The 68828-nt window shown below is 50.1% G+C and overlaps 4 protein-coding genes across 5 annotated transcripts; 2 read left to right on the top strand and 2 right to left on the bottom strand.

Moving 5' to 3' along the window:
* The first annotated feature begins 9468 nt into the window (after positions 1-9468).
* LOC136546760 (DNA-directed RNA polymerase III subunit rpc8-like) lies at positions 9469-15455 on the top strand. The gene is made up of 7 exons (XM_066538732.1): positions 9469-10081; positions 10235-10330; positions 12553-12640; positions 13062-13125; positions 13598-13667; positions 13776-13865; positions 15021-15455. Exons 1-7 carry the CDS (start codon positions 9971-9973, stop codon positions 15108-15110), a joined length of 609 nt encoding a protein of 202 aa, XP_066394829.1. The 5' UTR covers positions 9469-9970; the 3' UTR covers positions 15111-15455.
* A 644-nt stretch (positions 15456-16099) lies between these two features.
* Positions 16100-17484, bottom strand: LOC136546759 (thioredoxin-like protein CDSP32, chloroplastic). The gene has a single exon (XM_066538731.1). The coding sequence runs from the start codon at positions 17307-17309 to the stop codon at positions 16407-16409; it is 903 nt and encodes a 300-aa protein (XP_066394828.1). The 5' UTR covers positions 17310-17484; the 3' UTR covers positions 16100-16406.
* Positions 17485-31427: 13943 nt separating this feature from the next.
* Positions 31428-59740, top strand: LOC136542305 (peptidyl-prolyl cis-trans isomerase CYP21-4-like). 2 transcript variants are annotated; one of them, XM_066534677.1, is made up of 8 exons: positions 31428-31653; positions 31981-32174; positions 32349-32388; positions 33238-33288; positions 34380-34465; positions 52678-52815; positions 52929-53076; positions 59309-59740. In XM_066534677.1, the coding sequence occupies exons 2-8, from the start codon at positions 32023-32025 to the stop codon at positions 59393-59395; spliced, it is 702 nt and encodes a 233-aa protein (XP_066390774.1). In that variant the 5' UTR covers positions 31428-31653; positions 31981-32022; the 3' UTR covers positions 59396-59740. The 2 variants fall into 2 exon arrangements, with proteins under 2 accessions (XP_066390774.1, XP_066390775.1); XM_066534678.1 differs by having other exon boundaries at positions 31978-32174.
* Positions 43929-44672, bottom strand: LOC136542304 (uncharacterized). The gene is made up of 2 exons (XM_066534676.1): positions 44441-44672; positions 43929-44353 (listed from the first exon to the last, which is right to left on the bottom strand). Exons 1-2 carry the CDS (start codon positions 44670-44672, stop codon positions 43929-43931), a joined length of 657 nt encoding a protein of 218 aa, XP_066390773.1.
* Positions 59741-68828: the final 9088 nt, after the last annotated feature.

Genomic DNA, 68828 nt, shown 5'->3' with positions numbered 1-68828 from the left:
AAGCCTCTCACCTCCTCACAATGGGTCGTAGACAATCAGCTGCACTGACGAGGACAGGCTATTGCTGGGCCAGGACGAGAGGGAAATGGAGGCTAGGCCTCCAGTCTGAGCGGGCATATCTAGAGGGAAGTTGGGCCGGACTAGAAGTGGCCCAGAGCGAGTTGAAATGTGAAAAAAAATCATTTATTTTACTTCCTAGAAATTTTAATTAGCCTTGAATTCTCTAAAAAATACGGAAATTTTGCCAAAAATATAATGGCGCCATGAAGTTTGAATACTTAATTTGGTCATTTATTTATTTATGATATTTTCTCATTGATTTGTTACATGAACACGGAGGGGTTTTCTTGCATAATAGTATGAAGAAAAAAAATGACAAAAACACCAAGAGCCATTTTTTTATGCACAATAAGGGTTAATATTGTATTTCCCTTCTATCCAGTGGGTCACACTTGCTTTATTCACACCATATTTCGTTGAAAAATATATGTTCCTATATATTACCATCCTACAGGCTACAGGCAACCAATTTGCTGCACCAATTTCTCTACACGAGAGGTTGAACAAGTGACAAGTCCTACTCTGCGTAATTTTTTTCAGATAAAAAATCTTTATTTTAAGATGAAATATCGTCCGGCTTCTCCACTCGAATAGTGCACTCAGCCAATACAAAAGAAGAAAGACAAAAGAAGAAGACCAGCTGGTATGCTCCAGCAACCTAGAATCTCATACTCAACGTACAGTTCAAACCACCTATCAGCCTACAAACCAACTACAGAGAAAGTTTGACACGGTTACGTCTATTCTCATATCTCTCATATATGAATATAGGACGCTACTAAAGCATGCAGCGCAGGATTTGGAGGTTCCACGCGCACACCTCCTCGAACACTAGTTTTTTAGTAAAAAAAAACACAGCAACTCTCTTCTCTGACTCCGACGCCCTCGTCCCTGTCGCCAGCCACCGTCCCGCCGCATCCGGCGAACTCTAGCGCACGCGGCGGCCGCCCTCTTCCCCTCCCCCCACTGCCGTCATCTTCTCCAGCTCTGCGCGAGCTCGCCCGCCACCATCTTCTCCAACTTCGGCGAGCCTCCCCCGTCCCGACCTGGCCCGACCGCCCCTGCCGCCGCCAGCTCCCCTAAGCCGCCATCGACCATTCCCACCGCTTGCCCTACCTGTCTCCCCCGGCCGGCCATTCTATAGCCCACTAGAGTTGGGGGAGAAGAGAGAGCTCGCCAGAACCCTAGATGAGAGAGGAGAGAGGAGAGAAAGAGAGGAGGAGGCCTACCTGGCGCCGCCGCCACTGGATCTGGCGGATCCGCCGCCGCCGCATCCACCATGGCTGCGTGGAGGCGGCGGGGGGGAGGGGGGGTGGATTCGGTGAGGCGCAGACTCCGGGGAGGTTGTCGCCTGGGGGAGAGAGAGAGGTGGAAGACGAACGCCGTGCAGGCGTGAGTGGGGAGGGAGCAGTGCACGGTGCGGTGTGCGCGCTCGTGCGCACTCATAAAGCTTTTGTTTATGAAAAACTAAACGTCAGAAAAGATCACATCTCTAATAGTGATACTTAATCAACAATTAACAATCTCAATCTCTCCAAAGGTATCATACTAGCCTATTATGAACTTCACGTACATTATTATATCCTTATTGCTCTGAGCAAGTGGGATTGATCGATTTTGTGCATAGATCGTGTCACAACTCTCGAGTTAGTGTGGTTAGGTATGTATAGGCTGGCGTGACTGTCATCATCAATCATCAGGTGTACTCGGTACAATACGTGTGCATGCATGGAGCATTACACTAATACAAGTTATTAGTATAGTTATAGGCTGACAGCAGGTTGTAACGCCCGAAGGATGATTCAAAATTTTGGCGAAATATCGCTGAAATTTCAGGAATTCGGGGTGGCTGAAATAAAATTTCATATTAATGTGGAAACAAAGGTCAAGGGTTATGTGGTTCACGGAAGATGATAAGAATGCTCGCTTCTTTCATCTCCAAGTTAACCAACGGAGGAAAAAATCATATAACGAAGTTGAAGAAGGCGGACGGTAGCCGAGGATGAGAGAGAGATGGCAGACCTCACGACTTAATGCTTTGTTACAAATATATAACTCTAGACTTACTGTTTATGTTGCATATTCTTTTATATTTAATATATTTATAGTCATAAATCATGTTTACATCTAAATTTATAGAAAATCACATTTCATATTTAACTTTTCCAAAAAAGATTTGACTGAATTTTAAGAATTTCAGTAATTTCAAAGGTGTATAAAAAAGTTTTGATGCCCAAATTAAACCCTACCCCGCTACTCCCGAGCAATGTTACACGCCAAATCAGAGGCTACACGAGCGCCTGCTATGCCATTGCTGTGGCTTTCTGTGGGTCCTCACGTCATCTTGTTCGCCAAGCTATCCATGATTCATCTATATAGCCTCCGCCTTGTCTAGTCATGTGAACCACGGCTACCTACGTATGTACCGTAGTGCTAATCACCACTTTGATGGAACCAAACCCCCTAATTACATAGCCACACTAGCTAACGAAGCTGAAGCCTCAAGACGCCCGAGCATGTATATAAAACAGGCAATCACCTCCCTCCTTGCCACTGGCATTGCCTCGCAACCTCCTCCTTCCCCAAAACCCCGTTCCATTCCCTCTCCCCCATTCCTCCATTCCCCCAGCCACGGACCCCTCCTATTGGTTGTGGTTGCACTACATAGGGGTGGAATTTGCGTCCCAGGCTTCCTATTGGAGCACGCATCACCGGAGCATGGAATGCGCTTAACATCACATGATCACCGTCGTTAAAGGGCTGCTGGTGGGGTCAATCGGAGCGACATTCACCTGCAACTCCTACTTGTTCCTGCCCTCTGCCACCTCCTCGACCCGTAGGTAGTCGCTGGTGGTTGTGGCTACGCTACACAAGGGTGGAGGTCGCGTCCTGGCTTCCTTTACAGAGCGTTCATCGCTAGAGTGGGGAACACGTTGGGCATTGCAGGATCATCGTCGATGGGCCGCCACAGCTTCGGGTATTGGAGTGGCGCTCACTAGCAAGTCCGCTGACCTCTTCGATGCAAACCCACATTCAAAGAGAGACATCACTTTCGAGGTCGCCTTCGATGCAGTTAGTGCGTCTCGCACCGTTCTCCTTCGTCTATTTACTACTCGCTCCATCTCACTTTTGTCTCTCCTCTCGTTCATGCCTATTCGATCTATCTGGCTTTTGTGTCTCCTCTTGTTCACGCGAGTTTTTAATGTGGATATTGTGCTATATAGGGTGTTCTCAAGTCCAACCACGACCTTAGGCGATATCTAAGGCGGCATTTGTTGGTTAAATAGTCCCTTTTTGGAATGTGTGCTCAGATTTGTGACGACTCACATATTATACTTATTTTCTTTCATAAGATTGCATATAGTTTGATACATTCAATTCTGAACTTTCTCGTGTCGCCCAGTGAGCTTGAAACATGTATACTGTATGTACATTTGTCAATTTCATCTTAGACTTTTTTACTCGTTGTCTAACATTGGTGAGTTATTTTTGCTCATAGAGTAACAAAATTTAGAAGGTAAGTACTAGCAATCAACTCAATCTCTCATACAAATCACAGTCGTTTCTCTAGAGAGACTAGATATGACTACTAATCGATGTACATACATATACTCCTGTTGAATTACAAGCCATACAGTAGCATCTGTTACTCGATTATGGAAGCGCATAGAGACCTAGCACTAGAACATGTTTGTGCCATCACATTGGATGCCTATGAGGAGGCTTGCCAGGAAGAACCTAAAGAAAAGTGGGGATGCGATAACAGCCCAGTAACAGGTATTTGGTGTACAACACCAACATGAGAGAGAAGATGAGAGTGTCGATGAAATCTAGTCGGCAGTCTACAGAGGGGTATATCCACGGTAGTAGATGAATCGGTGGAGGTGCGCGTGATATGAGTAGATGAATCGACGGAGGTGCGCGTGATACGAACCAGATGGTAATAGAGACACAAGACATAAGATTTATACAGGTTCAGGCTGTCAGCTTGACGTAACACCCCACATCATGTGCTCTATTATTTTGTATTGATTGTGTATCATATTCGATATATCTCATCTAGGGGACCCCTGCCCCTGCTTATATACTCTAGAGGGGTAGGGTTACAAGGAAAATATCATATTTTGTATTATACAATAAATCACATCTTCATGTAGTTTTGCGGTGTACGTCTTGATCTTGTGGGCTGGGTCACCTTTGGGACACGGCCCATATCTTGTCTTGTGGGTACCGGGGGCCATACCCCCACAGAGAGTAAGAGGGAGAGAGCTAATTGAATGCTGGCTAAAGGTCTCCCTCCACCTTGCCTCTCTCACCCTTTTATTGAGGAGATGGGAGGAGAGGTTTTTATCATTTCCCTTGGTTGGGTATATATTTAAAAAAAACTCTAGGTGTTACGGATGGGTCCTAAACATTATCTCATAATCCCCTAGGCTATGTAACTGGACCTGAACACACTAATTGGGGTCCCTAACATATGATACACCCCCAATAGTAGCCCCTCGGCTATTCAATTTTGGTCAGAAGTACAAGACCCAATAGCTGAACACAAGTACACAACTAAGTGTGGCCCAATTTCAACTCAAATCCGACCGTGAGGATCACCCTTCAAAAACCATACATGTGCGTCTCACTAAAAACTCCATCCCAAAAACCCTGTGGAAAATGGGGGCATGGAGAAAAAAGCATGTACACGACTCTCGTCTATACAAAGATAGTCTAGGGATGATTCTATCTTCAGCTAGTCTTCGGTGGCAACCTTTGCTCGGACCTCTATGGCTTTGTATTTTGGCAACTTTGCTCCTCTGCATGGCCTTGAGCCCTCAATATCTTCTCTTCATAATTGAACCTTCACCGAAGAAATTAATGTAGGCAAAGTAGTCGACGTAGGTGAGTTAGTTGTAGATGATCACGACAAGTCTTCAAGATTTGCTCATGGGTGCCAGGCAAGGCTTACATCTTCGAGCGGATTGCTTGTCCAATACGCTCCTCGCCAGCCCCTCTTGGCTAGCATTTGTGAGAAATCGTTTCACGTGCTTAAATTAGATGACATAGGCACGGTTGTTGTCACATATGTCATAAATGGCGACCCCCTCCAAATTGACGGCAAAAGCGAAGGTGAGGATGTCGATGGTGATCCCCCACTCCAAATTGACGATGAGGGCAAAGTAGAAGATGTTGATTCCTAATGTAGAGGAACGATAATTTGTGAATGTTGATTGTCAATAAAATTCGTTGATTGATGAAGGCCAATTAATTTCGAATATCCATGCGCACAACACCAATGCGTTCTGAATATCAATGATAAAAGAAATCCATAATTGTTTAGAAAGCCAATATTGTAAAGATCAATATATAGTGAAACCCAGTGTGTCATAAGAACCAGTATTCAACGAAAGTTAGTGACCATATGGAAACCCATACTAGACGGGGAACAAGGTAACTTGTGTACAATGCTACACTTGAGGAACAAATATGCTACATAAATGAGTTAGTTGAGAAAGGGTGAGAGATACTCATAACGGTGGATTCCTGCATGTTTGAGATAGAAAATTGTAAATAAAATGCAAAAATATGAATATATGATCATTTCCGAATGGCTAAGTGAGAAATTAAGTTGCTTGGGTGATTTTTAATCTGCAACTAAAACTGTTGCAAGTATTTCTATCACTTTGATAACTTTGCTTCATGCAAATCTTATACTTTCGCACCTTGCTTAATAAAGCAAAAGCTAAAGCTAGATCATAATAAAACTGACCACTTGGGAACAATTTATTAAAAAGTTATAAATCCATTGATGGAATAAGGTAGACGGTTTTAACTAGCTAAATGACCCTTTGAATATGATATTAGCTAGATTAAACCTAGCGAAACTAATGTGTTATTAGAGAGAAAGATATCGAAAAGACAATATCGAATCAAGCTAGAGAAGATCCTTTGTGCGATAACATAGGTGATGGAAGACTTTTGCAGCGAGGAACTTCTACGACGGGCAAGCTATATATATTAGCGATATATTAACAAGCAAGTCATAGATGCACAGCGCACGTGAAAAACAAAAAGTCGGGTAAAAAAAGAGATGGCCCACAATGCGATGACTGTATTCGCACAAAAAACAATCAATGTTATTAAGTATAAATCATCATGTTATTTATGGTCTAGTGGACTAGCTTTCTTTTGCCTTTCTATCCTTCTAATCGAACTTGAAATTATATTCAAAAGAAAGCTATTGTAAAAACAAAAGAAATGCCTCTTTCAGAATACCCTTTAATTTTAAAAGTAGAAGTAGAGTAGAATACCTAGCTGAAGAGTGAAGAGTAATGATCACACGTTTGTAATACATTGTACGTCCCGGAATATGTTCCGTTCTTCTATCTTTTTTCAGGTAGCAATGATTATTCACAGGTACTACGCCTTAACACCAAAGAAGAGTTTGACCCGATGCTTAGCGATGGCTGATGGCTATATATAAAAAAATGACAAGCATTTGATGAGTGAATAACCGATGCAAACTGTGACTATTCGGCGGAAATGAATAATGCGAGAGCGAAGCAAAATAATACGACTTTCGGCTACATAAAAAATTGTTCTATTTTGGAAAGGGTAAATGTTCTGAAGGATTAAAGTTTGTAAACGCGAAGCTAACTAGTTTTGCGGTTTGTATGCGAAGGGACAACCATGTGCAATTCCGAAGTTAGATTTCCTTCATTGCTAAACGCATTCTCAGGAAATTATGAATAAGAAACTAACAACAGTACACGACGAGCCATCATGAAAACACGTGGTAACCATGCTCATCTGTGTTGAACTTGGATGGAAAAACTAATTATGAATTGTTTTTGCTACACCAAGCTTAAAAGCATTGGCAGCCATACTTATCTTTTCGCTTGGCTTGCTGAGCCGAAGGTGATCGATGTCTCAGAAAAGAGGCCCCCAGGACGTTGGAAGAGCTGGAAACTATTTTTCTTCATGAAATAAGGCGGCAAAGGACGACTAACTAGAATACTCAGAGATGTGAAAAGAATTTATTGAACCTATTCATTTCTTTGAAATTTGGCTTATGCTGATTTGTTATCGGTTTGTTTTGGTAAATGTGTTAGCGAAGGACATTAGAGGTCCCAAGGGATGTGTTGACTCGAACCCAGAGGCAACTTACGATTATTTGGGAATTATATGGATTTTTGCTGAATTAGCCTGTGACCTATCTGAGCGAACGAGGAAATATCACGGGGTTCGCGCGATGTACATAACATATGTCAGACAAGATTAGCAATAATACAAATCCACTTTCTTTTTTTTCGAAACGAGGAAAGCGATTTATCTAGGAGTGGCTTATCGTTTGGCTGTGGCTTGTCGTAAACGATCGTAAATTTTCAGCAGGAACAATATTTTTCTCTCACATAAACCAGCCAGTAGTACTTCTTCACGAACCAGCAACGATACGAACCAGCCAACCGAACAGATAGCTAATAATACAAATCCACTTTTTTCTTTTTCTTTTTTGCGAAACGAGGAAAGTGGTTTCTCTGGACGTATAGCTAGTAGGAGTTGAGCCCGAAGTAGCTATCTCGCTACAGCGTTTGCCGCCTCCGAATGGAGACCGGAGTGAATGCAATTGCCACCTCCGAATGGGACTAATTCCTTTTTTTTTCTGGACCTGTATATCATGATTCATGCCTAGCGAAATGCATGTGTTTGTGTTTGTGCTAGCCTGTAAAATGATAGCGAGGCCAAGTAAAGTGCATAAACCTCGATTTGATCCTTCGCTGAATGGCCTTGTACCTCTTTGGGATAAGAAAAGGTTGAAGCTCCTCCCTCGGTCCCTCTGTACACTCTCACAAAAAAAGATTCGTTAATATTGGTGTACAACACCAACATGAGATCTTGCGTCAAAAACACCAACATGAGATAGAAGAGAGTAAGGAGAGAGCTAATTGAGTGATGGCCAAAGGTCTTCCTCCACCCTTTCTCCCCCTTTAGGCCTTATTCCTTTCATCCGTTTAGCTATACGACTGATTGATCAGATGAAACAAGGAGAGAGAGAAGAACCTCGGCGAAGAAGGTGGCAGGTGTGGAAGAGAAGCGGCGAAAGAACCTTGACTCGCTGAGCACCTCTCTTCTAGTCCTTCGTCGCACCGTCTTCTAATCGAATTGTACTTGTGGTGGGACGGCGGGCGGCTGGGGTCGACGCGCCGCCATTTACTAGGGTAGGGGCGCACAGGTCCCGACCCATAAGTCGTGACGGTTCATTAATTGTTCAACACGTCTCTGATCCATTTCTCCCCTACCATTCGTTCCAAATTATAAAAGTTTTTGTCTTTTCTAGATATATAGTTTTTAAATATACACCATGTCTAGATATATAGTAAAAATAATACATCTAGAAAAAGCAAGAGTATCTAATCTATCTATATCTATACCTAATATTAAAGAGCGAATAAATTCTTTCATCTCACTTTTTTTTACTTCCCAAACTACCCCCGCGCTCCTCTTGTATCCATAAAAAACCAACGTAAACACAATCCTTGATCACGTCTAACAATCGGTGTTCATATCATAGTATCTGGCTAGGTACCTACCACCAAAGTTAACAACCACTTCCTTCGTCGTACAATGATTCTCAAACCAAAACATCTTATAGGAGGACGAGCTGGTCGGCGAAGGTATAACTAGCTAGGATATCGAAAAGGAAAAGGAAATCCAGAAACGAACAAGGAAATCCCAAATGAGCACGAGATCTCAGAATTAGCGCCACTTTCAGCGAGAAAGTCGCCCACCACTAAAAGCACGACACCGTTAAAATCCTAGAAAATTTGCTCCCACGAGAAGTTGAACTCAGGACTTGAGATACTACTGTGGCTCTTGTAACCACTGGGCGACAGACCCTTTCACTAAGATCTATCATTGTTGTTGCATTAAATGTTCAAGGTCACCTTTTCCTCAATATTGTAGTTGTCTTAAGCTTTTTTCTCAATATATTGTAGTTGCATATGCTTTTTCCTTGCAACTATGCTATGCTTTGTGACTATTTTAATTGGACCGATACAAAGATAGATAAACATCAGATGCTTACTCGCCTCCGCTAGCAGCTCTAAGGCTTCCTTTGGGAGGAAGGGGCAGCTCTAGTGCACAACCCAGCGAACAGCAGCCCCGATGGGTATCTGCACCTTCTCATGGCAAATCTATAATGTGCGAAGTAATGTCATTTTTGCGTTTGGCTGTGCGCAAGAACTTTTTGCAGCTGTAAGAATTTGCATGACGTTGTGTTTGCTTGAACCTGTCAAAACAAGACTTTCAAGTGCAACGTTCGACTAGTGTGGCCAAATATGCCGCCGGTGAGTCCCACCAAAAAAAAGAACAGATTCTCCAAAAAAAAACAAAGATTTATTTTGAGCAGAAAAAAAAAGAACAAAGATGCCTCTACTTAATGAGTTGTTGGGCTCGAGGTTAGAGCCAGCCCAGGCTCGACCCAGATTTGCTCGCGGGCCAATTGGGCCACCCATACACAGAAATATTTCGTCCTTCTGGATCCCTGGATGGTGTCTCGAACAAGTACAGGGCCCATTTCTAGCCTATCGAGCTGGTCAGGTAAAAACCCTATACCTCGCGGCGCCTCCTTCGCCGTCGCCGTCGCTTCCTTCCCGTCGTCGCCGGCTCGCTTCCTCACCTAGGCGCAGGCAGCTCTGCGTTCGCTCCCCATCATCGCCGCCTCGCTTCCTCACCGAGGCTCAGGCAGCCCTGCGTTCGCTCCCGTCGGTCCTCGCTGGGAGCCATACCCAACGGGACAGGGGCGCACCGGCGCCGCCTGCAGGCTCCAGTAATCAATTCGGCGCATCCAAGCACGGCGCCTCCCTCCTCGATTAGGCTCCTCGGTGGCCTGTTGTTCTAGGCAGGTGGGAAGGCGGGAAGGATGTTCGCGCTGAGCCAGATCGAGCACGACCTACCGATGCCGCCGCACCTGCTGAGCCGCCCCCTCCCCGACGCCATCAAGACCGAGCTCGAGAGGCTCTTCTTGGACAAGGTAACGCGGATGTCGGTTCCGTTTAGCCGTGGCATTAGCATTGTTTGGAAATTTTGCTCGGAGTGCAGCAATACTCGGACTAAACCCATTTGCTCACAACATTTTGGTGGTTCCTAAATGTGTGTATCTGTTTGCGTTTCGCGTACGATGCAGGTAATCGCAAACCTTGGGCTGTGCGTGTCTGTCTATGATATCAGATCCATTGAAGGTGGTTCCATCCATCCAGGAGAGGGCTGCTCGACCTATAAAGTAAAGCATGCCTTGTGTATCTCTTATTATGTTATATTATATTCTTGGTATAGTAATATGCTTGCATTAAATGTTTTATTGAAGGTAAGTTTGTGGAAGTATTGTGATTCCCATAAAACGTGACCTTCCAAATCATGCGACATGGGTGCTGCTATGTTGCCTTTTTCACACTCTTTAATTTGTGATCAATTGCAAGCAAGATGTGAAATCTCAGTTAATATTTATCTTTTGTCCAGTTTCCTTCTCATTGGTGCTCACTAATTACTTAAAACTGTTTCTAGTAGCGCTTAGCATTTGGTTGCTGTGCTAGAGTGGAAATATTAGCTTTTTTTATTTATCCTATTGTTGTTTTTTCTTCTCTTCATGTATGAGTATGATAGCTACTTGCCCGTCACTTGAAAGGCAAAATATGCATATTTTCCCAGCATTTTTCTCTTTCCAATGGCCTTGCCACTGGAGACTTTGGCATTTCACCCATCCTCAAAAACTAGTTTCGCACTTTTACCATCCCGCAAAGTGGTTTCGCTCGTTTGCCATTATGAAACTGGTGTAACCCGTTGGAATACATTTTGAGTAGTTTTAATTCGTGGAAAAAAAAGAAGACACACCCTTCCCCTTCTACCCCTGCACTGCCGTCGTCGTCCAAGCGGCCCCTCCTGAGGTGGAGTATCCTAGGCGTCTCCTCGCCGTCGGCAGCGCGCAGGCCGCGCAGCTCCACCGCGAACTGCGCCACCAGCACCGTCCCGTTGCCCGCGCCGCTCCGCTCCAGCGCCTCGACGTACTCGGGCCGCGCCGCGCGCGCCGTCCCCACCACCGTCACCGCGGACCCGGCCGCCAGTGGCGCCATCGATGATGGATGGCGCGATAATGTCCGACAGGTTACTGAGCAAGTAACAGGAGACAATGATTAGCGAGAGAGGAACAAAGACATGGATGATCCCGAGCTCAAGTTCTAGAGGAAGATGAAGCACTCCATGGCCACCGAGGGGTTGTGGCCCAGCGGCGTGCCCTCCTCGCCCTCCGCCAACTTCTTCTGCTCCCCTCCTACTCCTCCGCCCAACAACGCCGCTGCCTGCCCGCGCGAGGGGCGGTACGAGCGGCGGGGGCGTGTCCGGGTACGGCCGCATCACCGGCGAGATCCTCCGGCGGCAGGAGGCCGTCGGGGAGTGGCGGAAGCGGTGGGGCTGGCTGGGGAACTCCACGGAGCTGGAGCGCGTGGCGGCCGAGGCGTGGGCGATCAGGGCCGCCGCGTGGGAGGAGGCCTCCGCGTTCGCCGGCGACGTCGACTCCATCGCCTCCCGCGAAGACGAGGAGGGCGCGGCCAAGTGCCCCGGCTCGCTCGCGCTCGGCGCCGAGGTGACCGCGGCGTTCCTGCCGTGCGGGCTGGCGGTCGGGTCCGCGGTGACGGTGGTGGGGACGGCGCGCGCGGCACGGCCCGAGTACGTTGAGGCGCTGGAGCGGAGCGGCACGGGCAACGGGACGGTGCTGGTGGCGCAGTTCGCGGTGGAGCTGCGCGCCGCCGACGGCGAGGAGCCGCCTAGGATACTCCACCTCAGGAGGGGCCGCTTGGACGACGACGGCAGCGCAGGGGTAGAAGGGGAAGGGTGTGTCTTCTTTTTTTTTTCCACGAATTAAAACTACTCAAAATGTATTCCAGCGGGTCACACCAGTTTTATCATGGTAAACGAGCGAAACCACTTTGCGGGATGGTAAAAGTGCGAAACCAGTTTTTGAGGATGGGTGAAATGCCAAAGTCTCTTGCCACCGAGGCACTTAGCAATTTAGTTCAAAAATCGTGATGGTTCCTAGGCTGTATTTTCTAATTGATTATTTTTAGTTATGATGCTAAGATCCAGTTCTTCCATTTGTCAAAAAACACAATGCTAATTAGTTTGTTGACATGAATTTGTAATCTGGAGTGTTGCTACCTAGTAATGACTTGATTTCGGTATAACAAGTTACGATACATGGTTATTGTAATTTCTTTGCTGAATGGTAATGAAATTTGGATTTCCCGTTGTAGAAAAAAAAAGTTATGATACACGAAGAACCCTTTCTAACTAGAATTACACACCTTTATAGCAGTGTTACCCTTTCTTCCAGTATTGTATATTTGTATTATTATAATATATCTGATCTCTGCAAAGTTATTTATTTCAATTCTGGGGCTTCCTACAGTTTGCAAAATATGCTCAGGATTTCCTTGTTCCTGTTTTGGATAGGTTTCATTTCGTTTGCTGATGTTCAAGCCTTTTAATGGGGAGGTTCTTGTTGGGAGGATTATTGGATATGATGATAAGGGGTTGCAGGGTGAGTTCATTTGGAGAACTGCTTCAGTAGAAACCTCTTGATTCCTGCCCTCATGTGAACTGTCCATGGTCCTTTCTGGTGCTGTATTTTAGCTTTCTATAATAACTTTACTTTGCATTTTGTTCATACTTTCAAAATTGTATGCCCTAACTTTTAAACAAAAGGTCCAAATGGTTTGCTCATGTCTAATCTGTGCCATGCATGAATAAATTTTAAGCCTATTAGCCTAACACTTCCAAACTAAATGTTTTATTGGAAATATTAATTTCATTTTTACAAGCATGGTGCATTACCTGGTTAAAATGGTTGCTACAAAATTTAAATGCTCCATTCCTGTTCTGAGAATTAAATGAAACATCAAATACGTATGATATCGTCGTAACTACATTGCTTTTAGCTAATAGACCTGGTTCTTTTGCAGTTTCACTTGATTTCTTCAGTGACATTTCCATACCTGGACACTTGATGCAGTTTGGCACAGTAAGGTTGTGCACCACCTGTTTTGTTAATTTATTGTTGCAGTATATAAATCACTAGTATTATTTAAAGTTGATATGTGCTTCTGGAGTTATATTGTACAATTTAGTTTTGGTTTGTCTTGAAGTAGCATTTCAACCACTCATCCTTTTACATCTGTAGTATGACCTAAATTATGTTAGTTATCATGTCAGTGTATAGTGTACTCCATTAGACTAATTGTTATGGGACTGTAAAACCATTACATAGCCTGCGAGAAACTAAAATGAAATTTGACTTGGGAAAAAAATTATGGAAAAAGATTGCTCTCTCCAGCATGTAGGTAGCACTTTCAATGCAGTTAAAAGAACCTTAGTTTAACTTATTGCATTGATGAAACACTGATCTTTTCCTCTGTTTCTGAAGAAAGTATTTTCTGCATAAAGTTCAGTGTATTTTTCTTTAGTTCTCATCTGTGTTCACTGTTCATGGAATTTCCAGGGGACCAGATGGTAGGTGGATGCTGAAGACTGAAGATGGTGATGAGCTTTATCTAGATCTAGATGACGAGGTACATCAAATTTGTGCTTTAGTTTAGTTTTTGTTTATTGCAAAACAATGACTACTTCCTATGGTTGCTGCCCCGACCAAACTCGTGACCAATCCAAACATTGTACAGATAAGGTTCTTGGTTTCTAGCACAAAATACCCACCTATCCCAATTGACCAAAAGGAGGATGACCCACCATTTGCTCCAATGCAGATTGTTGTAAGCATCTACATCTATCCTCATTCTGTATGGTAGATTCTTGAGCATCGCTTCAAGTTGTACTTGCATAAGTTTTTTTATTGTATCTTATAAGCTGTGCCAGTTATTTTATTCTGACGTGTTTCATCCAATTTGGTGGCTTGATAGTTGATATTTTATAATGTCGGAGTGAAGCCCATGTGGGCCTTGGATAGCTGGATAACACAAAAACATTTCTAATCCCATAATATGGATTTTGCTTCTTTGATTCCCTTATTCTGTCAAAGATAACCTCTTTGCATATGCCTTTCGAGAGAATTATTCTCTTAATATGGTGAATGTTGTCTTTTCATGCTTTTTGTGTAAGCACTTCCCTGTATGCATATTGTTGTGCATATGCAGCCTGACTCTGTTTATATTCATGTATGGTGATTTCTGATTAATATCATGCTTTGGCAAATGACTTCCGTGTTGGATCTACAAATTGTAAACCATTGTTTTGCTTACATGACATTTATTCATTTTATATCTTATAAGCTGAGCCAGTTATTTTGTTGTGATGTGGTATCCAATTTGGTGGCTTGATATGTTATAGACCTATGTTGAAGCGAAGACATTGGGCCTTAGTCCCATTAACGTGTCTAGTGTCGTTCAGTGTACGAGAAACGTTAATTCCAAGTTGTCAGTGCATGACTGTGTTTACATGTGGGAAGTGGAGACGTCATGTGAAGCTTGTGATAGATGGCAAGGCAAAAGTTGCGAGGTCATGTGAAGCTAGCTGGTATTTTTTGGGTGCACATTGCTTTACTTGTGTCTGCATCGCAACTTGTCATTGCCATGTCAAACCTGCCACCGTGCCATGTCATTATGCAGTGTCAAATCTAGCACACTTTATACACGATTCCTTGCATAGTCTATGCACAAAAGTAATGTTATTTGCTATGCATTCCATGCATCATGCGTGGTGTCAAATCTAGAACGCGGAACACACAATTCCTTGCATTGATAAACTTCATAAATAGACGAATCCCATAATCTGGATCGTATTATGCTCTGATTCCCTTATTCTGTCAAACATAACATCTTTGCATACCTCTTGAGAGGATTATATTATACTAATATACTGAATTTTGTCAGTTCATGTTTTGGTGAGTAAGTGTGGTAATGTCTCTGCAGGGAAGTATTAAAGGAGATGGCCTTGGTCTTCTTGCTTGGTGGGCAGCTGATGAAGAGGAGGGGGAGGAGGCGGCAGAGCAAGAGCAATAGCATTGTGTTGCTCTAGGGCTCACTTCGTGTAGTTTACAAAATCAGCCTGGTAGCATGTGTAGTGTAGGTCAGATTCCTAGGAGAAATTATGTATGTATTTATGTAATCCTCTGAAATTTTCTGAATATCTGTCAGCTATGTAATCTGATAGCACAGAGATCTCTCCCTGTAAGGGCATTCAGCAGGCCGACACCATAGAAGTTCACTTCTAACCAGTGCTTGGTGTTACTCCCCAGCTGTAAAAGATCTTGGAGTGGTGAAACCGATATCTGATGTATAATTTTCCTGTGAAGTGTAAAAGTGGTGGACACGGTGCAACTCCCCAAGCCGGAGTTGATATTTTTCCAGTCACATGGTTGTCTCACTTACACTTTATTGTCTTTTGCAGCTTGGCGGCTGAAAAAAATGCACGTTTGCGATATTTTCAGACCACCTAGTTGGGTTGACAAATGTTTGGTGAACCTGGTCTCTTGTTGAGCGGTTCTTTTGTTGGATGTGGATTCCACCGTAGGTATTTCGTGGTATGGAAATTGGCAAAGTTGAAACAAAATCTGTGGCTATACCATTTCCTGGAGTTCAATCATCGAAAGAATCGTCCATATGTGAAATACAAAAATACAGTTTTTTCTCGACTGTAGTAGAATGTAAATTTGCTACTTTGCAAGATAGTTGGACAATCAAGCTGATAGATCAACACACAAGATGAAAGTTGCAAAGTCGCAGCTGCTAGCACTCTAGAATTGTACTATTACTATTGAAAATAGTAGCGATTAACGGCAAGTATGGTAATGGTAAACAACAAATAGTCTAAAGATCGACGAATCATGGATGGATGTTGCAGTAATTTTTTTTTAAAATGAAGAGCTACCGACAAGAGCTTTGCCAGGCATGTATGGACAAAGAAGAAGACTAAACACAACAAACTATGTATTGACAAAGAAGACTACGACACCACAAACCCACACAACGACAATAACCAAAGAAACATAAATTCAAAGAGCTACCGACAAGAGCTTTGTCGGGCATGTATTGTATGGATAAAGAAGACTAGAACACCACAAAACCACACAATGACAATAACCAAAGAAACCTAAGCACCGACGACGAAGGATCACCCTATACGCGTGGGACAAGTTTCTGTTGGGGGAGTTTCAACAACGACGCCTCGGCTGTGACGTCCTTGGACACCGCCATCTTCAACCGGGAGGCACTAATTTAAAATTTTGTATCTTCAATTTGCATGCTGTTCTCAGTTCATATGTGTGTGAATTGCTGCTTGGCGCTTGCTCCGACTCTTCAGTAGGTGACCCTGACGCCGTTGTATCTGAGGATCTCACCGATGAGCTCCCCCTTGCCGGAGCCGACGTAGCGGCCAACGATCTGGCCGTCCCTGATGAAGACGAAAGTGGGCACCTCGACGATTTTCATGTCCCTGAGGAACTCCATGCAGCTGTCGTTCTCGTCGCCGTTCATGCGCGCGAAGACGGTGTTGTCGACCATGGACCGCGACAGCTTCAGCACGGTGGGGTACACCTTGACGCAGGGCCCGCAGTGCTTGAGGCCGACGTCCAGCACGACGAGCTTGCCCTTGTCGCCGCGGTGTTGGTTGATGAGCGCCTCCACGTCCTCCCGCGAGTGCAGCTGCACCACCGCCGAGTGGCTGTCGCCGTAGTAGAGGACGTCGCCGGCGAGCAGCTCGGGGCCGATGGCCTCCTCCTCGTGCACCTTCTCGGAGCCCTTGTAGAAGTTGAAGTGGGGCACCTGCGTGATGCCCTCCCGGCGGAACAGCTCCTTGGTGGCCTCCGACTCGTCGCCCAGGACGAGCAGGAAGTCGACGTCGCCGCAGGTGCGGCTGAGCTGCACCATGGTCGGGTAGATTTGGTTGCTGCTCTCGCTGTCGCTCGCCGCGAACTCCACCACCACCAGGCGGTTCTTGGCGGCCTTGAGCGCGTCGTCGAACTCCTGGGTGCTGTGCACCCTGACCACGCGCTCGTGCTTGCTCGACGGCGCCGGCTGCGCCTTCTCGGCGCCCGAGACCGCCGCCCTCGGCGTGGGCAGCACCGCTGCGCGCCCCGTGCGGCTGATCTGGGCGGGCAAGAACCTGACGATCTTGGCGCCGGACGGCACGGCGCTGCGCAGGCTAGCGGTTGCCGCGGACCTGGTGGCGAGGGTGGACGGGAAGGTGGCGGTGTAGGCCATCCCCGGTGTGCTGAACTTGCTGCTGAGGAACAGAGAACTAGAGAAGGGAGGTGGACGCGAGGAATTGAAGATGGGATGGGCCAGAAATCGGATGACACGGGTAGCCGCCACTTGCTTGTGGCTGCTATTTCTTCCAACATCCACTCAAAGGTGGCCACTTGCTTGTGGCTGCTATTTCTTCCTGCCCAGATTTTTCCATCTGGGTCCTGATTATTTGATCTTGAGTTAAATGCATGGTAGGTTCTTGAACTTGTATAGAGTGTCACTTGTGTTAACGAACTCTCAAAATGCATTTCTAGTATTCTAAAGTTGTCTAAGTATGTCACTTCGGTCCACGAGTACATGGCATTGCTAGCGTGATGCTGACAGTTCACAAGAGCAGGCGTGGTGGCACTCCTCGACGTCGCCTAGTCCTAGGATGCGCACACCACGCTCAGGCTCGTCTGCGGCCTGGGCAAGGGCGACAAGGAAGGCTTCTACGCTCGTCCTTAGCTCGATCGCCGTCGTCATGACATACAGGGATCCAATAAAATACAAATGCAACTTGCAACGCATGCATCTGTCCGCGTGCGCGTGAACTCCATTGCTAGCTGCTGGCTCTCCATCCGATAGCACTAGCACAGGTGTAGGGCTGGGTAGGAGACATGGGGAGGTAGGGGGCCACCTCGTCGTGCTCGCGTCGATCTGCTGAGACGACCGCGCCGACCTCCGCCAGACCTCAGCCGCACGCTCAAGGTCGAGATCACCACCCTCGGCTGCCGCGTCAAGAACGTGCTCGTCATCATCGCGGATGACAGCATCGGCTGCGAGGGGGCAGCGACGTCATGGAGCGCACGACGTTGTCAGCCGCCAAAGAGTCGAGAGCGGCGGCATCATCAGGCGCCGCCGGGCTCAAGCGGTAGCGCACGACGAGACTTTCGGCAATCCTAGAAAATAAGTCCATCTAAAAGCTAACATATACCCTCATCAATCAAATACTACGATTTGTTTTTCTACTTTCCCACGTGAGTCCAACCAGGAGTACCTCAACATCTCGGACAAGCACTATGCTTACCGCGTCCATGATCGGCTCCGCCGCGAGGTGCTGGTCCGCTGCGCAAGGCCCTCGAGCTCGGAGGTTTACATGTGTGCGTGCAAGTTTGAAGCGCTGCCGTACGCGCGGGTGGCGTCCTTGGCAATGAACAAGTACAAGGTGTTCCAGAAGCATGACAGGCACCTTGTGGCCGCCTTCTTCAACGAGGTGTGCATCGGTTGCACCAGGATGCTCGCGGACGTGGTGCTACCGCACAACGAGGCTGCCGAGCTCTAGTGGCGTCGCATGCATGGCTGCTTCTCTAGTGGCTGAGGGTGAGCGCGTCTTTGCATCCTGCGCGCACATCTAGAGCGTGGCAGCGTAGAAGCCTTCTCTGTCGCCCTTGCCCAGGCCACAGAGCCTGAGCGCGGCGCGCACGTCCTGGGACCAGGTGACATCGAGAGTGCCACGCACGTCTGCCCTTGTGAACAGTCAGCGCTACGCTGGTGATGCCACGTAGGCTTATGGACCTAAGTGACATACTGTGGCAGAATCGCCCAAAATAACACACCTTCGAAGGCGCTCATCTTCCACCAGACACTAAGCACCCCGAGAGCGAGATGCTTCGAGCAGTTCCATGGAGCACACCCCAAGGGAGAACTTAAAAAATCCATATTTTCCTCTAGGATCCAATAATGAGAACGGGTTTGCAATACTGAGTTTATTTCATACAACCAGAGTTCTTAGAAATATATTATTATAGTACCAAGTTCAGAGTGCAGAAATTAAACAACGGAATTAAAATAAACATCTATCGGTAAAATACTAGGATCTGCCTGTGCCCACCAGAAGAATCCTTCACACAACAGCTATTTCTCAAGCTGCACCTACAACAGGGGTAAATAAACTCTGAGTACACAATGTACTCGCAAGACTTATCCGACTAGTGAGAATAATTTCTTGACTCCAAAGGATATGATAAACTTTATGGGTTGCTGGGTTTCTTTTTGCAAAAAAGCAATACTAGTAATAAATCCTTATGTATGTGTTTTATTAGCAGTCATGATTATTTCATTAGCTAACCATTCTAGGTAAGCATCTATTCTACTTTCAAGCAAGAGTTAAGCAATTAGATCCATTTCACCATCATTCTTCTTCTAGTTCTTACTACAGTGCTAGATTATAGACAAGTCGTACCGGATTGCTCGACGATTCGTGAATCAATGTGCCTAGCTGAGTACCCCGAAACACACACCCCGCTTGTACCCCAGGCAAAAGCAGGACCAACCCATCACTCTCCTGTCAAGGGATCTAGGTCCCCATCCAAACTTGGACTCCAAGCCCCCACACTTGAGTCCCGGACTCAGTGTGGTGCTTAGACCTCCACCATCTTCGTCTCCAATCAGTCGGTCCTAAAAGAGTCAGAACCCACGACAAGAGAGCAATGAGCCTTCCCTACTCCCATAAACAAGTATGTGCTCAGGATAATAAATTTATGACCTGACTAGAATCCAATGCAACGGCCGGTCATTAACCGACACGGATAGGGAAAACAGTATAATCAAGTTATGCCCCATTGGCCATGGGACAACCTCTTACACCCACCAATAGCCATACCATATCCCTGCCCGGTCTCTATTTTTTCTCTCACCAATTTATCATAAGAGTGATAATAATAATCACCTATTGTGAGTAACGATAGGTTACTCACGCTACCGAAAATCCTAAGCATAGTAGCTACTCGACCTATGCTAGTAGGACTCATAGGTAGGTATATCTATACATGTAGTTTTCATAAAATGCCTGTAACGTAATAACATAAATGCACATCACACACACACATATATATCCAATGATCATTTAAAATAAGGGTTATGCATCGGGGCTTGCCTCGGGCAGGCGTGGTGTCAGCAAAGTCAGCAGCTAGTGGCTCCAGGGCTCCCTCCTAGACGAGAATCTCCTCCTCGTACTCTTCAATCACCTCTTCGTACTCCTGCTTATCCGTGGTCATGAACTCTACCAACTCATTATCTGCATGCATGAAATGATGATGCAACACTTAGTAATACGACAACAGCAACTCTTAAAATAAGAATACATCTACCAAGCTACTAAACTAACTCTAATGATTAAGATGCTAAGCTACCTATTATTCCTACTAAACAGGAATGAAATATTTCATGTATTATCTTAGCAACTAAAGGCATCCTTATTCTTATTACCAATTTAATATATATATACTAAAACAAGGAGTACTTAGCTATCATATTTCTCAACCTATTCTAAAGCTACAAAAATTACAGTGAGCACATAATAATCTAATGAACATACTGTAAAAATTTCATGGCCAAAGCTATTACCAAATTGCTACAAAAATTCCTATAATTATTAATCTAAAAAACATTAAACACTTTCAAATAATTTAATAGATCTCAGCATCAACATAGACATGTATAAACTAACCATACCATCAGATAGACAATATTTTTAGAAACTCAACAGAATTTATTTCATAATTTTTGGACACCTACATGATTTTATATAATTTACTAAAGATTAGCTCAAAACTAAATTGGAAAAGCATTTACTAATTCTCAAGAAAAAGGAAAACCAATTTCTCTGCGCGGCCCACAATGCGTGGCCCACACAGCACAACGCACGCGTGAGTGTAGCTTGCTGGCGTGGCCCACGGCCAACAGACCGACCCAGCAACTGCGGCCCACACGGGGAGGCCGCGCGCGTACTGGCAACCTTGCAAAAGGACCTTGCGCTAATGGCGAATTAACCAGCGGTCCTCACCACTATTCCCCCCTTCTCACTGCCCTTTCACCTAGCACCCTGGATTTATTCCAATTCCTATCGTGAAGCCCCTGGAGATGGCACGCATGACGACGCGACTTCCGCCGGCATTCCACGCTCACGCCGAGCAACTAGGACCTGCCGTAACTTTTCTATGGGGCCGATAGCCATCGCTAGCTTGAACGACGACCCTAGAAAGCGATAGGGAGCTAGGAGACGCACTAGTGCGTGCGGCAGCGACACACGGCGGTTCACTACGGCGGTGCGACCATTCCGGCGAACTAGGGCAGCTAGGCGATCAACTAGCTAGCGTACAACATCACTATCTTACCCTAGTTACGTTTGTGGTGGTGGTTTGGCTGGAGGTTCCCCGAACAGGGATGGCCACATGAGGGTGGTGGGATGCGACGACGCTCCAAGACGATGTGGCCACGTCAATGGCTACAGCGAGGTGGAAGAGGTACAAGTGAGGTGCGTAGGGTGAAGTGGAGGTGGAGGCAAAGCTCGTGGTGAAGATGGATTGACGAGGGGTGGTGCGGTGGGTGGCTGCCCTTGGCCACGGCAGGTTCCGGCCTTAATGGCACGGTGGAGGGAGAACTTCCAAATTGGAGTTCGTCGTGGCTCAATTCAAAGCGGGGTGGGTACGGTTGGTACGCGGACGTCTAGGCGCATACACGGGCACGCGAAATTGAAGGCGAGCTCCCGCGCCTTGGTGAAAGGTCCTAATATGGCTAGAGAGGGGGTGAATAGCCTATTTAAAAATCTACAAATCAACTAGAGCAATTTGATTAGTATAACAAATAGCGAAATGCAAACTTGCTCTAGCTCTACAAGAGTTACAAGCCACCTATCGAACAATTTTAGTTGCTATGATCTCTAGGCACACAATTTGCTATGTCACTACTCACTAAGAGCTCTCACACTTGCTACACTAAAGAGCTCCACTAGATGAACTTAAAACAACAAAGCAAGCTCTCAATTCTAATTACACTAAAAAGCTTGCTACAACTAGTTTGCAAGAATATAAATGAGTGAGTAGGGTGATTATACCGCCATGTAGAGGAGTGAACCAATCACAAGATGAATACTAAATCAATCACTGAGAGAATACCAAAGGGTAAGAGACAACCAATTTTTCTCCCAAGGTTCACGTGCTTGTCGGCACGTTAGTCCCCGTTGTGTCGACCAACACTTGGTGGTTCGACGGCTAAGAGGTGTTACACGAACCTCATCCACATAATTGGACACCGTAAGAACCTACTCATAAGTGAGGTAACTCAATGACACGAGCAATCCACTAGAGTTACCTTTCAGCGCTCCACCGAGGAAGGCACAAGACCCCTCACAATCACCACGATCAGAGCTAGAGACAATCACCAACCTCCGCTCAACGATCCTCACTACTCCAAGCCATCTAGGTGGCGGCAACCACCAAGAAAAACAAGTGAATCCTGTAGTGAAACACGAATACCAAGTGCCTCTAGATGCAATCACTCAAGCAATGCACTTGGATTCTCTCCCAATCTCACAATGATGATGGATCAATGATGGAGATGAGTGGGAGAGCTTTGACTAAGCTCATAAGGTTGCTATGTCAATGCAAATGGCCAAGAGAGTGAGCTTGAGTCAGCCATGGGGCTCAAATAGAAGCTCCCATAAAATAGAGCCGTTGGCTCAATTATTGGGCAGACTGTGCATCGACCGGACGCGCTACTCGAGTGCACCGGACACACCGTTTGTGAATACTGGACGTGTCCGGTAGGTCGACCGGACACGTTCGGTCGCTCCCAGACCGCCACGTGTCTAGTTTAAACCAATGTAGCTGTTGCTACCCATACTTACATGCGACCGGACGCCCAGACCGGACGCTGAAATAGAAATGACCGGACGCTGAGCCGCAGTGTCCGGCCGAGTCTAGAGAGTACCCGAGGCCGATCGGACGTGTCTGTTAGAAACTGACCGGACGCTGAGCTTCAGCGTTCGATCGAGTCTAGTAAGCACCCATTGTCGACAGGACGCGTCCGGTCACTCTGGACCGGACGCTGCCAGCGTCTGATCAACTATTTCACCAAACAACGACTTAGCTGATTTACACCGGACGTGTCCGGTCGCTGAGTTCGTTGTTAATACCGGACATGTCCGGTCACCATACCGGACGCGTCCGATCACTCTGTGACCAGCGCGACTAACTCCTTTTTAACTCTATCTTCTTCACCCTTGCTCAAATGTGCCAACCACCAAGTGTATCACCTTGTGTACATGTGTTAGCATATTTTCACAAACATTTTCAAGGGTGTTAGCACTCCACTAAATCCTAAATGCATATGCAACGAGTTAGAACTTCTAGTGGCACTTTGATAACCGCATTTCGATATGAGTTTCACCTCTCTTAATAGTACAACTATCGATCCTAAATGTGATCACACTCGTTCAGTGTCTTGATCACTAAAACAAAATGGCTCCTACTATTTATACTTTTGCCTTGAGCCTTTTGTTTTTCTCTTTCTTCGTTTCCAAGTTCAAGCATTTGATCATCACCATGCCATTACCATCATCATGATCTTCACCATTGCTTCATCACTTGGAGTAGTGCTACCTATCTCATAATCATTTTGATAAACTAGGTTAGCACTTACGGTTTCATCAATTAACCAAAACCAAACTAGAGCTTTCACCTGGCACACCGTGGCCACGACGAGACGACAGAAACAGAGGCGGTCGACGCATAGAGGCGGGCAGGGGAGAAACAAAGGATGGGTGGCAGTGAGGATGTGGTGGGTAGCTGACGAGTGCACCTTGGCGCGATGCGGCTGGCGCAACCAGTGCGGCCCACGGCCAGCGCTATCTGACGGCACACGCACGAGGTCAGTGTGGCCCACGCATCGGAGTGCCATAAATGGCATGGCGACGGCTGTCTGGCCCCGCACACACAGCGCCTAGGCGGACTAGAGATGCAGCGCGGTGCACCAGCAGGCGAGAGCGAGATGGTGACACGACGGCAATGGCAACGGGCGGTGGGGCAGTGAGTTGGCGTGTAGCACGGTGACGAGACGACGACGACGTAGAGGCACAGGCGGACGCGACGGCAGCGTGCTGTGGCGCGGCACTAAGGCAGGCAGCCGTGCGCCAGGGCTGTCGACCACAGCGGCCAGCCGAGCGCGGCCAAGCGTGCGTGCGCACGGCCGGCTCGCCAACGTCGTGGCATAGGGGCACGGTGACCCCGCCTATGCGAGGAAAACGACCAAGGCCATGCCATGCACTGTTTTTAAAGCTTCCAAATCAACTAATCCGTTGGCCAAACACCCAAACCATCTTTGCTATACCTAAGAGGGTATATTAGGCTACTAAAACAAGCCATAATACAACACCACTCCTTAACCCAATTTCTCTATAAAAATAACCAAACATAGCTTTGTCAATCTGTTTTCAGACTTAAGAAATCGACTAAGTCTTGAGTCGGATTTGTTTCAAATTCGATTTCCAAGTTATTAGAAATGTTAGCTAGTGATATCATTTTTCGACCACAGGTATTTCATCGTCATCTACAAAGTTTGTACTTCAAACTTTATTCAAGTATGACATACATGTTCTATAGCATTTTTACTTAATAAAAATTAGTTTTAAACCCTAAGTGATATAACATGACCATAGAATTAACTTTCATTTCACACTTCCGTTGATCGTTTCGAGTTACGGAAGTTGATCTACACTCTTTATTACATGCATTAACACATAAACATGATGCTCATGACATGTTGTGGTAAATGATTTACGATGTAATACCGAGGGTGTTACACATACTTAAACAACTTTAAGGTGCCAAAAATACATTTTGAGAGTTCATTAAGTGACACCTCCATATAAGTTAAAGGACCTACCATGTATTTAACTCTTTGATCTTTGCACTTTTGTTTTGTTGGCTTCTACTTGGGTGATTTGGCGCGGACAAATCCCCTATTTTATGAGGCCATCGTTTTTTGTTTACGGGGTGACACGCAATCTGTTGGTCAAGTAGCAATCCTGGTCACCAAACACTTTGAAATTAATTAATGGTCCAAATTGCTACCTAGCTAAATACAGGCATGTTCGCTTGAACTTATCAGCTAGCTTATCTTATCAGCTACAATATTTTTTTCTCACAATAAAACAGCTTTAGCCGACTGATAAACTAAAAAATCAACAAGTACTTCATCCTTTTGAGAACGTAACTGATAAAATACTCCACATGACTATTTTTTTTCAAAAGCATTACGGACATGATGTCGCCTATGTGTACACTTGAATGCATGACGTGTGTCCTGTCCCTACGAAAATAAATACTAAATCTGTTCCAAATTATAGTTTGTTTGACTTTTTTACCCCAAGTTTGACCACTCATGTTATTCAAAAATTTGTGCTAAATATCACTTCCTTTATTGTGGCTTGCTTTATTAACAAAAGTTCTTCAAGAATGACTTAAATTTGACTATATTAGCGTATTTTTTTGAATAAGATGAGTGGTCAAACTTAAAGTAAAAAAGTCAAACAAATTATAATTTGGAATGGAAGGAATACACTCCAACGACTTCTATAAAGCATATCCAAAGTGTTTTCTAAAATTTACTCTCTCCGTTCCAAATTAAATATCATTTCACTTTTATCTCCAAATAAATTTATTATATTTTTAAACAATTAATCTAACGATACTTATTATACATAACAACTATTAATAAATTCTTGTATATAGTTGGTTAAAATTAAAAGCATTTGACTTTGCAGTGAATGAAAATGGCATTTATTTTAGGACAGAGGGAATACACTATAAATTATCATTTTGGGAGTCATTTGAATAAAAATCATTTTCTATATTTTTGTACCCTCCAACAACTTTTGTACATCTTGTGTGCAATCTGAAGAGACATTCTCGTTCTCCATCTTTGGCTAGCGAGAAATTTAGAATAGATGATACCTATATTTAGATATCTAATTAAAGATGCTGTTAGATGGTATTTTTTTTCACAGAAATCTCTATCCTATAAATTAGGAAGGATTTAAAGTCTTTTGGAGTTGCTCTTAGATCTCTAAATATACCCATTCTTAGTTTTGAATTTCTTGCTAGCTAAAGATGAAGAGCGGAGCTGGCTCTCTAGAGTACGCACATGATATAGAGAAATTATTAAAGGGCAGAAAATATAATTAACCTTCCAAATAATAATTTAAAAAGTAAGTTTAAGAAAGATTTTTGGAGATTGCTCTTATACTGGGTTGGTACTCTATCCATCCCAAAATAAGTGTCATTCTCGCCCGATGAGTCAAACACTTTTAACTTTGACCAAATTATAGAAGAAAATATTAATTAATATTTATAGTACAGGATTAATATCATTAGATAGATCATTGAATTTATTTTCGTAATACACTTATTTAAAAATACAGATATTGCTAATATTTTCTATAAATCTAGTTAAACTTAAATTTTTTTGATTAGCATGGATACTATGGCGGCACTTATCTTGGGACGAATAAACTAGATTTTAAGAAATAACAAAAGTTAGGGCATGTACAAGCCACAGACGGGGTCGTCTCTAAGAGCCTCGAATCTAACATATAGGCAACTGAATGGACAGGTCGTACAACCCACAGACAGGGAGTCGTCTGCAAGTTATTTAATACTTTGCATATAGTCAGGATCAATTATGAACACCATTTTGTATACTGATATGTTGCCCTTTGATGAAATAACATACCATATTACGTTACAGAACCACTCCTAAAGAAGCAAAGACCAAACTGTGCAAAACTAAAAAATAAAAAAGGCAGTCACAGACAGCCATGCACTACTTCAACTGGTTGGTATGGCACACAGGTATGTCACAGATTCAAGATTACGGTTGTTCCAGTTATAATCAAGATGAAGTGAATCGGCCTATTGCTTATATATAAAAAGAAAACTTAGGCACGTGTACTAACATTGAATCAACACCAAAATAGTACTTGCTGAATTTTCAGAAAATAGCAACATGTTCACAGTATCAGAAAAATAGCAGCACATTCACACCGAACTGAAAATTCAATACACGCATGCAGTCTACAACCTCACCCTCCTGCTCTTTATTTTTTTCCCAAATCAGATGAAACGTGAGCATCCAAGCTACAACAGTCCAGCAGCACATCCTTTTACTCTTCCTCACGCCAAGCACCACAGAAGTACGACCTCCAGCGAGCAATCTACTTGCTTGGTCACAATTTCAGAGTGTAGACTCAAACAATTTCAGAGTGGTATACATAAGTAGATGCAACAGCAAGCAGTAATCATCGAAGCCCAAACTGTGTTGAAATCAATTCTGCCTACTTGTGCCCAGTCTACTTCCAATTCAGTAAACTTCCAACTCCAAGGAAGATATTCATATAGATGTCCAAATTGAGGCATTCAACAGTTGCAATGTTGAAGGGCATTTGGTTCAAGACAAATTGCAAAAGTAGCACTAATATGATTGGGACTGTAGTTTTCTCTGTCAAAGACAGATGACTAGAGCACAACAGACCTGAGTTGGCGAATGACCTTTCCCATTGTAAGCAGGCGTCACTTCCTGCTAAATCAACAAAATTTTGGCCAGATGGAAGAAATGAAAAAATCCACATCGAACAATGTACTATACTTTGAGATATGTGGTAAGAAAATACAGCATACATGTCCATACCACACAAGCCAGAAGGGTGCTCGAGTTGCAATAGCTGATAGGACAAACAATCCCAGGGACTGACCCTGACCTGCTCAGGGCGGAGCTCACCCGCATGGCTCCCGGCGGCCAGGGCGGAGCGACGGAGGTCGCCTAAGCGATTCACAGCAGCCGGGTGAAAGCTCTAGTTTGGTTTTGGTTAATTAATGAAACTCTAAGTGCTAACCTAGTTTATCGAAGTAATTATGAGATATGTAGCACTACTCCAAGTGATGAAGCAATGACGAAGATCATGACAATGGTGATGGCATGATGATGATCAAATGCTTAAACTTGGAAAAAGAAGAAAGAGAAAAACAAAAGGCTCAAGGCAAAGGTAAAATTATAGGAGCCATTTTATTTCGGTGATCAAGACACTTAGCGAGTGTGATCACATTTAGGATCGATAGCCATACTATTAAGAGGAGTGAAACTCGTATCGAAATGCGGTTATCAAAGTGCCACTAGATGCTCTAATTCATTGCATATGCATTTATGATCTAGTGGAGTACTAACATCCTTAAAAACGTTTGTGAAAATATGCTAACACATGTGCACATGGTGATACACATGGTGGTTAGCACATTTGAGCAAGGGTGAAGAAGATAGAGTTGAAAAGGAGTTAGTCGCGCTGGTTACAGAGCTACCGGACGCGTCCGGTATGATGACCGGACACGTCCGGTATTTGGCGACGAACTCAGCGACCGGACACGTCCGGTCGCCACACCGGACGCGTCCGGTGTGAATCAGCTAACACAGTGCTCGACAGATCAGTCGACCGGACGCTGGCAGCGTCTGGTCCGATGTGACCGGACGCGTCCGGTCGTCGATGGATGCTTATTGTACTCGATCGGACGCTGAGGCTCAGCGTCCGGTTAGTTTCTTCCAGACACGTCCGGTCGGCCCTGGTGGCTTACTGGACTCGACCGGACTCGGCGTCTCAGCGTCCGGTCAAGTGTGTTTGTGAGTCCGGTCGTCGGTGAATAGGCAGCAATGGCTAGGCTGGTTTGAACTGGACACATGGCAGTCTGAGAGCTACCGGACACGTCCGGTATGCCGACTAGACGCGTTCGGTATTCACGACCGAAGCGTCCAGTGCTGCGTCCGGTGCACTCTGACCAGAGCGTCCGGTCGGTGCGCAGTCAGCAAAATATTTGAGCCAACGGCTCTATTTCATGGGGGGCTTCTATTTAAGCCCCATGGCCGGCTCAAGCTCACTCTCTTGCACATTTTCATTGACATAGCAACCTTGTGAGCTTAGCCAAAGCCCTCCCACTCATCTCCATCATTAATCCATCATCTTTGTGAGATTGGGAGAGAATTCAAGTGCATTGTTTGAGTGATTGCATCTAGAGGCACTTGGTATTCGTGTTGCGCTGTGGATTTCGCTTATTACTCTTGGTGGTTGCCACCACCTAGACGGCTTGGGGGCAGCGGTGGAGGATCGGCATGAGTTGGTGATTGTTCGTGGCCGTTTTCGGTGATTGTGAGGGGAGTTGTACCTTCCCTGACGGAGCACCAAAAGGTAACTCTAGTAAATTGCTCGTGTCATTGAGTTACCTCACTTGTGGGTAGGTTCTTACGGTGTCCTATCGTGTGGACGAGGTTTATGAAACACCTCTTAGCCGTCGAACCACCAAGTGTTGGTCGACACAACGGGGACTAGCATGTTGGCAAGCACGTGAACCTCGAGAGAAAAATCGGTTGTCTCTTGCCATTTGATATTCTCCCGGTGATTGGTTTCATCTTCATCTTGTGATTGGTTCATTCCTCTACACGGCGGTATAACCATCCTACTCACTCGTTTACATTCTTGTAAATTAATTGTAGCAAGCTCTTTAGTGTAATTAAATTTGAGAGCTTGCTTTGCTATTTAAGTTTGATTAGTGGAGCTCTTTAAAGTAGAAAGATTGAGAGCTCTTAGTGAGTAGTATCATAGCAAATTGTGTGTCTAGCTATCATTGCAACTAGAATTGTTGGATAGGTGGCTTGCAACCCTTGTAGAGCTAGAGCAAGTTTGCATTTCGCTATTTGTCATATTAATCAAATTGTTCTAGTTGATTCGCGGCGGCCGCGGCGGAGGTCGCCACGCGCAGCTCGCGGCGCGGCGGAGGTTGCCGCGCGAGCCCATGGCGTGGCGGAGCTCGACCGCGCTGCTCGCGGCGGCCGAGGCGCGCAACATCCTGCCATGCGCGCGAATACCAAATTCCGCGTGTGCCCATGCGGGATCCGCATCATTCGTCGAGTTGAGAAGACCACTCCTACAACGCTGCTTCATCCGGCGATTCGGTCTCGGAGCATGGGCCCTCGCTGTCGCCTCGCGAGGCGACGGGGCAGCCGTCTCCAAGTGAAACGAGGGTGTTTTTCGCAAAAACGGTGACGAAGAGACGGAGGAAGAGACGGCGTTGTACGTGCCCTATGTATGTCTCTTTACCAATGATTACGTGCTCACCACTCAAACGAATAAAGTCTACGGTACAAAGTGCTTTTATGGTACTTCGTTGTCGGCTGATAGTTATTTATTACAGAGCCACATCAGCAAAAGTGATAAGGTAGCACAAAAATGAAGATGAGAAAGAAAATAAGTTTCATCACCGTAAAATTCACTTAAAGCAAATCTTTATAAAATAAGTCCATCATGCTATAATACCATCTCGAGATTTAAGCCCTGTTTTAATCTTTCACCCAAAATTTAGACTAAAGTGACCATTTTGCCCCTATGTTCTTTACCTTTTCCCTTCAAGCCTCTCACGTGCTCTCCCCTCTTTCTTATGGATATGGAGTTGGGGGGCGATCGGGTCTCCTATGATTCTAACACCGACGCTCCCTAAGCTGCGCCTCCCCTAAGCGGTGCCGTCCCAACTCCTGACTCTGAGCTTGAGCAAGCTCCCATTTGGGTGGAATTGCCCGCATCAAAGATAACTCGCGAGTGATTTTATTAGAGCGCCGTCCATGATCAAGATAGGATGATGTCGCCGCTAGCACCTTTCCTGTTGATGCCATTGCTGGCTGGTGCATGTCAGGGCATGCAGTTGCCGCTACCAAAGGTGGTGCCACCGTCACTGCCGTGGACGTGACTGTCATCATGGTTGTGCTCACGGCGACCTGATTCGGCGAGGGCGACGCCAACCGTGCCACAGATTGGGGCAGTGGCATGGCTCAGGCTAGTGCGATTAGGGGAGGCATGGCTTGGGGGCGACGACGTTGGTGTCGGTCTCGTTGGTCGCCCCAACTCCGGGAGAGAACACATGAGAGATGAAGGAATAAGGTAAAAGAACATATGGGCAAAATGGTCACTCTAGGTCCTAATGTTGGGTGAGAAAAATTAAAACTAGATTTAAATCTTGAAATGACATTATAGTGTGATAGACTCATTGCAAAAATATTGAGCCGATGAAGGGGACGTTTGGAAGCTTTGCCCAATTTTATCTAACCAGGCTAGCAGGCAACATATAACATATGTCTAGAAATCATATATTGAGGTTGAAAAAAATCAAAACGACTTGTATATATAATTTAAAAGGAAGGTAGTAATTTTCTTCTCTCCTCGAGCCCCATCTAAAATGGCCCTACACCGCCTAGAGGGACCCCGGTCTGCCTCTACGCTGGCATGCTGCAACTGCAACTGCAACTTCAACTGCAGCCCTTGAGAGTCCCTGTTGTCTCTCTTCCTACCCCCAGCGTGCTCGCTCTCTCCCTCTGCCCCACCCCCTTCTCTCTCTCGGCGACGACTGGGCGGCCGTCGCTGCCGTCCTACGCCAGGTGCCGTCGCTGCCTCCCTACGCCAGGTTCCCAGGTCTTCTTCGGGCCATTCGCCGGCGGCGAGCACGACCAGGTACGCCCACCCCTTGGTCTTCCCTTCCTGCTGTACAAAACCGAGCACCCAAATCCTAACTTGCATTCGGATCTGGTCTAATTACAAGTGTATATCCATGTATTATGCCTACAAACTTTGATTGTGCTTAGGATGCCTCTAGAATAGGGTTATCCGAAGCCATCTGAATGATGCAGAGTCTGTCCTCTGTTCTTCAAAATTGTGTCTTTTTTCTATTTTTGCTTGCATTACTGAGAATATCATATAGTCCATTGCGGATTTGAGCTGTTTTATTTTTATTCCCTTCTCTTGCCCTGACTTAAACTTGTCTTTCCCATCCTGGAGAAGGGAGGGCTTCCCAGATAGAGCTGTTCCCCTCCAGTGTAGCAGATGGCGAGGATAAAGCCCAAGCAATTGCTAATTCAAAGCAAGACGAAGAAGGCTCCATCTCGAATCAGCTACTCTACTATCATCACATGGAACTTGATTGTCATATTGGTTGTGCTATCTCTCTATGCTACCTACAGCCATTGGCATCAAAGGTTAATGTCCTTTCTGGAAATCATTTTTTTTGTTTATTTTACTATTTGGTGCCCCTAGCACACTTATATATTGCAATAAGTTGAGATGAAGTAAGCTCATGCCCTGTAGTTGTTCAATAAGTAGTTTAATATAGTTTCTGCTCAGCATTCCTCTATTGATGAGTTCAACCGCAGGTCTGCCCAAGACTTTGAAATGGAGCTTCATGAAGCTGAGGTAAGTTACACAGTCTTACAAAAATCTAGTGCAAGAAACTGTGCTCGTATTGTTTACACTTAATGAATCTGCAACTAGGTACATGTCATTTATGTTACTTAGGTGGCATTATCTCTCTTTCCGCCCATTAAATAAGGGTGTGTTTAGTTGGGGAGGTGAAAATTTTTGGGTGTCACATCGGATGTGTCGCAAGGATGTCGGGAGGGGTTTTTGGATACTAATAAAAAAACAAATTACAGAACCCATCAGGAAACTGCGAGACGAATCTAATGATACTAATTAAGCAGTCATTAGCACAGGCGGGTTACTGTTGCACTTGAGGCTTTTCATGGACTAATTAGGCTTAAAAGATTCGTCTCGCGATTTTGCCGAGAACTGTGCAATTAGTTTTTTTTTCGTCTACATTTAATACTCCATACATGTGTCCAAACATGCTCTTTTACTGTAGGAGGCAAAAATTTTTGGAAACTAAACAGGGCCTAACTTTGTATGGCCTAGTGATTATACTAAGTGATATGTTGGAAAGCGTGTTGCATGGTTAGTATCATAATTATACATTTCAGGTTTAACTCATTGACATGGCTATTGGATTTTGTTTCTTATTCGTTCGGGCAACAGAATCAATGAGAATTCTTGTTTATAAGAAATATATAGGGCTGTTGTCTGCATTTTCCCTATTGAATTTGCTTTCTTCATAGTTCGTTTGTGATGAAATGGAACATCTATTTGACGTAGTCTTTAATACTTAATAAAATTTTCTTGATAACTTATTATCAGTTTTTGGGGGACATTAGACATCAACGGTCAAACTCATTGATTGTCTTCTTTTGTTCATTTGTTTGAATCAAGCTTGCTGTGAGACCGGTGGATCCAAAAATGATAAGTAGACCAAGATATGCGGTAAGTTTTGTTGTTCGCTCTTCTCAACTCAATTTCTAAACAACAAACCACCAGATGTTGATCGTATATCTAGTCAACCATTGAATGTAACTTGAGAATATATGTAACATCTAATGTATATTGTATATGCATTATAACATGCTGTGCTGCTACTGACATCTAAATCAGGTTGTGGTTTATTTTCTTGAAGCATGATATGCTTAAAGGATATGACACTCTGATACGTCTTAAAAAATATTAGGGAAAATGGTGTTCTTGCCCCTTAAATAGATGTGCAATTGTGATTTTGCCTTTGTTTTTCTAACTTTGTGATTTTGCCCTTAACTGTTCACAAGTCAACGCGATTTTGCCCCTGGTCAACGCGAATTTGCCCCTGTTTTTTCCGTTGACCAGGGGCAAAATCACGTTGACTTGTGAACAGTTAAGGGCAAAATCACAAAGTTAGAAAAACGAGGGCAAAATCACAATTGCACATCAAAGTAAGGGCAAGAACACAAGAGCCGCTAAGGATGTATGAATTTGCATGTGGAAATACAACTTTTGTTGTAGCATAGTGAGTTATGGCCTTTTGTGTGAACCCCATTACCCAAACAAGGTAATGGTAACAGTGCTTGTTAAGTGGGGATGAATGGTGTTCTTTTTGATGTTCTATACTGCTCAAACTATGCTCATGAAATGATGAAACCTGAGTCAGTCAGTACTGACCAAAGTTTAACACTAAGTAACGATTCCACTGGGCTTGAGAAGTTGAGACAAATCATCTAAATGCGACTAATACTGTGATATATTAGACGCCACTGCATACCTAGTTATGAAGTATTTCTTTTGCTATGTTAAACTTCTGCTGTATGTTGTTGAGACTCAACATTTTGTAACACTGGTTGTCATCCACAGAATTTGCAAGAACTGTTCATCCACAGAATTAGTATGAAAAATTATGGCATACAACCTTACTAAGTTGGTGAGATAAATTTTGAATGCAATGATGCTTTGCAGATAAATTAGGTGTTTTACAAATATTTTATCACCCTACCACAGTTAATCATCTTTGTAGTAGAAAGAAGCATTATGCCACTGCTTAACTTCTGCAGGTAATGAACACTGCAAAGGGTCCAATTACTATAGAAATATACAAAGATACTTCTGCTGGTGTTGTGGATAGATTTATTGACTTGTGGTAAGCACCATAAATTGTGATGAATCCATGATTTATTTAATAGTTCCATGACATAAGATTTGTATGATCATTTGTTTTGTTATTTTGATTGTGTTAGTGTCACAATATAGCTGTGCCATAGTCAGTTAAAAAACGTAGCTCTGCTTGTGTGCCATAGTTGGTTGAAAAACATAGCTTCGCCGTATATAGCATATATGATTAATCCACAGAAGTTAGAACTTCGAAACAGTAACTTTATCACAATTTGAATGGCAGTAGAGGTAGGGCTATTGTCGGATACCGTGAGAAGGGGTACCCTAAGCAAGATCCAAAAAACGACTGCTTAGACTTCGTAAAGATCGAAACCAGCCAAACGCTGCTAGCCTCGGCCGATCCTCTGACTCGCCCGAGGCCCCATCGCCGCGGGCCTCGGCCGATTCTCCGACTCGCCCGAGGCCCCATCGCCGCGGGCCTCGGCCGATTCTCCGCCTCGCCCGAGGCCCCTCACCGCGGGCCTCGGCCGATTCCCCGCCAAAGGCCTCGGCCGGGCCACCGACCCTCTGTCTCGCGCAAGGCGGGCTCGGCAGCACTCCGCTACCTCCTCCTTCTCCCGTCCCTCCGGCAAAACGTCGTGTCACGTCAACTCAGCCAACTGCTGCCCCTGACAACAGCCGCACGCCCGGCACAGTACAGCAGAATGGCCGATGGGACAGGAGGCAGGACTGGGCAGGGGTTACCCGCCACTGTACTAACCACCGTGACGCCCATGCCTCACTATGCTGCCAACTCCTGCACCGAGGACAATGCAGCGTGGGGAGCCACATCTGGGCTACTGTAGCCTCGGAATCAGTACCCAAGGCCAATAACTCCCCCCAAGGCCTCGACAGTTTGCTTCACGGGCTCGGCAGCCTGAGGGTCCATGACCACCGAGCCCCCCACGATGGCTCGGCCTCGGCATCTGCAGAGCCGCTGCCCCCTACGACGTCATTACACGGCAACCCGCACGTCGCCCGCCATGTCCTGCGTCAAGCCGTACTGGAGCCCCACGACGCACAAGACCGAGTACGACCAGCATGTCACTTCCGCACGTCCCATCGAGGCACTCAACCACTCCGACAAATCACACGACGGCGCAGTGCAGCGACGTGGCAGACCAGACGTCCGTCACGTCGGCACCCTGCCATCCACGACGGGACTGTGCAAGGGTTACCGACTACTGTGCTGCCTAAACTCCTGCACCAAGGACGGACACGACGTGGGGAGTCAGAACCGGGTTCCTGTGACCTCGGGACCAGCGAACCGACCGCTCCGTCCCGCTCGAGACCCCCGATGAGCCTCGGACGAACTAACCGAGTTCCGCCTCGCCCGAGACTCCCGGTAGGGCCTCGGGCGAACTGGCCATGCTCCGCCTCGCCCGAGGCTGGGCTCGTCCCACAATCTCGTCACCTCCGCCTCAAAAGTCACTCTGGCAGGCTATCGCATCCAATTAATGCACCCAGCTGCCCTCACTACGTAAGCCACGATCGGCAGTATGCCGCGACAGGACAACGGTCAAAATCGCCTTTTTACCATCCCTTACTGACGATACAGGGCGCCGTATCCTGTAGACGCATGTTCGGCATTGTTCCGCCTAAATCGACTATCGACGATGGCCGCCCAGACCTCACATTGCCACCCGCTAAAGGCCTCGGCACAGCAGGCCTCAGCACAGCGGGTCTCGGCCTCAGCGCGATAGGTCTCGACACAGCCTACTACAGCAGCCACCAGGCCTCGGCACTTCACCAAGTCAACAAAAGTACAAGAGCGCAGCATGTCGTCAGCCTTGAAGACCATACCGACTAGACATCGACGGGAACTCCCACGACGCCATACTGCTTCTGGGAGCGGAATACGTCAGCAAATAGTAGCCTTCTCATGTACCTCTCGCTTCCTCCTTGTAACTATAAAAGGAGGTAGCCAGGGCCATTTCTGGGGGGGGCGGAAAGACAAACACACCGATAGAACCACGCACTTCCACGCTGCTTGGGAGCAACGTCCCAAGCAGTTCGCACCACCCTCGCCGAGACCTGGGGCTAGCTCCCTCTCTCACTCAGCTTGTAACCCCCTACTACGAGCACTCCGGTGCAAGGAATACAAGATCAATCTCTCAGACTGGACGTAGGGCCTCGATTGCCCGAACCAGTATAAACCTTGTGTCTCTTTGCATCACCATCCGGGATTAGGGACACGCAGTACAAATTCACTCGTTGGTTGAGGGCCCCCCGGTTCCAAAACACCGACAGTTGGCGCGCCAGGTAGGGGGCTCTGCGTGTCAGCTTCGTCATCCTAGCAAGTTCCGGATGGCAGACCACATACGACCATTGCGTCTCGGCACCATAGTTTGGTTCGGGAGCCTAGAGTTCATGTCTCTAGGGCATGAGTACGACATGGTACTCCTCGCTCCTCGAACCCCACCGTCCGACGACGAAGTCACGCCCCGGCAGCCCAGGCGCAGGCGGCGCCCGGGCGGCCGCTCTCGCCACGCTCGCCAGGCACGGCGCGAGCAAGGCCACCCCGACGCTACGCGAGCCCGGGGCGGCACACCACTCCCCGCCGATATCCTACGACCAGCTGTTGGTACGAGGTCCCTAGCTGGGGGCCTGTCTGACCTGAGCCTGGACAAAGGAAAATCGCCGGGGGCTTACGGCGATGCCCAGTCATCTAACCCCGCTCCGCCACTCCCTGAAGAACCGACCCCGGCGGGGCAGAATCTGGAGACAGCCCCGTTCCCATACCCCTTTGGGTTGAGAAATGCCGCCACCTCCTACGCCTACGCTTACGCTGCCGCTCACGAGCACCCCTCGGAACGCCGCCAGCGCTTCGCTCTCGACCTGAGCACCCACTCCGACCCCTCGGACGAGGACGAGGCGTGGCCCGGGATGGATTTCTCCGAACTCCACAACCCTGGGGCTTTACGCCAATTCTTGGCCGCAAGCGACTACTGCCTCGGCTATTCCGACTCCGACGACGAAGGGACTTACGATCCATCCCGTGAGTGCTTCCACGTCGGGCTCGGGATGCCAACGGTGGGCGAAGAGGAAGAAAGGACAGGCACTCATTCACCGCCCCGGGCGGGGGCGGGTGATGCCACACCTCCGCGTCTCGTAGCCCCGGCAGCACGGAACGAGAATCTCGTCCGCGGGGGGCATCGTCGCCCAGACCTGGAGCAGCTCCGCGAGCTTCAGGCCAAGGTCGAACAGGACCGACTCCTTCTGCAACAGCTCCGGGACACTCTCGAGCAGGAGCAGCGAGGACGCGGTGAGGGCGGAGGAGCCCGAGGGCGGGCCCGCGACGTTCATCACCGCATCAACGACAACGAGGGCGGAGAGCCACCCCCAATCTTTAACCGCGCTAGCCAGAATGTCGCAGCTGCTGCGATGCTGGTCCGAGCGATGCCCGAGCCCTCCACCACCGAAGGGCGACGGGTCCGCGGAGAGCTCCGCGACCTCCTCGAGACCGCAGCAGTGCAGCAGGCCGAAAGTTCCGCCTCTCGCCGGCGCGGAGGCACTTCGGAGCAACCCACGGCACGACCTCGCCAAGGCCAGGATGCCTCGGTCCGTCCCGAGCCCGCTCGCGCGCCGACGGTCAACAGGGCCCCCTCGGTGCGCGACCGACCTGGACACCAACGCGAGGTACAAGGCGACCACGAGGTAGTTGGCAGGCGACGGCGCCACGACGACGGAGCCGCCCGAGGCTACCACCCGCACCGAGGCGGTCGCTACGACAGTGGTGAGGACCGCAGCCCCTCCCCTGAGCCGCCAGGACCTCGGGTCTTCAGCAGGGCCATCCGCGTTGCTCCTTTCCCCGCCCGGTTCCGACAGCCGGCCAACCTCACCAAGTATAGCGGCGAGACGAACCCTGAGCTATGGCTAGCCGATTATCGCCTGGCTTGTCAGCTGGGCGGCGCGGACGATGATCTGCTCATCATCCGCAATCTCCCTTTACTCTTGACGGACTCGGCGCGAGCCTGGCTTGAGCATCTCCCCCCCTCGCAAATCCACGGCTGGCGCGACTTGGTTAGGATCTTCGTCGGGAACTTCCAGGGCACTTACGTGCGCCCTGGGAATTCCTGGGATCTTAAGAGCTGCCGCCAGAAGCCGGACGAGTCTCTCCGAGACTTCATCCGGCGCTTCTCCAAACAGTGCACCGAGCTACCCAGCGTCGGTGACTCGGAGATCGTCCAGGCTTTCCTCTCCGGCACCACTTGTCGGGACTTGGTCCGAGAGTTAGGGCGCAACGTCCCGCACTCTGCCGCCGCGCTCCTCGACATCGCCACCAACTTCGCCTCGGGCGAAGAGGCGGTGGGGGCCATCTTCCCCAACAACGACGCCAAGGGGAAGCAGAAGGACGAGGCCCCCGAGGCCTCGCCCACCCGCGTCCCTAAGAGAAAGAAGAAGGGCCGCCCGGGGAAGCAGGAGGTCCTCGAGGCCGTTCACGTCGCCACAACAGATCGCAGGAATCCCCGAGGCCCCCGCGGCCCCGGGCTATTTGACGACATGCTAAAGAAGCCCTGTCCTTACCATCAAGGCCCGGTGAAGCATGCCCTCGAGGAATGCACCATGCTCCGGCGTTACTACGCCAGGCTTGGGCTCCCCGACGACGATGAGGCCAGGAAAAGGGGCGCCGGCGAAAGGGACGGTGATAAAGATGATGGGTTTCCCGAGGTACGCAACACTTTCATGATCTTTGGCGGACCCTCGGCATGCCTCACGGCGCGCCAGCGAAAGAGGGAACGCCGGGAGGTCTTCTCGGTCAGGGTAGCCACCCCCCGGTACCTCGATTGGTCTCGGGAAGCAATCACCTTTGACCGGGATGACCACCCTGATTACATTCCAAACCCCGGGCAGTACCCGCTGGTCGTCGACCCGATCATCGGCAACACCCGGCTCACCAAAGTACTCATGGACGGAGGCAGCGGCCTCAACATCCTCTACGCCAACACTCTGGAGCTCCTGGAGCTCGACCAATCACGGCTTCGAGGTGGTTCCGCGCCCTTCCACGGCGTCGTGCCAGGGAAGCGCACACGACCCCTCGGACGCGTTGACTTACCCGTCTGCTTTGGCACCCCATCCAACTACCGTAAGGAAGCCCTCACCTTCGAGGTAGTTGAATTCAAGGGGGCTTACCACGCCATCTTGGGGCGCCCGTGCTACGCCAAGTTCATGGCGATCCCCAACTACACCTACCTCAAGCTCAAGATGCCAGGCCCCAACGGCGTCATCACCGTCGAGTCCACGTACGAACATGCATACGACTGCGACGTCGAGTGCATCGAGTACGCCGAGGCCATCGTGGAGGCCGAGACCCTCATCGCCGATCTCGACCAGCTTGGTAGCAAGGTTCCCGACGTCAAGCGGCGCGCCGGGACCTTCGAACCCGCGGAGGCCGTCAAGGTCGTCCCAGTCGATCCCACCGTCCCCGACGGTCGGGGACTGAAGATCAGCGCCACCCTCGACAGCAAATAGGAGGCCGTGCTCGTCGACTTTCTCCGTGCGAACGTCGATATGTTCGCATGGAGTCCCTCGGACATGCCAGGCATACCAAGGGAGGTCGCCGAGCACGCCTTAGATATCCGGCCAGGCTCCAGGCCGGCAAAGCAGCGCCTGCGCCGGTTTGACGAGGAGAAGCGCAGAGCCATCGGCGAAGAAGTGCAGAAGCTCGTGGCAGCCGGGTTCATCAAGGAAGTATCCCATCCAGAGTGGTTGGCCAACCCTGTACTAGTCAGGAAGAAAAGTGGCAAGTGGAGGATGTGCGTGGACTACACTGGTCTAAATAAAGCATGCCCGAAAGTCCCATTCCCACTACCACGAATTGACCAAATCATCGACTCCACCGCAGGATGCGAAACCCTCTCCTTCCTTGATGCGTATTCCGGTTACCACCAAATCAAGATGAAAGAGTCCGACCAGCTCGCGACTTCTTTCATCACCCCATTCGGCATATATTGCTACGTAACCATGCCGTTCGGCCTCAGAAACGCAGGGGCCACTTACCAACGGTGCATGATCCAAGTCTTTGGCGAACATATCGGACGAACCGTTGAGGCCTACGTGGATGACATCGTAGTCAAGTCCAGGAAGGCCGGCGATCTCGTCGGCGACCTGGAGGTTGCCTTCACATGTCTCAGAAGGAAGGGCATCAAGCTCAACCCCGAGAAGTGTGTCTTCGGGGTTCCCCGAGGCATGCTCTTGGGATTCATAGTCTCGGAACGTGGGATCGAGGCCAACCCGGAGAAGGTCTCGGCCGTAACCAACATGGGCCCGATCCGAGACCTCAAAGGCGTGCAGAGGGTCATGGGATGCCTTGCGGCCCTGAGCCGCTTCATCTCGCGCCTCGGCGAAAAAGGCCTACCCCTGTACCGCCTCTTGAGAAAGTCCGAGCGCTTTTCTTGGACCGCCGAGGCCGAGGAAGCCCTCGCCAGGCTCAAAGCACTGCTCACTAACCCCCCCGTCCTGGTTCCGCCCACCGAGGGCGAACACCTCTTACTCTACGTCGCCGCGACGACCCAAGTGGTCAGCGCGGCCGTAGTCGTCGAGAGGCAGGAGGAGGGACACGCTCTGCCCGTCCAGCGACCTGTCTACTTCATCAGCGAAGTGCTCTCCGAGACTAAAACACGTTACCCCCCACATCCAGAAGTTGGTTTACGCCATAATCTTGGCCCGACGCAAGCTGCGTCACTACTTCGAGTCCCACCCGGTGACTGTGGTGTCGTCTTTTCCTCTGGGAGAGATAATCCAAAACCGGGAGGCGTCGGGTAGAATAGCCAAATGGGCTGTCGAACTCATAGGGGAGACCTTGTCTTTCGCGCCTCGGAAAGCGATCAAATCACAGGTCCTGGCCGACTTTGTAGCCGAGTGGACCGACACACAGCTGCCACCCGTTCAAATCCAATCAGAATGCTGGACCATGTACTTCGACGGGTCTCTGATGAAGACTGGGGCCGGCGCGGGCCTGCTCCTGGTCTCGCCCCTCGGAATACACATGCGCTACATGATCCGGCTTCACTTCGCCGCCTCCAACAATGTCGCCGAGTACGAGGCCCTCGTCAACGGCCTGCAAATCGCCATCGAACTTGGAGTACGGCGTCTCGAAGTACGGGGTGATTCGCAGCTCGTCGTCGATCAGGTGATGAAAGAGTCAAGCTGCCATGACCCCAAAATGAAGGCGTACTGCGCGATGGTACGTCATCTAGAGAACAAGTTCGACGGTCTCGAACTCAACCACGTTGCACGAAAGTTCAACGAGGCCGCGGACGAACTGGCAAAGATGGCGTCGGCACGGACCCCGGCCCCTCCGAACGTCTTCGCCAGAGACCTCCACAAGCCATCCGTCGACTACGCCTCGGCGACGGAAGAGGACCCATCGGCCGAGCCCACCGCAGGGCCCGAGGCCCCCTCTGCCGCCGAGACCCCCGCCAGCCGAGCCCGAGGCGATGGCGATTGACGAAGAGCCTCCCAAGGCCGACCAAGGAACGGACTGGCGAGTCCCTCTCCTTGATCGCCTCGTCCGAGGAGAGCTTCCTGCTGACAGAACCGAAGCCCGACGGCTTGCGCGACGCGCCAAGACTTACGTCCTCTGCGACGGCGAGTTATATAGGCGCAGCCCATCTGGTATTCTCCAACGATGCATCACCACCGAGGCTGGCCAATCCTTACTTCGGGACTTACACGCGGGAGTCTGCGGGCACCACGCGGCGCCTCGGACGCTCGTAGGTAACGCCTTCCGCCAAGGTTTCTATTGGCCAACAGCGGTGGCCGACGCCACAAAGCTAGTACGCACCTGCGAGGGATGCCAGTACTATGCTCGACAGACGCACCTCCCGGCCCAAGCCCTCCAAACCATCCCCATCACATGGCCATTCGCTGTGTGGGGACTGGACATGGTTGGGCCTCTGCAGAAGGCATCCGGGGGCTATACCCATCTGCTGGTAGCTATCGACAAATTCTCCAAATGGATCGAGGCTCGTCCGATCGCTCAGATCAAATCCGAGCAAGCGGTGCTGTTCTTTACGGATATCATCCACAGGTTCGGGGTTCCTAACACCATCATCACTGACAATGGGACACAATTCACCGGGCGCAAGTTCCTAACGTTTTGCGACGACCACCACATCCGGGTGGCCTGGGCGGCCGTAGGGCACCCAAGGACGAATGGCCAAGTAGAGCGTGCCAACGGCATGATCCTACAAGGCCTTAAGCCAAGAATATTCAACCAGTTGAAGAAGTTTGGCAAGAAATGGCTTGCCGAACTCCCGTCAGTCATCTGGAGCCTAAGAAATACCCCGAGCCGAGCCACGGGATTCACACCGTTCTTCCTGGTCTATGGAGCCGAGGCCATCCTCCCCACTGACTTAGAATACGGCTCCCCGAGGCTACAGGCGTACAACGAGCAAAGCAACCGCATTGCCCGCGAAGACGCCCTCGACCAACTGGAGGAAGCCCGCGACGTCGCGCTACTACACTCAGCCAGGTATCAGCAAGCCCTACGACGCTACCAAGCCCGGCGCGTCCAAAGCCGGGACCTGAAGGTGGGCGACCTGGTGCTGAGACTGAGGCAGAGCAACAAGGGCCGCCACAAGCTGACCCCACCCTGGGAAGGGCCGTATATCGTCGCTCAAGTGCTGAAGCCCGGGACCTACAAGTTAGCCAACGAGAAGGGCGAAATCTTCACCAACGCTTGGAACATAGAACAGCTACGTCGTTTCTACCCTTAAATTTCCAAACGTTGTTTACATTGTTTCTCGAAATACAATAAAGAAGCGTTCTTTAGTTGTTATAATCTTTCGAGGAACCCCCTTATAGACAAATCGACTGTATAGAACCTAAGGACCGAAAGATCGTCTCAAGGGCGAAAAGGCCGGCCGAGTCGTGAGAACGGCCTATGCCTCTGGGCTACGGCAGCTCCCTCACCACCGTTTCGCCCAAAGGACAGCTTAGGTTCCGAGGAAGTTCTTTGCAGAGAGGTTGTCTATCGATAGGGGCTCGACGTCACTATAACGCAATAAGGGAGACTCGGCTCTGCCTCTGCAAAGTCGAGCCTCCCTCGGGGGCTAAAAAGGGGGAACCCCCCTAAGTCCCGGACACCATTTCTCAACCGTTTTTCCGAAAATTTCCACGCCAAACTCTCTCGCGCTCCGACGGGACCTTCGCAAGAAACCCAGAGACCAAAAGCCTGTCTGGAGGCCAAAGGGCCGGTCGAGTCGTGAGAACGGCCTACGCCTCTGGGCTACGGCAGCTCCCTCACCACCCTTCGCCGAAGGACGGCTTAGGTTCCGAGGGATTTCTTCGCGATCGAGACAGAAGGCACGGACTTAGAAATAGAATGGAAAACGGTTAAGAAGCACACATACGCAAATACTTTAAGGGCCTCGACGGCCACAAAAAACGTCACGATTCGGCAACTAACTCAATCCGGTTACATGGCCCCTTTTGGCCCAGGTCAAAGCTCAAGGATCGGCGGCTGGCGCGGGAGGGACCACCTCTTCTTCGAACAGCTTGGCCAACGCGGTGCCAGGTGCCTCGGCCGCCTCCAGCAGCCTCACGACCTCTGCATCAGCCTCCTCGTCATCTTCTGGCAACACATAGCCGTCGCTGACAGCCTCGAGGTTGATGGCGTAGTGCGAGGAGACGACGGCCAGGGCGCGCTTGACACCCGTGTGCAACGCCCCTCGGAGTCTCTCGCGGACGTGGCCGCTCAACGCGATGAGGCGGCTCCCAAGGGAGCTAGCTGATTGGACCTCCTCGACGTCCAGAGCCTCGCAGGCAGACCGGACAGCGCTGCGCAGCGCCTCGTGCTCCCGGACCTCGACATCCAGCGCTGCTTGCGCCGCGACGGAGGCCTCAGCCGCCTGGGAGGCCTCTTTCTCCAGATCTACGTCGCAACAAGGGGTCAGGAGTCAAGCGCGAACCAGGACAAAAAGAGCAAATGGAACGAGGAACATGGTTCAGCGGAACTTACCCTCGGCCTTGCCCTTCCAGGCTGAGACCTCGACCCGAGAGGCCTCGGCCGCCTTGGTAGCCTCTGCCAGGGCGACTTTTGTCGCCTGATGCTCGCTCTGCTCCGCACCCAGCTGCCCGGCTGTGGCCTTCGCAGAGGCCGTCGCTTCTTGGGCCCGAAGCCTGAAGGAGTCTCGCTCCTCCTCCAGTTCCTTGATCTTGGCCACCAGAGGGGCGGACTGCTCCTTAGCCATGGCCAACTCCGCCTGAATGTCAGCACAACGAAGGCGGAGGTCCTCCACTTCCGCACTCCGCGCCGACAATAGTCCCTGGGCATCGGCAAGCAAGCCCTTCTGGCGCCGGAGCTGGTCCCAGATATCCCTCTCATTTCGCAGGAACACCGATTTCCCAAGGGATCGGGTCTCGAGCTCCTAAGGAGGCAAAACAAAAAACACACGTCAAACACTGCGAGCGGGCTCGGAGAGAAAACAACGCGGCACGAGAGGGGAAAGTACTTACCCGCGTGACACCGGGCAAGTCCTGACCCATAATAGTCATCGCTGTCTGCAGCGACCGCACTGCCAATTGGCGGTACTGCTCGAGGGTGTCCCAATGCCCCCCTCTGCAGTATCTTCAAGAGCGAACACGGGCTCCCCCTCGGGGTCAGCCCGGTCCCGCCAGAAAACACGCGGGAAGTTCCACCCGCGAGGCTCGGGCCGTAGCCGGACAAGAGCCGAACTCCCCTCGGCGGGATCTGGGACTGGTTGCTCCGCGGTACTGGCCGCCTCGACGTCCGCCGCCTCCTTCCCTCGGGAGGAATCATCAGACGAGATTGTCTGAACCAGGGGCGGCGCCAAAATTTGCCCCGTCTCCACCTCCATCGCCTCGGTCTCAACGGACCCGAGGGCTCTGGCCTCCGCCATCTCTACCTTGATGGCCTCGGCGTCCACCGCCCTGACGTCGGAGGTCTTGGGGGCTCCGGCCTCGCCCTCAGTGGCCTCGGCAATGGCAGACGCCCCAGCCTCCTTCGCGGCCGCCTCGGCCCCCTGTTCCTGGGCAGCCTCCTCCTCCACTCGCTCCGCGGCCGCCTCGGCCCCCTGTTCCTGGGCAGCCGCCTCCTCCGAAACGGCCTCACCCGACGCCGCGCCGCGTCGCACGCCTGCCTGCGCCTCCGTTGCCTGATGGGCGGAAGAGCTAACGTTCACCTTGAGCGCCTTACGAGGCGCCAAGGGAGGGTCTCCCACCAGAAGCGTCTGGCTGCAAGAAAAGACACTCCCAAGGTCAGCATGCAACCAAGGGGCAAACAAGAAGCGGACTCCGCCAGGAAAGACGCTTACCGCGAACGGGGATGCAACCGCTTCGACACCGTCCGCCTCCTCTGCAACGGCGGCGGTGGTGGCAGCAGCGCGGCCTCGGTGTCCACCAGCGCCAGCTGGTCCCCGTCGGACCCCGGCACCTCCTCGACCCTTCGCGGAGATAATGGGGTCGCCCCCACCGTCACCCGCTCAACCTCCACCGTCGAACCCATCGGGCCGACGGCACGCTCCTCCGACACCCGCGCCTCGGGTGTGCCGGCCTCGGCGCCGGGACGGGCCACCACTGGCCCCGGGACACCTCCTCCTCCTCCTAGGGGCGTCAGGCTCCTTGCCGGCGCCCCGGGAACCATCTCCCTGATGTCGGGGAGGTGTTCCAGGCAGGCCGTCCCCACCTCGCGCCCGCCGCTGTCGCTCGAAGAATCCGACACCGACGACGAGGGAGACGGCTCCAAAGGGAGACCGTCGAGCCTCTGGCGCCGGCGACGGGCGTCCAGCATTTCGCGCGCGAGGATCTTCTTCGTGCGCTTCGCCTCCTGGGCATCTTTCTTCTTCTTCTCCTCCTCGGCACGCGCCCTGTTCACGGATCGCCGCCGGGCGTCCTCAGGAACGGGCGGTGGGGAGCCTCGCACGTCTCTTATCCCCTGTGAGAACGACGAAGTAAGACAACAGACCAAAAAGGCGAAAAACAAGAAGGACGCGAAAGCCTCGACAACATCCAACTTACCAGCGAGACATACCCCCGCGACGGGCGCATCGGGAACGGCGTCAAGTCATCGAGCCTCGGCTTCCCGTCTACCGCCTCCCTCACCCGACGCAGGGTCTCGTCGTCGGTAAGGGCGAAGGCGGACATCTTGATACCGGCGACCGGGTCGCTCGGCGTCATCTCGAACAGCCGCCGCCGCCGGGCCATTAGCGGCAACACCCTCCGGCGGTGAAAGGCCGCCACGACCACGGCCGCCGAAAGGCCGCAGTCACGCAGCTTCCCCAAGGCCCTCAAGAGCGGTTCCAGCCTAGGCTGGTCGACCTTGATGACGCCGTACCCCCATTTCTCCGGTTGACTCTCTACAACCCGCCCGGTATAAGGGGGAAGTCCTCCGCCGTCGTTGCGGAGGTAGAACCAGCCGTCATACCAACGACGATTGGACGTTGACAGCTGGGCCGGGATGTAGAGGGACTGCCGGTCTTGGCGCACGTGGAGGGTGCAGCCGCCGGCCCTCTGCGCCTTCCGAGCCCCCCTCGTTCCCCCCGGCTTGGAGGTGAACGTCGCTCGGAACAAATGGAGCCACAACTCCCAGTGGGGAGCGATCCCCAGATACCCCTCGCAGACGGCGACGAAGATGGCCGCCTGCGCGATGGAGTTGGGGCTGAAATTGTGCAGCTCCACGCCATAGTAGTGCGGGAGTGCCCGCATGAAGCTATCCGCCGGCGACCCGAAGCCTCGCTCGTGGAAGACGACGAAGCTCACCACGTAACCGTCGCGCGGCCTCGGCTCCGACTCGTCCCCCGGAGCAATCCACTCCGGCTCGTCGGGGTCGGTGATCGGGCGAAGAAGACCGGCCTCCACGAGCGACTGCAGCTTCTCCTCGGTGACGTCGGACCGCTCCCAGGGATCCGCCGGGAGGATGACGGGACCACCAGCCATTGCGCGGCGGAGGACACTGCTACGGCGGTAATCTCTCTCCCTCTCTCTTTCGATCTCTCGCCCTCGCACTTCTCTTCCCCGGCGCTCTATGCTCTCAGCGACGGCACGGAGGCAGCAAAAGCGAACGCGGAAAAGGTAAGGAGGGAGAGGGCGAGGCTGTTTGCGTATTTATGCAGGGACGAATCGAAACCGCCGGGCGACGAAATCGGGGAAGTTTCCCCCAGAAAATCCGGCGCGGTTATCCAGATCCGGTCTTACCGCCCACTCCCTCCTCATTAATTGCGCGTGCAGCTACGTCCCGTCGACTGACGCCACGTCGCGCCCAGCCGCAGCAGCAGCAGGCGCCGTTTCACCTCCCCGAAAAAGCTGCCTCAAAAGGCGCGCCTGCCGTTGCTAACCGCAGGGAGAGAGGTAACCCCCACCCGATTCCTTTCAGGCAAAGGAACCGGGCACCGAGCCCGTTACGGTCCAGGGGTTCGAAGGCTGGGCCCTCAGGGGTTTCGACAGCCGCCCCAGGACAACAGAGTCAGGGGCGACTACGGGCGAGCCTATGCGAGGCCGAGGCCCAAGCAAGCGAGACGCTTGGGATGCCCTGTGTCGTGTCCGAGACCGGCAGGGAAGTCTCCGAATGGGATCCCACCGTAGGGAGGCACCGAGCCACCAAGGCCCAGCGAACGGCCTCGGCACCCACTAGAGAAACCCTCCGGTACTCTTGGAGCGCGTCTCCGGACCGCTAGCCGACCCCCAGCGAACGGGGTACGGGCCTCCACTCGGACTTACCCGATAACAGCTCACCGGAAATGCCGTCGCTCGCGCCCACCGAGGGTAGCGTGGCATCTTCCACCCCTCCTTCCGAGCGAAAAGGAAGCGCGAGGGTCGAACAAAAAGTCAGGAGAATCCCTGACGGCCCTCTCGTTCCGCGCAGAGGCTAAGGGACTCTTCCTGCGAAACGTTGCCGAGTCCCAGCGACTTGGGCTCGCACACGAGGGGACTCGGCAATACAAACCCTCCTTCCGAGCGAAAAGGAAGCGCGAGGGTCGAACAAAAAGTCAGGAGAATCCCTGACGGCCCTCTTGCCCCGTGCAGAGGCTAAGGGACTCTTCCTGCGACACATTGCCGAATCCCAGCGACTTGGGCTCGCACACGAGGGGGCTCGGCAATACAAACCCTCCTTCCGAGCGAAAAGGAAGCGCGAGGGTCGTTCAAAAAGCCGGAAGAACTCCTGACGGCCCTCTTGCTCCGTGCAGAGGCTAGGGAGCTCCTTCTGCAAAAAGACGCCGAGACCCCGCGACCTAGGCTCGCACCCGAGGGGGGCTCGGCAGTCAGACCCTCACACGCGAGGGGCGAACCAAAAGCCAGGGGACCTCTGACCGCTCTCTCGCTCCGCGCGAGAGACTCGGGGGCCCTCCTGCAACTTTGCCGAGACCCAGCAGCTCAGGCTCGCACACGAGTGGGCTCGGCAAACAGCCCCCCCCCGTCCGAGCGAAAAGGACGGGCGGGGGACGGGCAAAAAAGACGGGAGGACCCCTGACCGCCCTCTCGCTCCGTGCGGAGGCTCGGGGGCTCTTCCTGCACCCGAGATAAAGACAAGCGACCCAAGCCCTTTACGGTCCAGGGGTTCGAAGGCTGGGCCCCCAGGGGTTTCGACAGCCGCCCCAGGGCAAAAGAGTCAGGGACGACTACGGGCAAGCCTGTATGAGCGCGCCCTGTATCGTGTCCGAGACCGGCAGGGAGGTCTCCGAATGGGATCCCACCGTAGGGAGGCACCGAGCCACCGAGGCCCAGCGAACGGCCTCGGCACCCACTAGAGAAACCCTCCGGTACTCTTGGAGTGCGTCTCCGGATCGCTAGCCGACCCCCAGCGAACGGGGTACGGGCCTCCACTCGGACTTACCCGATAACAGCTCACCGGAAGTGCCATCGCTCGCGCCCACCGAGGGTAGCGTGGCACATTCCACCCCTCCTTCCGAGCGAAAAGAAAGCGCGAGGATCGAATAAAAAGTCAGGAGAATCCCTGACGGCCCTCTTGCTCCGCACAGAGGCTAAGGGACTCTTCCTGCGACACTTTGCCGAGACCCAGCGGCTCAGACTCGCACACGAGGGGTCTCGGCAAAACAAACCCTCCTTCCGAGCGAAAAGGAAGCACGAGGGTCGTTCAAAAAGCCGGAAGAACTCCTGACGGTCCTCTCGCTCCGTACGGAGGCTAGGGAGCTCCTTCTGCAAAAGACGCCAAGACCCCGCGACCTATGTTCGCACCCGAGGGGGCCTCGGCCGACAGACCCTCACGCGCGAGGGGCGAACCAAAAGCCAGGGGGACCTCTGACCGCTCTCTCCCTCCGCACGAGAGACTCGGGGGCTCCTCCTGCGAACTTTGCCGAGACCCAGCGACTTGGGCTCGCACACGAGGGGGCTCGGCAATACAAACCCTCCTTCCGAACGAAAAGGAAGCGCGAGGGTCGTACAAAAAGCCGGGTGAACCCCTGACGGCCCTCTCGCTCCAGGCGGAGGCTAAGGGGCTCTTCCCGCAGCATCGTCGAGGCCCTGCGATCCGAACTCGCACCCACGGGCCCGGCAAACACAATGTAACTCCCCACTCGAAAGAGAAAAAAGCCCCTGGAGAAGTGAAATCACTCCTCCAGGGCCTCGGGGGCTACACCCGGCGGGTGCGCTCGCGTGCACCCACCGAAACCTCGAAAACAAAACACCATCCCGACAGGAACTATCAAGAGCCAATTCTCGTCAGAACCTCAGGGGGAGTGCCTCCACTCCCCCTAAGGCTCGGGGGCTACTGTCGGATACCGTGAGAAGGGGTACCCTAAGCAAGATCCAAAAAACGACTGCTTAGACTTCGTAAAGATCGAAACCAGCCAAACGCTGCTAGCCTCGGCCGATCCTCTGACTCGCCCGAGGCCCCATCGCCGCGGGCCTCGGCCGATTCTCCGACTCGCCCGAGGCCCCATCGCCGCGGGCCTCGGCCGATTCTCCGCCTCGCCCGAGGCCCCTCACCGCGGGCCTCGGCCGATTCCCCGCCAAAGGCCTCGGCCGGGCCACCGACCCTCTGTCTCGCGCAAGGCGGGCTCGGCAGCACTCCGCTACCTCCTCCTTCTCCCGTCCCTCCGGCAAAACGTCGTGTCACGTCAACTCAGCCAACTGCTGCCCCTGACAACAGCCGCACGCCCGGCACAGTACAGCAGAATGGCCGATGGGACAGGAGGCAGGACTGGGCAGGGGTTACCCGCCACTGTACTAACCACCGTGACGCCCATGCCTCACTATGCTGCCAACTCCTGCACCGAGGACAATGCAGCGTGGGGAGCCACATCTGGGCTACTGTAGCCTCGGAATCAGTACCCAAGGCCAATAACTCCCCCCAAGGCCTCGACAGTTTGCTTCACGGGCTCGGCAGCCTGAGGGTCCATGACCACCGAGCCCCCCACGATGGCTCGGCCTCGGCATCTGCAGAGCCGCTGCCCCCTACGACGTCATTACACGGCAACCCGCACGTCGCCCGCCATGTCCTGCGTCAAGCCGTACTGGAGCCCCACGACGCACAAGACCGAGTACGACCAGCATGTCACTTCCGCACGTCCCATCGAGGCACTCAACCACTCCGACAAATCACACGACGGCGCAGTGCAACGACGTGGCAGACCAGACGTCCGTCACGTCGGCACCCTGCCATCCACGACGGGACTGTGCAAGGGTTACCGACTACTGTGCTGCCTAAACTCCTGCACCAAGGACGGACACGACGTGGGGAGTCAGAACCGGGTTCCTGTGACCTCGGGACCAGCGAACCGACCGCTCCGCCCCGCTCGAGACCCCCGATGAGCCTCGGACGAACTAACCGAGTTCCGCCTCGCCCGAGACTCCCGGTAGGGCCTCGGGCGAACTGGCCATGCTCCGCCTCGCCCGAGGCTGGGCTCGTCCCACAATCTCGTCACCTCCGCCTCAAAAGTCACTCTGGCAGGCTATCGCATCCAATTAATGCACCCAGCTGCCCTCACTACGTAAGCCACGATCGGCAGTATGCCGCGACAGGACAACGGTCAAAATCGCCTTTTTACCATCCCTTACTGACGATACAGGGCGCCGTATCCTGTAGACGCATGTTCGGCATTGTTCCGCCTAAATCGACTATCGACGATGGCCGCCCAGACCTCACATTGCCACCCGCTAAAGGCCTCGGCACAGCAGGCCTCAGCACAGCGGGTCTCGGCCTCAGCGCGATAGGTCTCGACACAGCCTACTACAGCAGCCACCAGGCCTCGGCACTTCACCAAGTCAACAAAAGTACAAGAGCGCAGCATGTCGTCAGCCTTGAAGACCATACCGACTAGACATCGACGGGAACTCCCACGACGCCATACTGCTTCTGGGAGCGGAATACGTCAGCAAATAGTAGCCTTCTCATGTACCTCTCGCTTCCTCCTTGTAACTATAAAAGGAGGTAGCCAGGGCCATTTCTGGGGGGGGCGGAAAGACAAACACACCGATAGAACCACGCACTTCCACGCTGCTTGGGAGCAACGTCCCAAGCAGTTCGCACCACCCTCGCCGAGACCTGGGGCTAGCTCCCTCTCTCACTCAGCTTGTAACCCCCTACTACGAGCACTCCGGTGCAAGGAATACAAGATCAATCTCTCAGACTGGACGTAGGGCCTCGATTGCCCGAACCAGTATAAACCTTGTGTCTCTTTGCATCACCATCCGGGATTAGGGACACGCAGTACAAATTCACTCGTTGGTTGAGGGCCCCCCGGTTCCAAAACACCGACAGCTATGCACCACAGTTACACTATGAATAACTACAAATCTGCAACCTATCAAACAATACTTTTAGTTAATGGGTCAAGCAACACCTGCTAGTTTCAACAGTTGGACTAAAATTCTCAGAGAATTTATATTCAGTTATTCGAGGCATAACATTGAACTTAAAAAGTGCTTTTATGCTCTCCCAAAGAAAACATGAAGTCTAGTAGTGTTAATTAATTGGCAATCAATGGGCTTATTTGAGTCTTTCATGAACCTGTTAACAAAGTTTGGTTGTAATGATAAACTAGTTACTGGTGGCATGAATATGTGGCAGTTTTTAATGCTAGTGTGGAAAGTGTGAAACTATCGCTACCATGGTAGCATATGGCAACTATGCTTATGATATCGTAAATATTGTATTTGCTACTATGCATCTTTCCTGGGAAAACACTTCGAGTTGGAGCTAATAAGTTGATAATTCTTCAGGATGAGCTATTAATTTTTTGGCTATTTGGTATAGTATCTAATATTTATCCTATTGCACAGCAAGAGTAATCATTTCAAAGGAATGCCATTTCGGCATATCATAAAAAATTTTGTAATTCAAGGTGGTGATTTTGATTTTGATGGAGCTGCCCAAGAATGGATAACGAAAGCTAAAGCTAGTGGGAAAAATGATCTCAGGTTTGATTCCTGAGCAGTGCATATATTAAATTATCTTGAATCTTAGTTTTGTAGACCAGATCTTTTATAATAGCAATGTCCTTAACGTTAACTATATTTCTACGATTTTGCAGTCCAAAACATGAGGCATTTATGATTGGGACTGCAAAGAATCCTAATAACAAAGGATTTGATTTGTTTATCACGACCGCTCCAATTCCTGACTTGAATGACAAGCTTGTTGTATTTGGGCGAGTTATCAAGGGAGAGGACATCGTTCAGGTGCTTTCTGAATCTCTTTCTGGGAGCTTTCTTCCGTAATGTTTGCTTGAATCATTAAGCTATGACTTATGTTTTCCTTTTATCTCTTTGTGCTGAATGGCTTCTTTGCTTATTGTATACCACATGTACTGCATTTTGGCTGATTTACATGAAACTGTTCTTGAGCTCTGAAAGCAGATGTTCAAATCTCTCTCTCTCTCTCTCTCTGGAATTGAGATAACTCTGCTTATATTGGAAGCAACAAAAGTATGCTGGGATACCAGCTTAACAGGAACTGAGTACAAGAAACACTAGGCAGCAAAGATACGAAACTAGGCGAAACAAGAAGCTGCCCTAGAACAGTTGTCAAGGGCCTCAAACCCTCGGATAGCTGGCCCTCGGCTACGCAACTCGTAGCCTCGGTCCGTCGTCTTCTCCGGCGAGGTTTCCTCCCCTGCCTCAGGCTTAGTTGAGAGATGGAGATAGAAGATTAGATGGTAATATCTTTCTTATTTTTTTAATTGTCTCCCATACAAATCTATATAGCCTGAGGCTTAACTAACTAGAGCCAACCGGCTCCTAGAATTAAGGACTAAGAATAGCAACTAATCCTATCTTTCCTGCTAACCACCTGTGGCTGGCTCGGCCTGGGCCAGTCTCGCGCGATCTGCGCACACGGCAGCACGCCGCACGTCCCTGGTGCGCCGTCGTCTGCTGTATGACTGTCCCCACATGACATCTCTCCCCCCCTCGAGGTCCAGCTCGTCCTCGAGCTGAAAATCTGGGTACTTGGCACGGAACTCCTCGAGGTCTTCCCAGGTAGCAGAGGTCGCCGGCTCGCCACGCCAATGCACAAGGACCTGGCGAACACCTCTCGCCAAGCGAGCTTGCTCCACCCGAGCAGGCTTTGGCACTATGGCGCCATGGTAGATGTCTGGCAGGGGTGGCGGGGCTGATGGAGGTGTCCCGATGAACTTCTTGAGAGTGCCCACATGGAACACGTCATGAATGCGAGCCTGCGGGGGTAGCTCCAGGCGCACGGCTGCGTCGTTGATGAGCTGGACGACGCGGTATGGCCTGAGGAAGCGAGCCTTCAGCTTGCCGGTTGTAGACTGGGGAAGCGACGATGGGGCGCGATGGCGGAGACGAAGAAGCGCCCAGTCGCCCACCTCATAGGAAACCGGCCGGTGCTGCTTGTCGTAGTGGCGTTTCTGAACAGCCTGCGCCTGCTCCAGACGATAGCGCACGTCGTTGAGGAAAGCCTTGCGCTCCTCCATGTCTCGCGCGACCGCAGCGACCCGTGTCTCACCAGGCTCATACGAGCGGATGGTGGGTGGGTCACGACCATACACCACGCGGAACGGTGTCTCCCGGAGCAAAAACTGGTAGGCTGTGTTGTACACGTACTCAGCCCACGACAGCCAACGCAGCCACTGTCGAGGACGGTCGCCGGTGAAGCAGCGCAGGTACATGACGATGACGCGATTGGCCGCCTCCGTCTGGCCGTCGGACTGGGGGTGGAAGGCCGAAGACATGTGCAGTTTGGTGCCCATGAGCCGCATAAGCTCGTGCCAGAACGTCGAGGTAAACACCGGGTCGCGGTCGGACACCATGGACTGCGGCACGCCATGGAGGCGCACAATGTCGGCGAAGAAGGCCTGCGCCACGGACTCGGCGGTGTAGGGGTGGGCCAAGGCGATGAAGTGGCAGTACTTGCTAAAGCGGTCGACGACGGAGAGGATCACCGATTTCCCGTTGACACGGGGCAGGGCTTCCACGAAGTCGAGGCCGATGTCTGCCCAGACGACGGTGGGGATCGGCAGTGGCATGAGGAGGCCGGCCGGGTGGAGGTGCTCGGACTTGTATCGCTGACAAGTGGCACATGCCCTCACAAAGTCCTGCACAAGACGCCGCATGTTGGGGAAGTGGAAGTCGCGGCGGAGACGGTGCAGAGTGCGCTGGACGCCCTCGTGTCCATCATCGTGGACAGCCGCCACGATCTCCTGCAAGAGTGGCGAGGTCGGCGGTATGTACAGACGGCCGTCGTAGAGAACCATGTCATCAGCCACCGTCCATGGTGCAGCGCGTGTCCCGGCGCGGACCTCGTCGTGGATGGCGACCAGGGCGGGGTCGGTGGCCTGGGCGTGGCGCAGCCGGCCGATGAAGTCGAAGCGGGGGGCCGAGATCGCCTGGAGGACGCCCGTGCTGTTCTCGTCGGTGTCGCGGTGCGAGAGGGCGTCGGCCACCGTGTTCGTCGCTCCCGACTTGTATTCGACGGAGAAGTCGAAGCCGAGTAGCTTCCCCACCCAGTGGTGCTGAGGGATGGTGGCGAGGCGCTGGTCGAGGAGGTACTTGAGGCTGTAGTGGTCCGTCTTGACGATGAAACGGCGCCCCCACAGGTACGGCCTCCAGTGCCGCACAGCGAGTACAAGCCCTATGAGCTCCCGCTCATACGCTGCGAGGGAGCGATGGCGGGGCGCCACCGGCCTGCTGAGGAAGGCGATCGGATGAGCCTCCTGGATAAGCACGGCCCCAAAACCATAGGTGGACGCGTCACACTCCACGACGAAGGGCTTGGAGAAGTCCGGCAAGGTCAGCACCGGGGCTGACGTGACTGCCCCTTTGAGGGCGCTGAAGGCCACCGCCGCCTCAGTCGTCCATGCGAACCCCTCCTTCAGGAGAGCCGTGAGGGGTGTGGCAATGGTGCCGTAATTGTGGACGAACTTGCGGTAGTAGCCCGCCAAGCCGAGAAAGCCGCGCACGGCCCGTGCAGATCGGGGCTGGGGCCAGTCGTGGATGGCTTGGACCTTGGCGGGGTCCATGGCGACGCCAGCCGCGGAAATGATGTGGCCGAGGTAGGCGACGGAGTGGACGCCGAACGAGCACTTGGACCGCTTCACAAAGAGGCGGTGCTGGCGCAGGACGGTGAGGACGACGCGGAGGTGTCGCAGATGGTCCGCCCAAGTAGTGCTGTAGATCAGAATGTCGTCAAAGAAGACAAGCACAAACCGGCGGAGGTAGGCGTGTAGCACGTCGTTCATCAAGGCCTGGAATGTCGCTGGGGCGTTGCACAGCCCGAACGGCATCACCAGGAACTCGTAGAGGCCGTCATGTGTGCGGAACGCCGTCTTGTGGATGTCCTCCTGCCGCATCCGCACCTGATGGTACCTCGACCTCAGGTCCAGCTTGGTGATGAAGTGCGCACCATGAAGCTCGTCTAGGAGCTCGTCGACGACGGGGATGGGGAATGCGTCCTTGATGGTGAGGGCGTTGAGGGCGCGGTAGTCGACGCAGAAGCGCCACGAGCCGTCGGCCTTCTTAACGAGGACCGGCGAGGAGAACGCCGAGTCGCTGTGGCGGACGATGCCCTGCTCGATCATGGCGGCGCATTGCCGCTCCAGTTCGTCCTTGTGGGCCGCCGGGTACCGGTACGGGCGGACAGCGACGGGGGCCGCGTCCGGCTTGAGGACGATGGCGTGGTCGCGTGCGCGCTGCGGGGGCAGCCCCCTGGGCTCGGCGAAGATGTCCCCGAAGGCGGCCAGGAGCTCGTCGAGTATCGACTCACTGGCCGCTGTCGTGGCGCGGAGGCGCGGCGTGGTGGTCGACGGCACACCCGACCAGCAGAAGGCGCGGCCGTGGTACTGGAAGGACATGGAGCGCGCCGCGAAGTCCCAGACGATCGGCCCCAGGGTCGCCATCCATTGGGTGCCCAGCACCATATCGTACCCTGCAAGTGGCATGATAAAGAGATCGACGGTGAAGGAGGTGTTGTGGATGGAGACCGGGGCGCGGCGGATCACGCCAGGGCAGGCGACCTTCTCGCCATTAGCCACAGTCGCCGTCATTCGCGGCCGGGGCTGTACAGGCAGCCCAGTGCGCCGTGCTGCCTCCTCGGCGATGAAGTTGTGGGTGGAGCCGCTGTCGAGGAGGGCGGTGAAAGTCGCAGTGCCCAAAGCCACCTGGACCTGCATCGTGTCGGAGACCGGGACGCCCGCGACGGCGTGGAGGGAGAAGACCGGGGACTCTGTGTCCGGCGTGGCCTCGTCCGCGGTCGCGCTGTCGTCGTCGTCGTCCTCCACAGCGTAGTCCAAGAGGAAGAGGCGTTTACACACCTTGTTGTGGCCGCGGCTATACCTCTTGTCACAGTTGAAGCACAGGCCGAGGCGTCGGCGCTCGTCCTGCTCTGCCTGGTTGAGCCGCTTCACCGGCCGGCCCTCTACGGTGACGTTGGGCGTAGCCGGCTTGGAACTCTGCGGGTAGGTCAGCGCGGGACGCGGCAGCGGCGCCGGCAGGAGGCCACGCGGTGTTGCCTTGGGCGGAGCCGCTGCTGTCGCAGTGTTCTGCTCCCGCAGTTCCATCTGGCGGGCCAGGCTCATGGCGGCCGTGAGGGACTGCGGGTTCTGGACCTGCACGTCGAGGCTGAGCGGAGGAAGGATGCTGCCCGTGAACAGCTGCACCCGTTGCGCCTCGTCGAGGGGCCCGACGCGGGGAAGGAGCGCCTAGAAGCGGTCCTGGTACTCCGCGACGGTGGAGGTCCGGCGGCAATCGGCGAGCTCGAAGAGGGGGGCGGCGCGGAGGGGCGGCCCGTAGCGCAGATTGATCAACTCCTTGAAGCGGCGCCATGACGGGGTACCCTCGTCTGTCTGGACTTGGATGTACCACAGCTGGGCACCCTCCTCGAGGTTGTAGGACGCCATCCACACCTTCTCCTCCTCCATGATCCGCTGCTGGTGGAAGTACGACTCGCACCGGTTGATGAAGATGAGCGGGTCCGACTTGCCGTCGTACCGCGGGAAGTCCATCTTCTGGAACTTCGGTGGCCGATCCTGGTGGTGCTCGCCGGAGAACGGCTTGCCGCCCGACGAGGAGGACCGTTCGGCGATGAGGGCGGCGATGGCCTTGGTGTTGGCATCCAGCACCTTGGCGTTGGTCTCAGCGGTGGTGTGCAGGGCCGCAACGGCCTTGGCGAGGGCTTCGACGGTGGTCTTGAGGTCGCCGTTGTCGCCCATGGGTGCGGCACAGGAGGCTGCGGAGGAGGAGGCCGGGGAGGCTGACGTGGTGGCTGGTGGTGGAGGAGAGGGCGCGGTGGTTGGTGGGGAGGTGGGGCGGGACGACGAGGATCGCCGGAATCGTGATACCAGGTTGTCAAGGGCCTCAAACCCTCGGATAGCTGGCCCTCGGCTACGCAACTCGTAGCCTCGGTCCGTCGTCTTCTCCGGCGAGGTTTCCCCCCCTGCCGCAGGCTTAGTTGAGAGATGGAGATAGAAGATTAGATGGTAATATCTTTCTTATTTCTTTAATTGTCTCCCATACAAATCTATATAGCCTGAGGCTTAACTAACTAGAGCCAACCGGCTCCTAGAATTAAGGACTAAGAATAGCAACTAATCCTATCTTTCCTGCTAACCACCTGTGGCTGGCTCGGCCTGGGCCAGTCTCGCGTGATCCGCGCGCACGGCAGCACGCCGCACGTCCCTGGTGCGCCGTCGTCTGCTGTACGACTGTCCCCACATGACAACAGTACTGTTAAACTCTCCCACATCCAGATCCTGCAGTTGTTTTCCTTCTTCAGGGGTCTCCACTTCTGCAAGAAAGCGACACCAGTGAGGACTATGCCCATAGGCTTATCGGGGAAAGTGTGTTCAATCAGCATCTTGTTCCTATTATTCCACAGTGCCCAAGCGGAACCTGCAAAAACAAACATTGCCAAGTGCTGAGAGATACCGTTCCTATTTTGGAGCCAACTCTCCTAAATTCAGCTCTTGAGATTGGGAAACCATTCCAGCCAAACACATTTCTTAGACAGCACCACAGTACCCTTGCTATGGAGCAACAAAAAATATGTTGTCTACCATTGCCCTTGCCCGAATATTAGTCACTCCTACTCATCCCTCCCCCCCCCCCCCCCCCCCCCCCCCCCCCCCCCCCCCCAATGCCCTGCCAGAGCTGCGAGGAGCGTTTTGGTTTGGTGACAAAGAAAGAACCCTGTTTCATGTACTTATGTTTCAGAATTTGAGCCGAAATAGGAATCTTGATTTATAGACTAGCAGGTGTTCAAAATGGCAAGTTATATATGAATATAACATGCTGCATTTATTTAATGAAAAAGCCTGGCCAAATTGAATTCGTCATTTATGTTAGGACTGTTGGCATATGCACATGGCCCAGGCTGTTTATGTATTTTCATTTGGGTGATATCACTATAATAGTTGCTTATTAGATTTTGTTTTTGTCTGCTTGTTTATACAAACAGGAGATTGAAGAAGTTGACACTGATGAGCATTATCAGCCAAGGGCCGCCATAGGCATCATCAATATCATGCTAAAACAGGAGCCTTGAGCTGCGTATCCCCCTTGTCATGTACATGAAGACCTTAACCACATGCCTGATGACTTTCTGTAGTTCGAAAAGGTCCATACATCTCATTGAGTTGCCTTTGTATTGATGACGTGTATGCGGATGCGATCCTTCCTCTGGAGTCTGGACGACGCCTTATGCCTTGCGTGGAAGGCATTTGTGACGCTTGTTCCAGTTGTTGTTGCAGCGTTTGTGTATAATATCCACAGGTTTTTGGCTGTCAGCTTGTGCGGGCATAAATATTGTGCTGCTACAACCCATATCGTGGTTGTGGTAACAGTGAGCAGTCTATTCTCTGCTAATGTTATCAGTAACCGATTTGGGCCTTGTGAATGCTTCCGTTCTGTGCTGGGTCTGTTATGTAATCAGGGTGAGGAGCAAATTATGAGCTCTGTTCCTGATAGCGTTCAGGTACTTGTTGCTAACGATTTGTTAGCTGTTGACTAATGAAATTTACCCAGTTTCAAAAAAAAAAAAAAACAGCCAGAAGTATATGTCTATATCGCACGAAATGGCAGCAGATGTGACTTATTTAGCATGGAAGTCAAACAGAGAGAGGGAGGAAGGGAGCGCGTCAGCGCTTGGCTCCGGGCTGGGCCTCGGCCTGCTGGTGCGGGCCGCGGGGTAGGGCGCTGGGCCGCGGGGTGGAGAAGGCCGAGTGGGCTGCGGCCTTGGGAAACAGAGGGAGCAGGCCGGGCTATGTAAGCCGAAAAGAGAGAGAGGGAGAGAAATCCTTTTCTTTTCTGAGTTTTCCAAATCCATTTTCAAAAGAATTTGGAATCCCTTTTCAGTTTTGGTCAAAACCACTCAATAGAAAAATAAGAATGCAGCATCATGTATGCATCAACATGTGTCTATACTTATATTTGATTTTAATTTCATAAACTTTATTATTTTTCCTACATTTGAATGAAACACATAAATGCAAAAATAAATCAAATTAAGCTATTTTGAAAAGGTGAAATTTTTAGGGTGTTACATATAGTACGACAAGTACAAATACACAAATAATCAACTTTGCAGATGCCTATATAATTAGATTCAGCAGCAAGGAAATTTTATTTTAGTTTTATTGCTATCAAGGGAAGCATGAAATATCTTAGTTTGTTCCAACAAATTTTGGACAACTCACAGTGTAGCATAAAGCTTCCTGAGAGTTGGTAACCACACATTCGATTTCAAAGGCACACATGATCGCTATCCAAACAAGTTTCCACCAGCTGCCTGAAATAGAAGTGAACAAAATCAAACAATTATGGTTAGTCCAGTGCTTAACAGCCATGTTCCCGTTCCCGTCCTCGTTCTCGGAACGGGAACAAGAACTTGGGGTATCATTTTATAATGTGGGAATGGGAACATTCGCATTCCCGAAACGTAGACGTTTTAGGAACGTGGAACATGGGAACAGGAACGTGGGCCATGTTCGCGTTCCTAGGCTGCTAAGGTCTAGTGCATAGATAATAAGGTATTAGAATGACAATGCATGGTATCTGTAATAGCTGGAAAATACATCTACTATAGGAAAAACAATTACACAGGACAAAGAGAGAAAAACTCTAATTAAGTGGATATATACATGATAGTATGCCTTGTCACACTTAACTAAAATACATGCTCATATGATGGTGGCCCAATTCAAAGTACTATCCCCTTAGAGGTCTTTGTGTGTTTCCCACGAGCTAATGCCATACACATTCATGTGGCCTACACACACTCAGCCTTCTTACAAGTTTTGAATTATGGCTTCAGAATATTTCTTTAATTTAATGGCCAGATCCTGTTTAATTTTCTACTCCCTCTGTCTTGTAATACAGTGCACTGGTAGATAACTGAGCTTTACTCCCGGTGGGGAACCCCCTCTAGTCCCGGTTCCCCACCCGGGAGCAAGCATCCGGGACTAAAGGGGGGGTCCTTTAGTCCCGGGTCAGGAACCGGGACTAAAGGAGGACCTTTAGTCCCGGTGGGTAACACCAACCGGGACTAAAGGTGCCTCCTGACATGCCACGATGGCCGGCACCTTTAGTCCCGATTGGTAATACGAACCGGGACTAAAGGTTTTTTTTCTTTTCTTTTTATTTTTTTGTTTTCTTTTCAAAATAGGTTTTCGAAGTCGTATTGTACGCTGCTAATTATACATTTATACGCACGTATAGTATGTTTCGGTTCAAGCACAATGAACGTATTAAATCACATAATTCAAGCATATATATATATATATATATATATATATATATATATATATATATATATATATTTACATGCATGCATGCATATGTGTATTTTACATTATATTATTTCATGTGCATATATTACAAAAAGATTGCATTACAGTTGTTGTGATATAACAAGTTTTCTCTCATCCTCTAGCTTGGCTTCCATGGCAGTGTTGGGTCGAAGTAGAACTCGCCCTTGGAATCAATGACCTGCTCATTAAAAAATCCGGCTATAGACTCTTGAATTGCTTTGATTTGGTCTTGCCGTATGACCTTTTCCTCCAACCATCGAGTTTACAGGTTTGAATTAAAGGAAAATAAATTAATATATGTACATATATATATAAAGACATAGTAACACAATCAATAATAATAATTAAATAAATATATAGTGTATTTTTAACGTATTTTTAGTCTCTCTGTAGGAGTTCTTTGGGAGACCACCTTGATAAACTTGCAAACATAGTAACCACAGTAGTTGTTCCCCTGTTCCTGCCTCAGACACCACTTTACGAGAAAAAGATTTGTCATCCAATCTGGTGATCCGATGAAAGCTATATATTTAATTAATAAAGATGATGCGATTTAGGGGACTTACTTTCAAAGGGATTACATTCAGTGGCGCTTTGCATTTTCCCATGTGTTGCTTCTCAATAAAGGTTTTCCAAACACTGCCCAATAAAAAATTTGCCATGTCATCAGATATAGTTAATCATCATATTTGTGTGTATATATAGTTGCTAGAGATACCAAAATTACCTCTGGATAATATCTATCATATCTTGGTAGTCTTGTTGTGGTTTTCTCATCGAGTCATAGATTATCAAGTGACTTTTCACCAGATCGATGTCCATCAATATCCAGTGATTGTTGCATGTGTTTATAGGATATAACGCATAACACTCATTAATTAACTAGAATCAACATATGAGCCATTAAGGATGATCGACATTATTAACACTCACTTGAAGTTGTAGGGAAAGAGTATATCCTTCTTGTGGCGTTGGTTCACTAAGAAGTTCATGAGGTTACTCTCTGACTCAGACTTCTAATTAGTCTTTGGAGTAACTGGGTCTTTGAATACTATATGGGGATCAACAAAACCAATTTCATTGCAACCTTCCTTTCTGAGCTCTGTCATTGTAAATCTGCATATATATAGTACTTGTTAGAATAATTTATATGCATATACACACATATGATGAGTTTAATAATAGATCAAAATAATTATTACTTACAGGCAATAGCAGCTAATGATAACTTTATCCAGAGAGGTCAGGTGGCATAGTTGATGAAATTCTGCAAAGTCAACATACATAACATCATCGCCACGAAACTAATGTTCGTCTCTAATTCTGACACCAACGCAGAAGTCTCCACCGGTAGACGCCTGCATGTACCACTTATTTAGCAGGTACATTTGCGTCCCCAGATTAGATAAGGCTTGAGGGTTGTATAGACTCTGGCCTAGTACAATTTTTTTCTTCCAAATATCAACCTCCGCCGCACTCTCAATGTTTCCATCACCAAACATCTGGTAAAGGTCGAGACCAGTCTCATCAATAAATTCACCAAGGTGATCTAAATCGACATCCGGAGGTATGTTTGCCTGATGCATTAATCCTAAATTCGAACCATATTCATTACCAACAACTAGCGGGGGGACTGATTGGTGCGCTTGTTGTCCGAGTTGGGCAACTCCTTTCCCTGCCCACTTCTTTTTCTGTGCCGCCTCAATTGACTTGGTGAGAGTGCGGTCATAGTCCGATAACGTTGATTTGGACGGCTTACGAGATTTCCACTGTTGTTGCTGGTAAGAAGCCACCCTTTTTCTTAGAATATCTAGAGCTACGAAGAAGTATGGTTTCTTCGGCTTTCTCCTTGCTTCTTGATTCTTTTTAAGTTTGTTATAGAATCTAGACATATCTTTTTTATATGCATCAGTTCCTTCTTCTTTCTCTTCAGATATTATTTTAGGAATAGCCCTTGGTTTCACGGTGGCTTTCTTTGCCGACGGGGATTGGTTCTTCGTTTGTGGGGTTAGCCTCTTGCTAGGCTTCTTGGTAGGTGGGGGCGGGGGAGGTGTTGGAGACCTCCTTGGAGGTGTTGGCAGCGGCGTTGGAGACCTCCTTGGAGGTGGCGGCTGCGGCGTTGGAGACCTCCTTGGAGATGGTGTGGATGCAGCCTCGCCTTCCAACACAATGTCATCGTACAGAGCACTATGATGATCTGGCGATTGAACAATTGGATTTAGGTTGGGAGAGGATCTGCTACAAAAAAAAGGAATGACATATTATTATGAGCAGATTGTTAATTATTTAAGCTAATACAAATTAATGATGTAGTGTTTTCATCCGCACGTACCTATGGTGAGGTAGTTCAGGAGGAGGTGGAGCCGACATCCCGGGAATGACGATGTAGCGCTTGCACCATAGAATGAATGTCTTCTCCGCTTCTCCTAGAGTCTTCTCGCCATCACCTCTAGGAATATCAAGAGGCAAATCACTAAAACTTTTTTTAGCTTTATCTACCGAGATGGTAGCATATCCTTCTTGGATTATATTCCCATGAATCCTTGGTGTCTTGGTTTGGTCAATAGGATTAACAAGACTGATAGCCACCTTGATTATGGAATTCCCCTTCAGAATGTGTAGCTCACACGATGTACAAGGTTCAGTGACATCATCCACAGGGAAGCGTAGTCCTATGTCCCCTTGATTTGGTATCTCCGTGGAAGCGCAGCTGCTTTTCAACTGAACAAATTGGCTAATGTTGATTCCTGGCTCTGATGCCTGCTTGCTTGCACTCACTACTATTTGCACTTGCCTTCTAATTTCCTCCTGCATTCTCACTTCAACGTTTTTTTCCCGCTCCTGTGCTTCATGCACCGCTTCCTCCAACCTCTGGAGCCGCTGTGCCTCTTCTTCCTTCTTTCTCTGGCGGCTTCTATAGGAAGGTCTGTCCTGAGGGAATCCATGCTCCCACGAGACACTTCCTTTGCCTCTAGTTCGGCCACCATGTTCAATAGTCCTGATGGCATATGTCAGCTCATCCTTCTCTCTGTTGGGCCTGAACACACCACTAGCAGTAGCTCTCTGAGCATAAAACAATCTTTCTGCTGCTTCTTGCAGTCTTGCGCCATAAACGCACTTTCCTGTCTCCTGGTCCAATGTTCCCCCATGAGCGAAAAACCAATTCTTTGCACGTTCTCCCCACTCGAGTGATTCTGGTGTGATACCCTTGGCAAGAAGGTCTGCTTCCATTTTGTTTTACTTCTTAATGGCAGTCGGGTAGCCACCTAATCCCAAGTTATGGTGGTATGTCTTCTGTTGGGCATTACGTTGGTTCTTTATCACCCGACTCACACCCTCTTCTGAAGTCTTGTACTGTACAAACTCATTCCAATAGGGCCTCTGCTTTGAGATCGGGCCTGGGACAGTAAAATCTGGTGCTATGTTCTTCTTGACATACGTCGTGTATAGGTGTTTCTTCCAAGTCTAAAACTGGGTGGCCATCTTCTTCATTGCCCAATCCCTAACTCGCTCCTTCAATTCATCACCATCTATTATATCATCATAACCATCTGTTTGGAGCATGAAATGTACCAAGACATCTTTCCAAATTAACGTCTTATCACAATCGGAGACAAAACTGATATGAGGAGCATTGGTCTTCTTCTTCCATTTGCAGGTACTGATCGGGAGCCGGTCCCGTACAAGGTAACCATAGTGGTGCACGAATTTCATTTTATTCAGCCCCTCGATTCTCCTGTATCCACATTGAACTCCGAGATGATGAAGCGGCCCTCCAATGGCTTTTTGGGACCTCGAACATTTTTACTCTTCGTTGTAGTTGTTGATGTCGATCCAGAGGGCTACAAAACATAAACATTATTTTTAATGTCATGAGCACACATAAGACATATGATAATATATATAGCTAATAATAAAAAATATATACTTGGCCAATATGTTATTGCTCATTTTATTCAAGAGCTAAGTACTGACTCCCGTCATCTGCATCCTCTTGCACGTTATTTTTAGCACCATCATCGCCGGCAACTTGAGTGCTAGTGTTGATCAAATTCATCATCAACTCCTCCTCATCCATGTTTCTCGGGTCGGCCATCTAGCTTCAAAAAACAAAACCAATATATAGTACGTCAAATCTTTGCTTACATGCGTAAAATCTTCCGCCGTATAAACCCTAAACCCTAAACGAGTAGGTTTTGATGGGTGAAGGTTGGTTTGTATGATAAGAAGAATCAGTAAGCGAGTAGGTTTTGGCGGCGATCCCGCCTGAAACAAAAGGGGGGCGTCGCTACGCATTAGGTTTTATTAAACGGAAAATAGCGAGCCTCGCCTGAAAGAAAGGGGGCATCGTTGCGCGTCAAGTTTCTGAGAACAATAAACGATGAGCCTCGCCTGAAAGAAAAGGGGGGGCGTTTCTGCAAACCAAAGTGACAACAAAATTGCCTAAATGATTGGAACCCTCGAAGAGGTTCACAACAACATGCCAAATTTACAACAAATACAACAACACACGTTACATCGATAAAAAATAGACATCAAGTCGACCCTTGGCGTTGGAACTCCCAAACATCGGGAGCATCCTCTTCAAAACACACCTCGCATGCCATATCCCTCGCCATCTCCATAACTGTATTTTCAAGCACACTCTCAACCACTTCATCTGCTACACCCTTCATAGACTCAGCTATATCATCCACAACCACCTGCAAACCAACCTTCACCCACCAAAAATGATCGAACAAGGGCGGCGTAACCCTAAACCCTAGGGCGAATGAGGGCGGCGGTGCTCCGCCGTATAAACCCTAAACCCTAGGGCAAACGAGGGCGGCGGTGCTCCGCCGTATAAACCCTAAACCCTAGGGCGAATGAGGGCGGCGGTGCTCCACCGTATAAACCCTAGGGCGAACGAGGGCAGCGGTGCTCCACCGTATACATAGAAATGCATGGCGCTTATACATAGAAACGCATGGCGCTTATAGATGGCGCGTATACACTAGAATTTTTTTTTCGATCTGTTCCTTTGGTGCTTTCTTTCTTATAATAGTTAGCGCGACAGAGAATAATGCCTGTCTGAACGTCGTGTGCGACGTGCCATGAAAATTAGCTAAGTATACGTTTGGGTTTGTGATCAATACACACATTTGTTGACGTACGTACGTATGCAAGTGACAACCAACAAAGTTTCGCTACTGTATCAAAGCATGCACATAGGAATAAAAGAAAACGTGAACAACATGTACGTACGGTTACCATGATCGTTGCCTAAAACATATGTACATAGTGTTTCATGCATGGAGATCGATGGAATAGGATCAAGCACACAGCTAGCGTACCTCGGGGCGGCCGGCGGTGTGGCCGCGCGTCTGGCCGGGGCGAGGGTACCGGCGCGGTGTGGCCACGCGCGCACGTCTGGCTGGGGCGGCGGTGTGGCGCGCGCCTTGCGTCTGGCCGGGGCGGCCAGGCAGCAGCTGGCGCCGTGCGCGAGGTCGTCGGCGCGCGGGGTGGCATGGGGACCGCGGACGCGCGTGAGGCGGTGGCGATGACCGACGTCGGGCGGGGTGGCGGCGCGGCGTCCTCGGTGTGGCGGGCCGAGTGGCGTGGGCGTAGGAGAGGAATCGGCGAAGAACGCAAGGAAGAAGATGGCACTGGTATATATATGCCATATCCCTTTACTCCTGGTGCCATCCCTCCACCGGGAGTAAAGGTCCTTTACTCCCGGTGCGTGTTACCAACTGGGAGTAAAGGTAAGGTATACCTTTACTCCCGGGTGGGCTTCCAACCCGGGAGTAAAGGTGGGCTGCAGTTTTGTTTCCCGCGTGTTTTAAGCAATAGTCTTGTTACATACAATAGAAATGCAATAGTTTTTGTTAAATACATAGTAAATTAAATAAAAGGCATAAAATTATTTTGTTAAAAATATGGATTTTCTTTTTCTTTATTGCACATAGAAAAAATCTATAACCTAACTTTTTTTATTTTTTTGTTACAATTATAAAACATAATGTAACTAATATTTATTATTTCGTTAATGCAAAAATGTAGTGTTTAATTAAAATTATTAAAACTATTGGTTTTGGACAGAAAATTTGTTTTCACATCATTTTAACGTTAATATTTTAATTTTTCATCACTCAATATCCTAATTTACCTTTTTGAGAGAGAAATTCCACCAAATCAAACATTGATTTAATTTGAAACATGACATAATAAACATCTGAATTCACAATTATTACATAATATTTCAAACACACACTACATTAAATCACTATATCATCAAGTGGGCACAGCAGTAAACTTCTTTACGTATGTCCCTTGATTATGATCGCGTCGTAACCATGGAGTGTCCTCATCATTTACCAAGATGCTAGGGTCTTTGTTCACTTTGAATGGTGGAATTCGGTCATCCTTTTTATAATCTTCTGACATGTCTGACTTGTCCTCAATTTCCACGATGACTCTTTTCCCTGAAAGAACTATGTGGCGCTTTGGCTCTTTGGTTGAGTCATTATCGTTTTTCCCTCTTTTTGGTTTGGTAGACATATCATTGACATAGAACACCTGATTCACATCCTTGGTAAGAACAAATGGTTCGTCTTTGTACCCAATATTACTAAGGTCTACTGTTGTCATTCCATACTCGTTGTCTACTGTTATCCCGCCTCCGGTCACCTTGACCCATTGGTACTTGAACAATGGGATCTTCAAAGTAGGTGCATATTCTAGTTCTCATATTTCATCTATGCGTCCATAATATGTCTGCTTATTCCCATTCGGGTCTGTGGCATCTATGCGGACACCACTGTTTTGATTGGTACTCCTTTTATCTTGGGCTACTGTGTAGAATATGTTCCCATTTATCTCGTACACTTTGTATGTGACGATATGCCATGATGGTTGCATAGCCAATAAATACAGTTGCTCATGGATGCTCTCATCACCTTGACATTTTTTTTGGCAACCAACCGCCAAAAGTTTCCATGTGCTTACGCGTAATCGCTTCAGTCTTCCCTGGAAACTCAGATCGTAAGAGATCCTTGTGTGTCTCAATATACGGATCTACCAAAGAGGAGTTCTGTAGAACTGTGTAGTGCGCTTTATTGAAACAATCATCATCCGTACCAATATATGTTTTCCTCCCTAGTGTCCCCTTTCCGCTTAGTCTCCCCTCAT

The sequence above is a fragment of the Miscanthus floridulus genome, chromosome 3, assembly GCF_019320115.1.
Source record: "Miscanthus floridulus cultivar M001 chromosome 3, ASM1932011v1, whole genome shotgun sequence".
In the NCBI taxonomy this organism is placed as follows: Eukaryota; Viridiplantae; Streptophyta; class Magnoliopsida; order Poales; family Poaceae; genus Miscanthus; species Miscanthus floridulus.
The sequence above is the reverse complement of the archived record's forward strand: the minus strand, read 5'-3'. Positions and strand labels throughout refer to the sequence as shown.

Coding starts and splice junctions, on each gene's coding strand:
- LOC136542304 (XM_066534676.1), bottom strand. CDS start 44,672: ATGGCTAAGGAGCAGTCCGCCCCTCTGGTGGCCAAGATCAAGGAACTG. Junction 44,354..44,440: donor CTGGAAGGGCAAGGCCGAGG/GTAAGTTCCGCT, acceptor GTTGCGACGTAG/ATCTGGAGAAAGAGGCCTCC.
- LOC136542305 (XM_066534677.1), top strand. CDS start 32,023: ATGGCGAGGATAAAGCCCAAGCAATTGCTAATTCAAAGCAAGACGAAG. Junction 32,175..32,348: donor TACAGCCATTGGCATCAAAG/GTTAATGTCCTT, acceptor GTTCAACCGCAG/GTCTGCCCAAGACTTTGAAA. Junction 34,466..52,677: donor GATAGATTTATTGACTTGTG/GTAAGCACCATA, acceptor CCTATTGCACAG/CAAGAGTAATCATTTCAAAG.
- LOC136546759 (XM_066538731.1), bottom strand. CDS start 17,309: ATGGCCTACACCGCCACCTTCCCGTCCACCCTCGCCACCAGGTCCGCG.
- LOC136546760 (XM_066538732.1), top strand. CDS start 9,971: ATGTTCGCGCTGAGCCAGATCGAGCACGACCTACCGATGCCGCCGCAC. Junction 10,331..12,552: donor AGGGCTGCTCGACCTATAAA/GTAAAGCATGCC, acceptor TGTTTTGGATAG/GTTTCATTTCGTTTGCTGAT. Junction 13,866..15,020: donor TTGCTCCAATGCAGATTGTT/GTAAGCATCTAC, acceptor ATGTCTCTGCAG/GGAAGTATTAAAGGAGATGG.